The sequence below is a fragment of the Carex rostrata genome, chromosome 1, assembly GCF_964058835.1.
Source record: "Carex rostrata chromosome 1, lpCarRost1.2, whole genome shotgun sequence".
Classification (NCBI taxonomy): Eukaryota; Viridiplantae; Streptophyta; class Magnoliopsida; order Poales; family Cyperaceae; genus Carex; species Carex rostrata.
The window spans coordinates 11896811-11968899 of record NC_135918.1 but is presented as its reverse complement, the minus strand read 5'-3'; the positions used below and the strand labels follow the sequence as shown (position 1 = coordinate 11968899).

The 72089-nt window shown below is 34.9% G+C and overlaps 6 protein-coding genes across 9 annotated transcripts in view; 2 read left to right on the top strand and 4 right to left on the bottom strand.

The window, feature by feature from the left end:
- LOC144558817 (polypyrimidine tract-binding protein homolog 3-like) overlaps positions 1–2931 on the top strand; it is a 4438-nt gene extending 1507 nt beyond the window's left edge. The window contains exons 6-15 of one of the 2 annotated variants that reach the window (XM_078307699.1): positions 138–270; positions 351–415; positions 496–545; positions 632–673; positions 810–861; positions 949–1000; positions 1098–1111; positions 1228–1335; positions 1679–1822; positions 2175–2931. In XM_078307699.1, coding sequence (XP_078163825.1) covers positions 138–270; positions 351–415; positions 496–545; positions 632–673; positions 810–861; positions 949–1000; positions 1098–1111; positions 1228–1335; positions 1679–1822; positions 2175–2564 — 1050 coding nt within the window. In that variant the 3' untranslated portion in view covers positions 2565–2931. The remainder of the gene's footprint in view (positions 1–137; positions 271–350; positions 416–495; positions 546–631; positions 674–809; positions 862–948; positions 1001–1097; positions 1112–1227; positions 1336–1678; positions 1823–2174) is intronic. The other variant, XM_078307707.1, reaches the window with a different exon arrangement.
- Positions 2441–7644, bottom strand: LOC144558827 (protein S-acyltransferase 8-like). 3 transcript variants are annotated; one of them, XM_078307722.1, is made up of 5 exons: positions 7285–7644; positions 6426–6611; positions 5516–5836; positions 4759–4992; positions 2441–4056 (listed from the first exon to the last, which is right to left on the bottom strand). In XM_078307722.1, the coding sequence occupies exons 1-5, from the start codon at positions 7321–7323 to the stop codon at positions 3637–3639; spliced, it is 1200 nt and encodes a 399-aa protein (XP_078163848.1). In that variant the 5' UTR covers positions 7324–7644; the 3' UTR covers positions 2441–3636. The 3 variants fall into 3 exon arrangements, with proteins under 3 accessions (XP_078163848.1, XP_078163857.1, XP_078163864.1); XM_078307731.1 differs by having other exon boundaries at positions 5516–5811; XM_078307738.1 differs by having other exon boundaries at positions 5516–5808.
- A 9431-nt stretch (positions 7645–17075) lies between these two features.
- On the bottom strand, positions 17076–19353 carry LOC144558843 ((+)-piperitol/(+)-sesamin synthase CYP81Q2-like). Its single transcript, XM_078307748.1, has 2 exons — positions 18177–19353; positions 17076–18056 (listed from the first exon to the last, which is right to left on the bottom strand). Exons 1-2 carry the CDS (start codon positions 19098–19100, stop codon positions 17442–17444), a joined length of 1539 nt encoding a protein of 512 aa, XP_078163874.1. The 5' UTR covers positions 19101–19353; the 3' UTR covers positions 17076–17441.
- Positions 19354–22670: 3317 nt separating this feature from the next.
- LOC144558808 (PI-PLC X domain-containing protein At5g67130-like) lies at positions 22671–28296 on the bottom strand. Its single transcript, XM_078307687.1, has 8 exons — positions 28030–28296; positions 27651–27767; positions 26763–26900; positions 25986–26084; positions 25291–25591; positions 24079–24302; positions 23901–23987; positions 22671–23215 (listed from the first exon to the last, which is right to left on the bottom strand). The coding sequence occupies exons 1-8, from the start codon at positions 28096–28098 to the stop codon at positions 23051–23053; spliced, it is 1200 nt and encodes a 399-aa protein (XP_078163813.1). The 5' UTR covers positions 28099–28296; the 3' UTR covers positions 22671–23050.
- Positions 28297–37649: 9353 nt separating this feature from the next.
- LOC144559315 (sister chromatid cohesion 1 protein 1-like) lies at positions 37650–44993 on the top strand. Its single transcript, XM_078308360.1, has 20 exons — positions 37650–37768; positions 37895–37963; positions 38149–38207; positions 38303–38347; positions 38464–38483; positions 38595–38671; positions 38992–39097; positions 40085–40160; positions 40254–40332; positions 40410–40615; positions 40808–40869; positions 40953–41117; positions 41316–41481; positions 41837–41922; positions 42018–42150; positions 42498–42585; positions 42855–42976; positions 43416–43512; positions 44117–44229; positions 44911–44993. Exons 1-20 carry the CDS (start codon positions 37716–37718, stop codon positions 44991–44993), a joined length of 1905 nt encoding a protein of 634 aa, XP_078164486.1. The 5' UTR covers positions 37650–37715.
- A 16374-nt stretch (positions 44994–61367) lies between these two features.
- LOC144559224 (putative F-box protein At4g17565) lies at positions 61368–62426 on the bottom strand. Its single transcript, XM_078308262.1, has one exon. The coding sequence runs from the start codon at positions 62424–62426 to the stop codon at positions 61368–61370; it is 1059 nt and encodes a 352-aa protein (XP_078164388.1).
- Between the last annotated feature and the right edge of the window lie 9663 nt (positions 62427–72089).

Sequence of the window (72089 nt, the reverse complement as noted above, 5' to 3'; positions counted from 1 at the left end):
TTTAGTTTAGTTCTACATTTTGCAAAATTGTGTGCTTATCTCATTATATTTTCCCTTGTCCTATCCCAATCAAATCTTCCAGCTATTTATTCTCTCTCTATCTCTCTATTCTCTCTCTTTCTTTCTCTTTCTCCTAGGATTCGCAACCAAATCGCATCCTCTTGGTGACAATCCATCATATGATTTACCCGATAACAGTGGAGGTGTTGCATCAGGTTTTTTCACCTCACGGTTTTGTAGAGAAGATTGTAACTTTCCAGAAAACTGCCGGTACGTGAATTAACAATTTACACTTCTCCACATTCTTGTACATTTTTTTAGTTTTCTTTATTCACCTTAAAAAAATTTAGGTTTCCAAGCCCTTATCCAGTTCCAATCTCGTCAGAGTGCTTTACAAGCAAGGACTTCTTTACAAGTACGTATATCTGTTTTTTGCATGCTGTTTGTTTTCTTTTATGAAAATTCAATAGTAATGACATCTTTAATAATTTTCAGGGGAGGAATATATATGATGGTTGTTGCCAGCTTGACATTCAATTTTCGAAGTAAGCATTCTGATTAAATTCTTGCCTTTTGTTTCTAATTTACTAAAAAATTAAGTTTTTTATTACTTCTTTTTTCTTAACTACAGTCTCAATGAGCTCCAAGTCAACTGCAACAATGACAGATCCAGGTTTGTTTTTATTTATGTCTCTTTATTAATAAGTTCACAACTAGTATCTGGATTAACTAGTTTAGGAAAATAGTATTGAAATTATGTCTCAATCAATTTATCATGATCTTTCTAATACATTTTGTTTTATTTTCAGAGATTTTACAAACCCTTCTTTGCCCACTGAACAGAGAGGCAGATCATCACAAGTTGATATTTCTCTTACCTATTTCCTTACTTCTGTCACCATTTATCCTGCACTTTTTAATCCTTTGCAATCCTCTTTTCTAAACTAGGTTGGATATGGTGACGGCGGAGGCATATATGCACTCCAACCCGGTTCAAGAGGTGTTTTGTTTTTTTCTTTTTCTTTTCTACCTTTTTAGCTTTTGGAGTTTCTAGCAGGTCCTTAATTTTTCCTTTTCTGTTTTTTTATTCTTTTCAGTGGCATTTGCACAGGTGGGTTTTGTTTCAGCAGCGGGGAGGTTTCATTGAATTAATTTCTGTCCCTTGATATTTTAAATACGAAAATATTTACAAAGAAACAGTTGGTTTAACATTATATTTTTGTATAGATGGGGAATGCAGCAGCAATAGCAGCTGCTTTTGGAGGAGGCTTACCTCCTGGAATAACTGGCACTAATGATAGGTGCACTATTCTTGCTACTAACTTGAATCCTGAGGTGAGTCACTTGTTTTTTGGTGTAAGTTTTAATGGGCCGAAACATATGAAACGAGATGATAATGGAAAAAATGCTGTGCTTCTCTATTTTATTTTACAAGGTGCCTGAAGTATTCTACCTTCACTGTTGTTAATCCAACCCTATATAGCGAAAGGAGTAGTTTAATAAATGGAGGGGATAGTGTATAAAAAAAATTTCAGTGCTCTGGCAAGGTTAATGAGATGTATCTGTTTTGTTGGATCTGAGCATGAAAATTTTCCTTCTAAACTTATTGTGTTATACATTCTAAAGGTTCTAGATACTTGTTTGATGTTTTTTCCTGGTTGTGTCATTTATTTTGCAGAAAGTGGATGAGGATAAACTTTTTAATTTGTTCTCTCTCTATGGCAACATCATAAGGATAAAAGTACTTAAGAATAAACCTGACCATGCACTTGTTCAGTTGGCCGACGGTTTCCAAGCTGAACTTGCCGCTCATTTCTTAAGGGTCACATTCTTCACTTTTATATGTTATTTAACATTTTCAAGTAGATTTCCTTTTACGATTTAGTTAATGAAAATAAAAAGGTTTTCATTTTTTTTTTCTTTTTTATGTTTTTTTTTCTTTTTGGAAAAATGAAAACAACGCAGCCCTCATTGAAAAAAACAATTACCAACTACAGGTGAAAGTGTAATTGTATGCTTGCTCCTTTCTGGAAATGATAATCCTTTTCCCCTATGCATGTTTGGTTGTGGAGTAAAGTTACTCCGGATTAAATTCCTTGCTCCCACAAAAGATGACCTCGTTATCTCTCAATTGTCATACATTCTAACCATTCCTTCATGTCTTTTTAAAACAGGGTGCGATGCTCTTTGGGAAGAAAATGGAGGTGAATTTCTCCAAATACCCAAACATAACTCCCGCACCCGACACACACGAGTACGCAAACTCGAGCCTGAATCGGTTCCACAACAACGCCATAAAGAACTACCGGTACTGCTGCGCCCCCACAAAAATGATCCACCTCTCTTCCCTGCCACATGAGATCGCAGAGGACGAGGTGGTGGCCCACGTGGAGGAGCACGGCAGCGTGGTCAACTCCAAGCTCTATGAGGTCAACGGAAAGAAGCAGGCTCTTGTGCAGTTTGAAAATGAGGAGCAGGCAACCGAGGCCCTTGTTTGTAAGCATGCCACTACACTTGACCGCTGTGTTATTCGCATTTCATTCTCTCAACTTCAGAGCATTTAGGTTTATAAAGTTTTATTACCTCTTACACTCTCCCTCGCTCTCGCTACTTGGCTTGAAGGGGTGCATGTTGTAGAAGTTTCGGTTGCTCTATTGGTAATAATACTAGCTTGAGTTTTTAGTGTTGAGGATTTATGTAATATGACTATTTGGATTCATTAACTGTTTTAGTTTGAAAGATTTACATTGAATATGTGGGTTGATGTTGGAAGTCGATTTGGCAGTATATTTCTGAAGTTAGAAACAAGGTTCATGTCCACTTGTAGTGGATTTTTTTTTTTACCCCTCTCAAGTTAGATTTGCATCGACATGCAATATTTGGAATCATGTATTGTGGATTTGATTTGTAAAATAAGCGGTCTTGAAATTCCATTAGCACGAGTTATACAAGAACTATACTTGAATTTGTATCACGTACACGTCTTCTAAACAATATACCAGGCTTTCGTTTAGAAGATTTACCAGATATATTGCATTTAAATTTTCAGCATCTGGCATTATAAGACAGTTCCATCAAGAATAAAAAAAAATCTTCCCCTTTCTCATCAACCTCAAGAGAAGACTAGATGCACAGAAACAAGGAATCAATTAACAACATTGATGCTACAAAATCAATTAACTCCGAATATTTGCAGTTGAGGATCTGCTCCAATTAAGCACAGATGACAACAAACTGCAATCTAAAAATCGATGCAACTAATTTCAACTATATTCAACTTTGTTCTCATTTACTGTTTACACAAAGCAGGCTATCAATATTGTCAACTCAACCAAAGAAACAACACAAAATTTATGCTCAGGAAAAAAAAAAAAAAACTCTTTAACTCTAAACTCCATTGGTTCTTGCGGCTATTCCTGTATACCAAAATTATCAACAATTTTTTTTGTTCTACTTTCCTTCCTCGTAAGAATTTTGCTGAAATTATCATAAACATGTCAAACAAAATAAAACAAAGAATAAGCATATAACAAAAAAAGCAGATGGCTTCTGCAACCGTCTTCGCTCTCTGTTACTGTCTCGAATCCAAAGAACTGTGAAACACTAGTCATCGTGATTAATTAGTCAATATAAATACTATTGATTTTTTATGGGTTCAATTATCTCAGGCCGGAGGTCTCCATCACCACCTACAATCTCAGTCTCATCGCCTATATTTATAGCCACCTCCCTTTTTCGGCAATTTGAACCCATCTCACTTGATTCCTGTCCCCAGTCACCACTTTTCCGTTCCATCGGCTCAATGTCGTCTCCTGCCACAGTCATTTGGGATTCATGGTCAAGTGGCGGGGCTTCCCTCCAGGCCGGGATACAGGCAGGTGGGCCCTGCAGTGGCGAGTATTCTTCAACAAAGGCACGGAAGTCTATTTCAGAAGTATTTGGTTTGGTGCAGAGAAGCTCTTTGAAATTCATCAGACAACCTTTGTCAAAGATGTTTATGTTCGGTTCCCAGCTTAGCGGCTTGTTATGTTTTCGTTTGTAGTGCTCGTAACTTGTCTGGAAAAATGGGGAAAAAAAAGGATAACGTCTACATGAATGCATTGCAAATGCATCTTCTGTTGCTATATCTAGCGGTGTTCAGTGGATCCTGTTTATTTTATTTTCAATCAAACCGACAAATTTTGGATTTATGGTTCGGATTTCGGTTTAATTGGTTCGGTTCGTTTGTATTTTTTAATTACATTGGTTTTTTTTATCTTTGGTTCGGTTTAATTTTAATCTCTCTTATTTCAGTTCAACCAAACAAATCGAAATTTACTTGATATTTACTTGAATTACTTAGGATTTTTTATATTTAGTTCAATTTGATCTCTCTTATTTTGGTTTGACTGATATATATCTTGATATTTATTTGTACGATCATTAAATGTATTTGTGTATGTATTGAGTTTTGACCTTTTGAGAATTATTCTCTCTTATTTTGGTTCAACCAAACAAACCGAAATTTACTTTGGTTTTTTTGGTTCAGTTGTTATTCGGTTGACAAGTTTAATTCAGTTGGTTCGGTTAGATATTTGAAAATTGAATAAAATTTTAGTTTGACTATTTTAATTCGGTTTTAGTTTGACCGTTTGAACATCGCTAGTTGTATCTGCTTGGAACTCAAAAACAATTCATATATCTGCACTCGGCAGCAGTTGTTGTGAGTGCTGTTAACAAATAACAAACAACTTCCTAGAGAGAGAGAGAGAGAGAGACCTGGTTGGTGGACATGAGGTAGAGGTGAAAGGCAGTGAGGCCACCGACGAACCAGAGAGAAACAAAGCAATAAAAAATGAGAGCAACAGAGGCAGGGGACCGCTTCAAGGCCGTCAAAACCATCCATTTTGCTTCTTTCAATACGAAATCCATATGCATTACGCACATAGAAAGCACATACATGCACAGTAGTGTCCCGCATAATATGAACCCCATAAACACCCGATAGTTCCTCTACAAAATATATAATGATTTAATCACTCAGATCAGATGTGTTTTCTCTTTCTTTTTATTTTTCATATTCCCTTCTCTTTTATTTTCATTAATTTTCCTGCTTCTATGGAAATTGGAAAGTTTCATGTGCACGCATGTAGAACACGTTAATACCTTGTTTAACTTTGCAAAAGAATAAGTATCTTTTGTCTGCTACTACTCTTAGAAACATTAAACATAATGCATGCCTCTGTGTTAAGATTTTAACATGGCAATTTTGGCTTCATGCAGCGTACAAATCATATGTAGTGTTCTTTTGATTTGACAGTCCGTGCGCTGCTTGAAGCCAAAACTACTCTGTTAAAATCTTTACTTTCTTTGAAAAAAAGCAAGTACCAATCCTTTATATCTTACTATGTAAAGATAAAGTACCATATTTACTTGTTGAGAATCAAAATGGCAAGCACTAATTGACCAAGAAACCAGAAGAGTATCTTTCAGGTTATAAAATAACAAAAAAGCACATTGAGCCAGACCAGCATACCTGGCCAATGCATTGGCCAATCCAGGGGCAGTGGTGGTCAAAGCGGTCAACACAGTTGTCACATACCGAACAGTGAGAGCAGCGTGGGGGCCGGTAAATCATGCATGTGTGACAGTACTTCAGCTTCAGTGAGTAGGACCCGTCAGACGCCTTTACTTCCAGCGTTCGCGGGACCCGCCTAGGTGCCGCTAGCGTGCAGTGGTTCCCGCTAGAAGGGGAGGGAAATGGAGTGTGATACAAGGATTCGTCGATTGGAGGATGTAGGGCCCGCTTCTTAAATCCTGGGTCGAATGCTGCTGTCATGAAGAGAAAGAATAGTACCTATGCATGATTTTGAGGCTCTTTAGAGGAAAAATTGAAGGGATTATATGGCTATTTTTGTGTAGGAGAATATTATTTTGTAACTTTGAATAGGACAGGTTCTAACTTCTAAGTGTTATATTTGAAATTTCATAAACTGGAATCAAATTGATATATTTTGTGAACTAGTTGTTATTTCTGTTTAGAACTTTTAGTAATCAGACTTTGGTTGTAATAGGTTATCTCTAAGACTAGGGTATTCTAAGTAAGCTTTCTTGCTTACTTTTTTTTAAGTGGTACCAGTCGTTTGGTACCCCACTTTTATCAAAAATAAAATATAAAAAATAAACTGGAATCAATGTTAATGGTGCTTATAGTGCATCAATTTATACATGCTGCATTTACTTCAAAATATTATATTTCCTCAATTGATAATTTCCCGTGTGTTTTTCATTGTACCAATTAGTACTGGAGATGGTACAGACATGATACTGGTTTCCTATCTGAACAGCATATTATTGAAATTTGAAACAACAAAATAATAGTCTTATTTTGTTAAATGCCAAGAAAACTAAAAAAATAATAATAATAACGCAAGATTGGTACTCACGATAATAGTTAAGGCAATGGTAACAACAAGAATGGCAAATCCTGGGATGTAAGAAGAAAATTTGTGAAGAAGATTTCTCGCAACAAAAATGCAAAATACCATGACTGGTATGATAATCAATAAAACCGTCCATATAGCCCTTTTTGAATCCGGCCCGAAAATCAGTCTCCCTTTTAGGAGTATTATCTGCATTTTACAAAGATGCAAGATAGGATTAAGTAACATAGATCATATTGCTTTGACAATATTACCAATTTATTCCCTTGTAATACCAGTATAATGCTGTCAAAACTTCTATCCGCGCATACTTAATTCCATTTTGTACTTAATCATCAAGTATTTCAAAAATCATATTTTTTTTTTATGCTTGCTTCATTAATTGTCAAAAAATTAACACATGTGAGAAACATCGCAAACAGTAACACACCTGATATAAGTACCACTTCATTAGCAACTGGTATTGGAAGGTGAATTAGGAAAATTCCAGATGCAAGATATGTATTGGATTTTTCCCATTTTTCGGGAGGCACACACAGAAATTGCATTTTGACCCAGATTATGATGCATTTTTAACAAGGTATTCTCAGACCAAGTTTCAAATTAAAAAAACCAACAAAAACTTTGATAGAAACTATTCCAAGCTCATTAAAAGGCATTGAACTTTGCTACTTCATATATACCCAATATGCACATTATATTTTTCAAAATAAAAAAATATATATAAGAAAGCAGATAAGTAGAAATGCATGATGTTGGATATATATTTATACAGCCCAAGTACGCATATAATATGAAATAAAATAACTGAAAATCTCAATAAAAAGAAAAAAAGAAAGGAAAGAGAATTGAAGCATATTACATTGTTTCCTCTCCAGACTTCATATTGTCGCTTGGCCATAGCGGTTGTCGGATCGTATCTCTTTTCAACCAAATCCGCATCCGACAATCCACGAATTAATCAAGTTGAGAACAGAGAGAGCTTATAATGTCTTTGCTCGAAATTCTTGAAATGAGAGAGCTTTACAAAATTGAGAGGCTTCCTTCTCGCTTTTTCTCCGTCGGAGAGGAAAGATTTTGGCTGGAAATGGAGGTAGAGAGAAATAGAAATCAAAATATAGAATCGAGAATCCCAGAAAAGGCCAAACATCTCTCTGCTCTCGGCTCTCGCGCTCTCTATTTCTCGAGAAATTTTCATGGAACCGGCGCACCAACTGTCACTGATACGGTCTGGCTTTAAATTATGTTAAGCCGGGCATTTGTGTGATCACGGAACCGGCGCACCACCTGTCACTATCACGGTGCGCTTTTTAGATTATGTGTAGAATTAAACCGCGCACTTGTGTGATCCGGATCCCAAAACAAGTTTGGATCCGGACCGTTGGATTAATCACAATCCAGATCAGACGGTCCAATTTGAAAATTTACAAAGCCACTTTAATATTTTTTGTCAAAGTTAATCTTAAAATTAAAATTACTTTAGGAGATCTGAACTCGCATTAGTGATCAAGGGAATCAAAGTAGCCGAGCATGTTTTAAATTTCCTTTTCAATAAAAAAGGGCTTGATAATTTACTTTTTGATAGTATGAGGAGTGATTATACTTCCAATTTATATTTACTACATTATACCTGCGTTTTGAAACGTGTCTCGAATACGTTGTGCTTTTACAATACAATACAATACATCTTTTAAAATTTATATTTACTAGTACATATTTACTACATTGCTTTTACAATACAATACGTACCGAGAACCGACGAAAAATAAATAAAATAGAATATGCATGTAAGGAAATAAATACCTTGTAGAAATCAACAGCAATTTAATTGGCCCACGCATTGGCGGATGCAATGTGACATGTGTTGAGCATACTGAGCAGTGGGGCCGAATTATTAGAACATGCTGAAATCGAGTTCGGATTGTCTGGGAAAAAGTTCATCAAGACCAGAGATTTTGTTTTGTTGTCTATGGAAGATGATTCCGCCCGGTTTGGGCACTTGCCAGACACCATTCCTCCATTTTTCGGAAATAAATCTGCTGTGATTCCAATGGAATAACAGGTCCTGTTAGGGTCTGATCGGAACCAAGGGATACCCCTCAAAACGGGAAATGGAATTGACGAATTTCCAAATCCCCTGATCAGAACGCATGCAGCCAACGAGAGTCGATTTCATTTTCCGCGATTTGGAGCAAAATTTTCCTAACAGTCTAAGATGCTCATCGGACCGTGTTAGGTCCAAAGGGCATCGGACCAAACCTCCTCTCCATAAAACCTGGCAGTTGGGGTAGTTTAAAAAAAAAAACTGAGGGCCAATTCTGGAATTTTTTTAATTGAGGGTATTAAAAAAATCGGCGAATATCATATAGATTGTTAATAATGATACAAAATGATCATATCAAAAAACATGAAGTGTGACTATGAGAATCAACAATGAAATCATGTTTTTTTCTTGGAGATAAATTATAAATTTTATAAAAAAAAAAGACTAAATATATAACATAAAAAGAAACTGCATATATGTATAACTAAATAAAAAAGAAACAGATAATTTTACCCATTCCATCCTACTCAAGCCTCATAAACCTGAATAGCAACCATGGAAGGCTAATGCCTGCCGGAACAGTACTAAGGATCAATATAATGCAAATTACCTTTTTGAAAAACTCACAACTATTTGACCCATTAATTTTTGTCGTATTACTGAATTGTTGCCGCTTCAAGAAACATCCTCTCTTTAGCAAAGCAAAACTCTGTTGAATTGGCTGCCATAATCCGCTTTTCTTTAGCAAGAAAATCAGAATCCGAACTATATAGCACCCAGTAGACACCGAGACTCAAAACGATGAAGTAATGAACCATGCATAAAGCAAGAGGCTATACCAATGACCAGTCTTTTTGTAGAACTTATGATAGAGAATATATATACCCCCAGTGAACGCCATACCCATTGAGAAGGTAGCACCCCAGATCACCATTACCAAGAACATCACAATTTTTTTCTTCCGAGGGACAACACATATAACAAAACACATCATGACACTAACATATAATAAAAGCGCAAGCATATCCAATTCTAGGAAACAATCTAAAACTTCTCCCAGAAGAGGCTGACCTCTAGAAATTCCATCATTTATATCATCAGATTTAAATCCTCCAGGAGGATTTAATGCTGCTTGGAAGGTGACAGTCGCCACCAACGTCGCAACCAACAATATAATTTGCGGATTGTACTCCTTTTCCTTTTTCTCCTTATGAAACTCTAAATTAAGTTGCTTCTTCTATGTCATTATCAGTGCAGAGACAATGGTGTTCTTGGAGCTAGTATTCGGCTTGTGCTGTCCCTTGAAATGGAGTCCCTGATGACTGACAGGTTCTGATTCAGACAACACTTCAGCAGCAGTCTTCCCCCCAGCTGCTCGTATCATCTCGCCAAGGAAAAGATCTCCATTCTGCGGCCATGATCCCAACAGAACATCGAGTGGAATTAAGGATGCCAAATTCATGGTGTTCACATCAATGGCTGCTTTACTCAACAAACATTTAATTACCTGGGATGCAAAGTTGAAATTTGTTAAATGTTAACTATTTTCTTAGAAAGGGATGCAAAATAGTATTTCCTCTGTCGTCCTTTGCATAAAGATTGTGTACCCTATCGATCAAGAACTCAACTATATCGAGAGAATTATATTTAACAGCCAAATGGAGTATAGTATCTCCACCATTTGTAAGCCTATATATGTATTGCCTCCTCACAGGCTTCCACTAACTCTTTGACGACTAATGCCCTTCCTTTTTTAATGGCAGTATGAAGTGGCAATAGCCCTTCTTGTTTCTCCTTTCTTAAACAAAGGTCCAAGTCAACCTGCAGCCAAAAATAAACAATAAGTAACAAGCATAGTTGAAAACCGTAAGATCTTAAAGGTTTTTTGACATCAAAATGTTTACACATACTATACAATAGTGGTGTGATCTCATTTGGATCTTTTTTACTCGTATCTTTGGCATACAAAGATTTGTATGCAAAAACCTTACCATCAATATATGGCCATATATATACTTTTAAACAGAAACAACAAAAATCAAATGATCATATTACCTTTAACAACTCCTTCACTACAGTGACATGGCCGTAGGCGGCAGCCAAATGGAGAGGTCACAAGCCCTCACCATTAAGCTCCTTAATTTGCAAGCTCGGGTTTGAGATAGAGAACCTCGAGAACAAAATCACTTTCTGGAGCAAGAGCTTATCGTTCTTGAGAAGCTCTTTTAATAAATTAACATCTCCAGTCTTTGCGGCCTCTTCAAGTCTTGTAAAGAGTGTATCCATTTCAGCCTATTTTCCTTGGTTAAATTTCAATACACAACACTTGTTCCTTATATAAAGAATTTATGCAGCGTGTTGACCAAGAACTAGAAACTTTGTTTGTTCATCGATCCCTTACTTTTACTTAAATGTCCATTCAATTATTTATCAACAATAATTATATACATGTATACATGGTAAATTAATAGAAAGAGTGGGGCTATGTATAGATCCTCTTGTGCATTGGATTCCAAATTTATTGGATTTGAAGTCTAAATAGCCTATTTAATTAAACCGTTCAACTTGATCTTCATATTAAAATGTGATTGTAGACAAAATTTTACATTTTTTTGAAAATTATTTGCTATTTTTTTAGAATTTTTAAAAATCATTATTTTCAAAAATTTCTAGACCATAAAAAAACAACGATTGAACAAACCATATTCTACCGCATTTTTATTATATTTAATTATTATATATAAATGTCAAGTGGGATTTGTGATTACATCATCTTAATTTTCTAATAATATATATATAGTATCAGTGTTCTAAATAGTTCGTTATAGCTTTTTCAGACCTCAAAAACTATAGCACTATCAGATGTTCTAAATAGCTATTTATATATATATAGCTGCACAATAAGTAGCTAGCTATAACAGTTTTTTTTGTAACATTTTCGCAATAACAGAATAATCGTTATTTATGACCTTAATGGTAATGGAGAATGGTCAGACAACTCTTAGAAGTTATATATATAATTGGTTGCATCACTGATTTTGTCATGTTTAATTTGACATAGTGTGCACTTGAATAAGCCTCCCGAGGGATATTTATATCAAAAACAAAAAAATGCGAACATTTAGACTGCTCGAGAAGGACATACGCGGAGGAAGAGAAATGAGAAATTACTGTGCAGAGAAAATCACTAGATCGTGTTTGATCAGACGAGTTCACCTCTAAATGGAGAGAGCGGAGGGAAATGTTATGTGAATTTTGATGAAATCCTTCACCTCCAAACCGGAGTGGAGAGAAGGTGAAATAATGCTCGTTTACTTCCATTTCTTTTCCTTTATTACAATTTCACCCCTTGATTGTCGAGCACAGTCTAAGCCAGGACTGGAAATTATTAACTCGATATATTTGTAATTTAAACTATGACAATTAATATTTGGATCCCATATATTTTGAAAAAGAGAATTATAGTTACAAATATACATCAATCACGACAATATCCTTAGTATTTTGATGTATTCAAATTAATTGGACAGGTCAATTAAATATGGTTTATACTTTATAGTATTGATCTTTATCTTTAATTAATTAAGTTCAGACTATTCGGATTGAATAAAAAAAATCCACACTATCATAAAATTGGATACGTGGCACCAGCTGGTTTATTAATTTTTAATATATAATATTATAAAAGTATCCATCGCTTATTAAGTAATTAGTGGTATACCTATATATCATGCATATATAACTTCACGCACGCATAAAATTTTAAATTCTTCCGAATAATTGATCCAGGGGCAGATTAACTATAATGCACCAAAGGCCAGAGTTTGCAAATGAATTCCTGTCCCAAAGCAATCTTGGTAGCCTCTACCAAGTTTTCAAAAAGAAGGAATTCTTGTCCCAAAGGGAGTTCTATGCATGTGAGGTATTATTTGACATATTGTTATGTGAAAATCACTTATCTGACAAAGATAACAAGTATATTATTCCTGTCCCAAATTTTATTTGCACCACTAATCTGCTAGGCATTTGAAAATCAGACACAGATGATATGAAAATAGTGTTTTTTTTTAAAACAAAGATGAGGTCAGTTTTGCAATTGTTAAATATAGAAGAGATCCTCAAGTCATGTTTTGATATGAAAATAGTGTTCTCATTTTTTTCATGTAGAATGTAACTGAGGTTGAGGATTCATACATGTTTTTCTACAAGTTTCCTTGTCTATCGGGTGAACATGTATGTATGAACTACTGAGGTTATAAATGTTCCTCATAGTTTATAAAATCGGTCGAGCTTGAGTTGACTTGCCCGATATATATCAACTGCGATCAGCTGTCCACGCTCTAATTATTAGACGAGTATATCTCAGTTGGCAACATTTTGGATGAGAAACAATCGAATTGTTCCATCAGATTGTTATATCAAGTATAGTAGAGTTTAAGCTGATTTTAACCGGTTTTGACCGAGTTTGTGAAATAGTTAAAGATTGAAAATAAGTAATTTGATTGAGAATGCTGAAGGATTTTTATTTGGGATTAAAGGTCGAAGCTTTGTTCATTGAAGGAGATGTATTGTCGTTTGTCGAGTTCGTATCTACAATTATTTTTAAATAGAACTTTACTATACTAATTTGAACCGTAACGAATCAGGTCGATCCGATTTAAAATTTAACAGAATTAATATAATTGCGCTCTATTTTTCTAATAAGAAAAGTAACAAAATACAGCTCATATACCATCTCTCGGAAGAAGATATGTTTTATTAGGTAATTAGACTGGACTCGGTGCACTATATCACTTTCGAGCTAGCACAAAGCAAATTGTTGTTTGAAATTGTCTGATTTTTTATGAATTGATATGAGTATATTGCATTGTGGTATTCTCTTTCCCTGAAGTATTGATATATTTTTTTCGGATTCTTTTTTTTTCATTTTTCAGTTTTTATTTATAATTTATTTATTTTTTGTATTGAAGTATTACAAATATTTAATATATTTTTTTTAAAATAGATGGAATACTATATAATTTGATTTATTCTAAAGACTGCTACAAATAATCCGGATCAACATTTTTCATGCCGGATTTTTTATGGCCGTAAGAAAAAATAATATAATATAATATATGTATATGTATATGTATATGTATATGTAAAATCAGAAGCCACAATTGGATCAGCGATTTTCAAAGTGGCTTAATAAATAGTAAAAAAATTCCAAAAAATGTAAAATTTTGTCTCCAAGCACATATTAATATGGAGAACAAGATGAACGGTTTGGATCGGTCATTTGGACTTTGAATCGGTGATTTATAGTCCAATGCACACTATGGCCTATGCATTGCAATGCACCATAGCCCATCTCTATGTATATGTATATATAATATAATATATGTATATGTATATATAATATAATATATGTATATATAGAGATGAGCTATGGTGAGCTATAGAGTAAAAGGGGTTTATACTCCATGCAATATCTTCATTTTCAAAGTTCAAATAGCCGATTCAAACCGTTAGATATTTAATCTATAATAAAATATGCTTGGAAACTAAATTTTACATTTTTTAGAATTTTTTTACTATTTATTAAGCCACTTTGAAAATCTGAAAATCCGGGTGAACAGTAAAATTTTCTGGACCACCGGATCGTCGATTTTCAAAGTGGCTTAATAAATAGTAAAAAAATTCCAAAAAATATAAAATTTGGTTTCCAAGCACATTTCAATATGGAGTTCAGTTGAGCGGTTCGGATCGGTTGTTTGGATTTTAAAAATGGAATTTTTTTCCATGGAGTAAAAAACCCCTTTTACTCTATATAGTGTTCAAATGGTTCGGTTTATTTGGTTTTGAACCGAACCGGTAAGATTCGGTTTAAATGGTTCGGTTCGGTTTGGTTGATTTTGTGACTTAGTTCGGTTTAAATGGTTCGGTTCGGTTTTGATTTTTCAAAACCGATTAAACCGAACCGACCGATTTTATTGATAGGGTCAAGACTTCTAGTATTATTTTGGTTCATTAATCAAAACCGAAGTTTAAATTGGTTCATTAATCAAAACCAAAGTTTAAATTGAGTATTATAGATGTATTGAGTTTTGATTTTTGAGAAAGTTCGGTTCAACTGAACAAACCGAAGTTTAAATCGGTTTAAATGGTTCGGTTTTAATTCGGTTTGCTATTTTAGTTCGGTCGGTTCGGTTGGATTTTCAAACTTTGGTTTTAAGTTCGGTTTGATTATTTTAGTTCGGTTTAAACCGAACCGACCGTTTGAACACCCCTAACTCTATAGCTCACCATAACTCATCTCTGTATATATATGTATATATAGGATTTGGCTAATATGCTATGGGTAGCTAAGAGGCCTCCCGTGCTACGGCTCAATATTCGACTTTTCAAAATCCTAACGGTCGATCCGAACCGTTCATCTTGTTCTCCATATTAATGTGTTTGGAGACCAAATTTTACATTTTTTGGAAATTTTTACTATTTTTTTAGATTTATTGAATATCGCTGTTTTTATGGTCCAGATTTGTCTGAAAAACAGCGATTTTCAATAAATCTAAAAAAATAGTAAAAAATTTCCAAAAAATGTAAAATTTGGTCTCCAAGCACATATTAATATGGAGAACAAGATGAATGGTTCGGATCGACCGTTAGAATTTTGAAAAGTCGAATATTGAGCCGTAGCACGGGAGGCCTCTTAGCTACCCATAGCACCGTAGCCAAGTCCGTATATATAATATAATATATGTATATATATGTATATATAATATAATATATATGTTAAAAATTCAGTTTAAGTTTTCGTTCAACGGTAGGCATTCAACGATCGGTATTTTCAAAGTTTTCAAAGTCCAAACAGTCGATCCAAACCGTTCAACATGATGGATATTTTAAAATGTGCTTCCAGATCAAATTTTACATTTTTCTAATTTTTTTTACTATTTATTAAGATGGGTACAAAAATTCAATTGTCTGAATATAGCGATTTTGTTTAATACTTAATAAATAGTAAAAAAATTACAAAAATATAAAATTTGGTCTCTAAACACATATTAATATGGAGAACAAGATGAACGGTTCGGATCGACCGTTAGAATTTTGAAAAATCGAATATTGAGCCGTTGCACAGAGTGCCTCTATGCTACGCGTAGCACTGTAGCAGGTTCCTACATATATTATATTATATATACATATACATATACATATATTATATTATATTATATTATTTTTTCTTACGGCCGTAAAAAATCCGGCATGAAAAATGTTGATCCGGATTATTTGTAGCAGTCTTTCGAATAAATCAAATTATATAGTATTCCATCTATTTTTAAAAAATATATTAAATATTTGTAATACTTCAATACAAAAAATAAATAAATTATAAATATAAACTGAAAAATGAAAAAAAAAAAATCCGAAAAAAAAAAAAATCCTAAATCCGGAAAAAAATATTCCGGATTTAGGATCCAATTTTCGGAAAAAAAATTTCCAGTTTGGGTAGTTTTCGAAATAAACAAGCGGTTTGATTAGTTTTTTAAATTTATATTTTTTTTTGGATATAAATAAAAAAAATCGGGTTTGTTTGCTCTTTCTGCAAAGATAACATATATTGATAGTGATAGTCTATCCTCTTCTTGTTAAATTTTCAATTGTTAAGATCCTAGCTTATATTATTTATTTTAAGGACGTCAATGGAATTAGTAATGGAGAATTGATCATGCAGACTCTTAAAAGTCATATAATTAATATGCTCACTGGTTGAGATTATCAAAATAATTAATTCCAAAGAAGATTTAATTTTGTTTCTGGTTTAATTAGACATATGCAGGTTGCTCTTGACTAGCCTCTAGAGGGAGCAGTAACTTGTATAGCAACAAAACATGCTCTAACTGGTCAGTACAGGAAATTGCACTTCTGAGTTTAAAACCAGCAAAACAAATATTACTCGTGCATATATATGAAATGTATGTATAAGGTTTCAATAATTTTTATGCCGTCTTGTCTATAGATGATCAATTGCATAAATTAATGAGGAATTTTCTTCTAAAATGAAGGAAGGAAGAAAAAAAAAAAAACTAAATTTCATTTAAAATAAAGAATCACAAAGGTCTAAAATAGATTGACCTCTTTTCAGCTGGCTCAGTATTTCTTTTCCAAAGTCAGTAGCCCAAATGGACCTTATATATATATATTACTGAAATTCAGTGTAAACCCATATGATAATTAATTGTAGTATCTTACTCTTTAATGTTGTACTAAGTAACGAATTATAATAACTACATGTGTTTCCATTTATATAGGCTCTTATTGGGCTATCGAAATATAGACCCAATTTACAGCCCAGACATAATGTAACAGAGACATTAATTAAAGTTATGGTCTTTTGGAAAGACCAGATACTAACAAAAGCTCAATTTCATTTTATCAACATGTCTTGCCTTAACAGAGACATAATATAATTAATGCCTCTTGTTATGATTCTGGAAATAAAGTTATTAGTGCGAACACATCAATATTTTCAGAGGCATAACAAGGGGAGTCTCTTCTTTATTCTTTTAATTTTTCTCATGAGTAAGATTTATTCTGTCAAGTGTCAATGTGACAAAAGTGTCTCCTTTTTTGTTTAGGATTGTGATATGATGTTCCTTGATGGTGCATTCATCTCTATAGTCAAAGGAACGAGTGTGAATGAAAGAGTCATAAAATAAGAATTAGTTGAAGGAACCCACCTCTCATCATCTTTAATTAGTATAATTAAGTGGTGTCATTCTTTATTAATCTAAACAGGAAACGGAAAACACAAGAAAAGAGAAATGTAAGGCATAACATAAAGAATACGAGACATTTTTGTACATGCCCCACCCTCTTAATAATTATGTATTGATCTGAAAAGGAAATATTAGTAATTAAGGTCCTCAGAACTAGATCAAAGTTTCAACAAATAATTAAAGAGCTATGCGCAGTTAATTACAAGGAGATCACAACTCAGAAAGAACCTTTATCATAGCTTCTCGGGGCCGATACATTGCTTCGAGTGGAACGGCTTTAGGAAGGGTGAGACCGGAACCTTCAGTCAAGTCGACAAGTTCATTCCCTGTTCTTTCCCAGTCAAAACATTGAATTAAAGTTCCTAGTATCAACCCTACTTCACGCATTGCGAGTCCTTCTCCCGGGCACCTTCTCCTGCCCATCCCGAATGGTATCATCCACTTACCCTCACCTTTCCCGTTCTCAAATCTCTCCGGCTTAAATTTCGCAGGTTCCTCCCAAATGTCAGGATCTCTGTGGATACTATAAGCATTCACTAACACCATTGTTTCGCTTGGGATGTTGTAGCCTCCAATGGTTACATCTTCGCGTGATTCATGAGGCACGAGAAGAGGCCCACCGGGGTAAAGTCGGAGCACCTCGCTCAGAATACAATGAAGGTACGGAACTTGGGCCATGTCCGACTCCTCTATCAACCGCTCGGTTCCGACGTGCATGTCAATTTCAGCCGCCGCCTTCTTTAGTACTTCTGGATTGTTCAGTAGGTTGGCCATCGCCCATTCCACTGTGTTAGCCGAGGTATCCGTCCCAGCGAGTAAGATGCTCTAAATTTATAAAGACAGAAATAATTAAACAAAATCTCAGTTTCAATTAACAAAATATAGCAACTCAATATAATATTTTTTTTTTCTCTGTACTTGTTTTCAGTTAAGAGCTTAACATACCAGGCTGATGCTTTGAATTATGTGGTCACTGTATCCCTCTGGATCCTTTCTTTGCAATTCAAGCAAATGAGCTATCATTGTTTTCTTTGTATCAGCACTATTTGTCCGATGTTCTTCGATTAGCTTTTTGCTCATCTCAATGTGTTGCTTTAACAAGTGTCTTTTTTTCTTCATCACTCCATTTAGATCCAAGAACCGAAGAACTGGCACGAAGTCTTCGATATTAGATGCCCCACTCAAGGCGAAGTGCTCCTCCACTGCTTCCCTAAACCGTTTTGTCTCCTCCAAATCCTCTATGTTATCTCCATAGAACCTCTTTCCGGCTATCGTTATCATCAACACGTTAAGCGACAGTTCAAATAGACTTGTTTTGAGCTCGAGCTTCTTCACTGGGCAATCTGAGCCGTTCGATCCCATACAACAAGTTTTCCAAGACTTGAAGAGTCGGCGAGCCATGTCTTGTACTTCTCTTGCACGAACATCTGAAGACGCATGTAAACGTTGAGCAGAGAGGAGCTCGACTGCTGCAATCTTCCGAACACTACGCCAGAAGGGACCGTAGTTGGCCGCACCTATGCCAATGATCCCGACATTTTCGTTGATGCGTTTGGCTGAGGGTAATTGAGGTCTGTTAGCTAAGGCCAAGTCGTGGGTGGTGAAGCACTCTTCAGCCAATAACCGAGAGGAGATGACGAGAACCGGCCGAGGGCCGAACCGAAGAAAAGTGATGGGGCCATATTTTTGTGATATGCGGGCCAGGGCATGGTGGAGGGGCTTTTTGAAAAGATAGAGGTGGCCGATAAACGGTAGTGCCGGAGGACTCGGAGGTAGTTTTCTTTTGTTGGTTGTATAAGAGAGAACAAATTTTACCAAGACAATGAAAACAATGGAAAGGAGGATGCTTTGTAAAGCAAAGGTAGACATTGCTAACTTGAGTAGATGCTTTATTATGATGCTAGAATTTCTGAAAGATGAAAATGTGATGTGGTTACTGTGTAGCTAGCTAGGTTTGCAGAGCTGTGGATTATGTTGAGCAGTGCAATGTTTCATCATGAAAGCCTTATAAATAGGATTGAGTAGGAATCTCATACCATCAAGTGGTGAGTTGAATATTCTATATTGCCTCAGAACTTCTAGAAACCAAAAATAAAGGAAAAATAAATTCCATGTGTTTGGTTTAGGAGCAGGGTCTTTCGAGCGCGTATCCTCTGAGATATTTCAACTTTTGCGTGACGACGTGTATATACGGTGCCTATTTGAACGGTTCAGATTTTATAAGAAAACACTCAAACTTTGAGATATGGATGCGAATTTGGGTCGCTACAGTGAACATTGGATCAAATTTAATCGAACGTTCGATAAGGGCCGTTTAATTTTTTTTTAATTTCTCAAAAAAAATTAAAATTATAAATCGCTCGTGAATTTAAACTTATAGCGTAAATCGGATAGAATTTGATCCAAGTATAGTCATTTATTATTAATTATAACACTGCATCATGTCACGCGTGTTAATTATGTAACTTGTGTGTTATGTAATATATCCGTTATCTCTTTTCGATAAAAAATAATATTTTGCATCACGTCATGTGTATTGATTCAATACGTGATACATTACATTCCAACATTATTTATTTATTATAATTTATTTTGTACTATTTTATATTTTAATAATTTTCTTATTATGTTCTAAGAATTAACTTCAAATTAAAAAAAATTAAACATGATTATATGTGACACTCTATTATTATGTTTTATTATTTTAATCGTATCATGTAAAAATAAATAATTAATTATCAACCATAAAAAATTATCAGTCACAGCTTATTAATTACTAATTACGTCACGTCAGTTTTTTTTTTCTTTCACAATCTCATGTCCATCTGGCCTTCGCTCGATTAATCCCCACGTCTTTGTTGAATTTTATAATATGCTTTGCATTATAATTTGGATTTTAGGCGAAGGAGCGCCTCAGTTAAAGTATCTAGCCAATATTTAGCGAGAACATTCTACAAAAGTGCTTTTGTAAGGTGACAGTGACACGCATGTTTGAAGTTCAAACTATCGTAAGGAGACGCGTCATCTCAAAAAAAAAAAAAAAAAAAACTATCGTAAGGAGGCGCGTCATTAAATACACGACAAATTAGAAGAGAATATTGCACGTGACAATTTGTTTCGTGCACGTGACAATTTGTTTAACAACTCTTTGCGATTTGCGCTTTGCGCTTTCAATGTACGACATCCGAGTTCCGACAGGACAAAATTGTTTAAATAGAGATTTCCTGGATTTATATCCGGATAATTTGCTCCGTATTTGTTCGGTATGTGGAGATTATTCGAATTCGTATTAAATAGATATAGATAATTGCGGATACAGATACGGATATTTTTTGTATATGATGAAACAATAGCGAATATAAATACGGATAATTTTATGAAGGCGAATATTCATATCTGTATCCGCAATTATTCAGATTTGAAATTGCTTCCAACAGATTTCGACTTTACTGCTCCGGATAGAAGTAGTTATATAATTATTCCATATTTATTTCAGTTTTAGTTGTAGAATAAATGATAATATGATATGGTTTCCAATTTAATCTATTTTTTGCTTGTGATGGTGCTACAATAGTGTTATTTTCTTTCTTTTTTACCTTCATTTCTTTACTCTCCATTCACGTCTATTCAAGACTTTCGGCAGTGAATGTAGTATGTTTTTAGTCTCTGTTAAATTGGTTATAGTAATTGTTTCAAAACTACAACAAGACACTCTTTTGTATCTTAAAGTGTATAACTCAATTATCCGACATTATTTGCTTTGTATCCATATTTGAATATGTATTCGTAGATTATTCACTCCGTATCTGTATCAATTTAAGGTGGATTTGATTTTAAATTTTAATATATGTTTACTATCTGTATTTGTATCCGCTCATTGAAAGGCGGATACGGATATAGTATTAGCATTATCCTTTCCGAATCCGCTCCGTTTACATCCCTATCTAGACTGAAGGGTGGTAATTTTTTTAATTTTTATAAAAATACAGAAGTATTAGATAAATTGTAGTAAAATAATTTTGATGTAATATATAGAGGGATGTTAGTTAGGTTTTCTTTAAAAATATCTAAAGAAACGGCGTTAGTAATTTGGTTTATTTAGCTATCACATTAAAATTAAGAATCACATGAATCACATGGTAGACCACATCAGAGGAGCCGAATAGTGGTGGTTCCATTAGAAACTTTTTAAAGAGAGAAGAAAAGGCTGTATTGACATCTAATGGGATATAAGAACCGAACCATGGTTTCGATTTCTTTAGTTATACAAATTTAAACTCTATATTTAATTAAGATTGTAGGTTTAAAATTCAGATGAAAATTTCTATTAAATATAAACTAAGTTGGATAATTTGATTCAAACTTTACTCTAAAATCTTATATGGATGTTTTGAGTGGAGATATTTTGTTTGTTTTTTTATTAAAAAAAAGTTAGTTTATAAAATTCCCCAGAAATTATCGTAAGATCTTGGGGTTTGATAAATTGAGAGGAAAATAGAAGGAAATTTTAGAGAGAGTTTTGGTCTATGGGCTTAATTCTGTACCGGGCCTAGAAAGGTATTTGAGACCGGGAGCGCACAAGTGCGCAAGTCACAGCACGAGTTGTTTGTAGCGGTCTCTTTCTGTGTCCATCCGTGTAATGGGTCACTGCATGGATGATGTTTTACTTGGCAAGTTGGCATTGTTGGCATTCAGTGTAATGTTTTACTTTTGGAAAACCAAAGGATCTAATCAATTAAAGGAACTTCATCAATCATCACTTTCTTCACTCGTTCCACATGCAAATTCATCAATTAAATGCGAGTGTTAGTTGGATTGTAGTGATTATGTTTTCGTGATATCTACAAGTGCAAGGGTCTAGATGCTTAGGTGTATATTCTCTGTTTTTAGGGTCAATTTTGACCATTATTTTTCTTATGTTTGGCGCATTATATTTTCTCATTATATAGTTCTCGACACTAGTTAATATGCATCTTTTCACATTGCTTTTGAAACATTTATATTATATCTAAAATCATTCATTTATCAATAACAACCAATGCATCAAATGTTTAGTGCATGTTTGCTATTAAGAACCAAAAAAAAAATGTTTGCTATTATGTTTATTTTAGAAACAGGACCCACATTTAGACTAAGAAATGTATATCTATTAGGTAAAAAACCCAGGAAAGCATAGATATTGTAGGATAGTACAACTTTATTAGTTGGTAGAATATAGTGCTTTTGTAAGATGTACTCCCATCTAAAACTGAGTGAAGATTTTGACAGAGCAGTTTTTAATTCATGCAGCACAATGACAATAGAGTCAAAACAGCGCTGCACATAACTCAGTGCGCTGCATGAATTAAAAACTACTCTGTCAAAATGTTTACCACAAAACCGGCCCCTAACATTCAATGGAAGCTATCGCTTTATAGGTTTTGTGAAGACTGAAGGAGAGAAAATAAAATAAAATGAATAATATATGATACCATAGTTTCAAGAAAAGCAAAAAAGATGAATAATACATCATGCAAAATCGACCTCAAAGTCAATTTGATCAAAGAGTAAATACACGAATGGTCCTTAATGTATAACTAATTTATTATTTTGGTCCTCTTAAGTTTGAAAGTTATCATTTTTGTCTCTATATCATGTACCAAATTTGTCCTGTCAATGAATTCAATGGCAAAATAGATTCAAATTCACATCATCATATCATTATTATGCTGATTTGGCAATTTGAATTCTAACTTCAAGGATCACAATAATAAACTAATGATGCTTTAAGAATCATTTGTGTAATTTACTCTTTGATCAAATAATAAATAAAAGAATTCTCAACTGAGAAGAATCACTGCAACCAATGTTAATTGAATAAACCAAATAAATTTATTTGTGACAAAGACGGAAGCAGCATTAGGCGTACTTGTTGGTGATGGTGGTGGAGGAGGTGTTGGTGGCGGCGGTGGTGGGATTGAACAAGTGCCGTATGTAGCATTAGCCTGAAATTCCAGTATAGAAAACATGTTTAACTGATATTGTACAGAAATATCCCAAATGTTAATGTGTCAGGAAATTTTTATCTAATCAACTTTCCTAAATGAGTAGGTTCAAATGCCTCATGTCTTCATGCCTCTTTAGTACCTCATGTCCTTATCTTTGTTTTCAGAGTTCAAACCGTCAATGCGAACAACTCAACATGATCTCCATATTAAAATGTGCTTGGAGAGGAAATTTTATATTTTTTTTGGAAATTTTTTACTATTTTTTTCAGATAGGTACAAAATCACTGTTATTCAGACCATTAAACAGTGATTTTGTACCTATCTAAAAAAAATAGTAAAAAATTCCATAAAATATAAAATTTGGTCTCCAAGCACATTTTAATATGAAGATCGTGTTGAGCGGTTCGGATTGATGGTTTGGACTTTGGAGATAAGGATGTGAGGCACGAATGAGGCATGAAAGACATGAGGCATTTGAACCGTCCTCTTCCTAAGTTTGCAATTTCAATATTTTTTATGGAATTTTCCACCAACCGTCTCAATCATGCTTCTTGCATTGTACCAATTAGGCTTCAACCAAGCAATAAAAATTCATCCCAATACACCTGTCAGCCTCTGCCTGGTTTTTCAAAAAAAAAAAAATTCATCCCAATGTAGCAAGATTCAAGTCACAAGCACAAACCTTGCAATATGCGATGTTGTCACAACCACAAACCAAGTGCCCATTTGCCACATCAGTCACCAGAGGAGCACCACCTCCATCACTCCTCTAAAATAAAAATAAAAAACAATGGTTTTAAAATAACAAAAATGAGATTAAAAGATCAATAACCAACCAAAAATATGCATGAACAAAATACCTTGTAGAAATCAACAGCAATGTAATTGGCCCACCGGTCGGCGGATGCATTGTGACATGTGTTGAGCATACTGAGCAGTGGGGCCGAGTTATTTGAACATGCCGAAATTGAGCTCGGGTTGTCTGGGAAAAAGTTCATCAAGACCAGAGATTTTGTTTTGTTGTCCATGGAAGATGATTCTGCCCGGTTTGGGCACTTGCCAGACACCATTCCTGCATCTCCATCTAGACAATTTCACAAACACCTTTCAAGTTTAGAAGACACATTGGATTTTTGGAACACTACTACTCGATTCTTGTGTTAGCCGGTATGGTCATTATGATGTTGAAATTTTGTGAGATTTTTGTGATAGTAAATACAACTAGAGTGGGTTTCAAATGTCTCATGACTATCCTCAATCGTGCCTCACATCCTTATCTCCGTCTTTAAAGTCAATACCGTCGATCTGAACCACTCAAGGCTCAACATGATCTCCATACAGTCATACTAAAATGCGCTTGGAGACCAAATTTTATATATTTTTCGGAAATTTTTTACTATTTCTTATTAGATAGGTAAAAAATCACTGTTTTTGGATGGTCCAGAATCTTCTGAAAAACAGTGATTTTGTACCTATCTAATAACTAGTAAAAAATTTCCAAAAAATATAAAATTTGGTCTCCACGCATATTTTAAAATGGAGATCATGTTGATTCAGATCGACTATTTGTACTTGGAAAATGCAGATAAGAATGTGAGGTACGAAAAACATGAGGCATTTGAACCCTGCTCATATAACTGAAGATGTGAAGGGTAATGTTAAAATTATTGTACAAGTACCAACACCAGTATGGTTACTAGATCCATACCGTTTTGGCTATGCACTCGCTTCCACCATGTCATCATGGAGCATAAAAGCATTATACATACAAGAAATGATATTCTACCCGTAATTTTTGTAAATGTAAGATACTGGCACACCAACCATATAAGGTGTTCATGTACTGACTTGTACTGTGTGCAGATCACCAGTAATTTACAATGTACCACCATGAAGTAATCTCATGCGAAATTAGGTGTTCATACAAGACAATTCAATAACCATATGTATAACACGCTTGGTCAACAATTAGATCTCGTACCTGGCAGTTTTGAGTACCTTGCTACTGCATCATCACATATAGATTCACTATCAATAAACAACATTGCTAATATATTTTTCCAAATACTTACATTGGTTCTCGACAACGAAATTCCACTCATATGCTACTCCCTCGGCAGCCTGTTTAGCCGATTTGGAGGTGAAAACCAGGAGACGATAATTGTTTTTAATCATGTCACTGAGGAGAGGCCAATTGCTTCCATTTTGCGGCATTTCAGTAACCGGAAACCAGTACTTATTCAGACCAGAGGAGTTGAAAATACTAGGGATAGATCCAATTTTTGTGTAGTCTTCTATGAAGATTGTTACAACTTCATTTTGGTTTTCGTCTAGAAATGTCTTTATTTCTTTAAGAGTGTTAGCTGCCGGTTGCTGAAATTAAAAAAAGAAACAGAAATTTGCAGATTAGCTCCATACTATCAAGGAAATACAAAAAAGATCATTTTGTGTTTTGTAATTGTATAAATAATAAAAAAAAACACCCGCAAAATTAGAGTACCCCAATGATTTAAGGGATCTCTTGCAACCTTCTCAGTTGGATTACTTTTGTAAGTTCTTGATTGTATGGGGTACCACAAATTTCTCACAAGAAAATAGAAAGTGTATTAGACATTGGTGTTTTGGGTCTTGTCCATAATCCATCATGCCTAATTCAGGCATCATAAAGTAAAAAAAAGTTAACTGGTCTGAGAATTTTGGATTAAAAACACAAAAAAATCCAAAAAAAATGTTGCTATGAAAGGGAGTGAGAGAGAGAGAGAGATACAAAGGCAGTGTAGTTATAGCAGACCCCTCCATAGGAATGGCACAACCATACATCATTATTGAAATCATACATGTCAAGCATTAGACCTCTAACACCATCCTGTAAAATCAAAAACCTTAATTCATGAAAAAAAGAGAATACAAGGTTGCATCAGAAATTTACTCTTCTTATTCAAGATTTACAAAATATTCAACAGCTCTTTAAATAGGAGCCTAGGAAAATTTTACAAAATACCCTTCTTCTACAAAAGTTGATATAAAATACCCTTCCCTCTAAATTTTTTCAACAAAATGCGCTTGTGGATCCTATGAAGTTAATATTTACCCTTCCCTCCCCTTCTCCTTTCCTTTGTCCTTCCCCCTCACTTACACATTTTTTTTCACATTTTTTTCATATTTTTAAATTATGGTTGTCGCTGTTCTAGTCGCATCAGTGACATCTACAACTGGTCTAAGCCCACCTGGAGGATTTTTGGCAAGAAGACAATTGCAATCACAAAGCCGGTTCTGCAATTCTTCGTGACAAACTTCCACATCGATACACAACCTTTTTCTATGCCAATGTATATGTTGAATATTTTTTTCGTAGTTTATAATTTGCAACATTTCATAGTTCAGAAATTTTAGCTTCATATTTGGAATGTTATTACAAAGTATTATATTAAACAAAATATGGTGTCAAATAGATGACGCTTCATAAACATCAAGCACAAAAATAATAATAATTCAACATGAGGCATTTTACTCAGAATTGATCATAAAAAACAAGGGGAGTTACCTGGAGCTGGGAGGTGACATTATTCTCCTGATTTGTGGGGGAAATAAGTGCCGACCCTGTAGCAGAAGATTGTCCACTAATGGCAAATGAGTTGTGTGTTGTTAGCCAAGAGTACTTGTTAAATGCAAACCCTTTTCCCTGACCAAACCCATTATCAAAATTAAGTCCAAACCCAATAACTCGTAATAATTAAAAGTTCCATATGAAGCAAAATCTCATATGTGAGTATGTGACCCTACAAAATGTCAACAAAATCACATCCCCGTATTCAAATGCCTCATTGTCTTACCACAATTAATACCTTCAAACATAAATGGAAGAAAATTGAGGCAATTCATATATTATTAAAGGAACTTTACAAAGAGAACCATGTATGTGATTTTATTTATCATTGTTCGGAAGGGCATGTGAGATGTTTCTGGTATTGCACAGTCACAAGTTCTATATCTTGGATATTTTTTGTTTTGAAGAAACGTATATGATATTTCAATGTTGAAGGGGTATATGTAAAATTATGTCAATAATCAGTGCCAGATACTCTCAATTCACATCCTTGCAGATCACAATTTTGCATAAATATTTTGCAAAGTTGGGATTCACAGATAAAAATGTCAAAAAAAAAAGAGAGAGAGAAAAGAATATGTCCACATCACAATACAGAGAGACTTTTTTCAAAGTTAACAAATTGAGTGCTATACATGTCACACGGTAATATGGGTGCAAAAGTTGTGTTATTTAGCCTATTTTCAAATTTAGCTGTTTGACTTTCAGACTAAGCAAGAGATAAACATGAGCATTAGGTTGACCAGTCAAACACTAACAACTCATGCATAAAAGTATCAAATTTTTCAGGGGTGAAATGGAAAATAAGTTGGAAGAAATCCTGACCATAGTTTCGGGATCAATCGGCGAGGTGCGGGTGCAGATGGATTGACGCGTGTTGCTACAGCTGTCGCAATGCTGCCCCGTGCCACAATCCTTGTCAGCACTGCATTTGCCCCCCACCTGAAATATTTAAACCTGAGTTTTAATTTTATAAGAAATGTAAGAAGCTGAGGTTGGTAAAATATGCAGGAGATCTGATCTTTGACTTCGAATATGTTGTAATAGATAAAACCTTTGCGATTATTTTCTGGAGCGCGTGTTTAGAAATGAAATCCGAAGAAATGAACTTCAATTAGAAATTGCATTTCCAATTCCAATCCAATACAAAAACTAAAAATATGCAATAACAACTAAAGATATCTCAGAGAGAATTGATACATACGATGCCATGAATGCGGAGAGGAAGAGCAAGGATCAGCCCTAGAAACAACAGCGACCAGTGGAACCGCATCGTGCGTCAATTGATGAAGCCGAGAATGGTACAAAGGGAAGGGGGAGGAGGGGGTGAAGAGAGAGGAGGGTGAGGGTAAGATTAGGTGTAACCGTGTGAGCAGCAGAGCAGTTGAGTTTCTCTCTCTCTTTCTCTCTTTCTCTTTTGTCGTGGAGGTGGCCTGGCCGGGTCGGTTGGTAGAGGGTTTGAACTTTCAACTTTTAAATTCGTTAAATCGTTTATTCGTTTTAGAAGTTTGAATAATTCGCTAAACAATTCAATTGAGGTGGCGATTGGGGAGTCCGATCCTCTGAAGTAACCCAATTTTTGAGTTTATATATGAACCGTGCGATCAGAATCTGGGCCGAATTGGCCCTAGTTGTAATGCACGGGGAACCTTTAATATTCGTGCTTAAGCAGATCTAACGGCCCACATCTAAATACAAAACTTCAGTTACTTTAGGTCGTTGGAATTTGCGATTGGGTATCAGGAGAAAGCGAGCTTTAGAAGGTTCTCTTTTCATCAAAATTCAAAGGATGCTCGGTGACTCACATCACATATTAATTGCATCATTAAAATTTTATGTCGTAAATACAAAGTGTTGATGACTTGATGCTCGTCCGACGATAGCACAAACTTTTTATACGGTTCACACTTATTTTATTCAGAAAATTCGCTAAAAAATTTTATCATACTTTTTTGTAGCACAAGTTTTTTTGTAAAAAAATAATCACGTACAAACTTTCAATGTGCCGAAAAAGGGTAAATTCTTTATAAATTTTAATTTATACATAATTTATATATATATCAATGCATTAAGATTCGTGCACGCTAATTCTCAATTTTCATGTGATCAATCGTTCTTGTGCGAGCGAAATATTTTCCAATAAATCTACAGTATTTACTTTTAATAAATAATATTTATTGTGTTATAATTTTCAAATAAATTTGTAGGTTGTTTATTCTTTGAAAAAATATAAAGTGTTACACTTGCCTCTATAAATCGGACGGTCCACATGATCGTTAAAGAGCAAGTGAATCTCAATTGCAAATTTAATTTGGCAGTGATAAAATTTATTGGATTGATATAAAATTATTTGTTAATGCAGCAAGTTTGTGAATTTATTATTATTTTTTCAAACTGTTGCATCAAGAAATTAAACTAGTTTTGCAAGATTATTAAAATTAAAATGAAACGAGTCTCGTAAAATAAAATTCAAGATAAATAACAAAGATAAAATAGTTTGATATTGTTAAAGGGAAATTGCTGGAATTTGAAATGGTTGCCAGTTAGCACATGCTAAGAGCAACCATGAGCTGGTGTTAATTTTTTATTTTTCGAAGGATGTTGAAAAAATTTCGGATCACAAATGTTAATATAAGTGATTTTGTCCCCAGAAAATTTAAAGATTTGAAAATGTGCAAATTTATTAGTGATGTTTAATTTGCAACCTGTGCTTTTAGAACAAGTGCTAATACAAATTAAATTCAAACTGTCAAGAATAATCTTTTATGTCCAACGTCAAATTTACAAAAAAAAAAACAAACGAAATACAATATTTAATTGGAGATTATCTAAAAACTTTGACCTCATTTTTTGCTAAAAAATTAAAATAATAATACTATAACTAACCCAATTTTTTTATTTATATCCAAAAAAATAATTAAATTTCAAAAAATAACCAAAGCTGAACAGGATTTCGAAATCTACCCAAACTGAAAAAAAAATTTTCCCGTAATTCAGTCCAAAACCGGAAAAAATTTCTCCGATTTTAGAATTCCAAAAAAAAATACTTAGAATTCTAAAACCGGAGAAATTTTTTTCGGTTTTGGACTGAATTACCGGAAAAAAAAAATTCCGGTTTGGGTAGATTTCGAAATCCTGTTCAGCTTTGGTTATTTTTAGAAATTTAATTATTTTTTTGAATATAAATTAAAAAATCGGATAACTATACGTAACAAATTGAAATTAAAATCCGGGTACATGACTAAATCTATAGACTACTGTCGTCCATACACCGTCATGTTATACCAAATCAAGATTATCAAGCAGCAAATTATGACTTTGACTAATGTTATCATATTTTGTTTTTTAGATTAAAGTTGTATATCATGCCATCCAATTTTAAATATTAACAAGGAATCTCTTTTCTTAATTTTGGATGTAGAATCTTCCACACAAAAAACACAGTCCCAAATAATATACTAAGAGTTGGTTTCTCTAATAAAAAAAAATATATTTTTTTATTAATATATAAATAGTCTTACTAATTAAAGTTATTTTGTACATTACAAATTAGTCACTAATTTTTATTCGCCCCTTACAAAGCGGAAATTAAAATTTGATCAAGAAATTGCAACATGAATAATAATTAGTAACATCGAAACATATGTACCTTATAAAAATTATAAACATTTACGCAATGCAATAGACAAATTAAAATTTGGTTAATAATCTGTAACATGAATAAAAATTATCAACATTTGAGGAAATAGTTGTGAGTAATATTGTGCAACCAGCACAGAGAAAGCTAGATGGAATTTGTTAATAATAGTTTAATATTATCTAATCTAAGCATATAAATGTATGCGAATAAGTCAAAAAAAAATGTAATCGTACACACGGTTTGATTTAATGTAATTAGTAGTAATTATACGAGAAAGTTTATTCAAAATTGGTTCTTTGTACGAGTCAATTAAAATATTTATAATTGTAGTGCATCTGAAGTAATTAATGGACGCCGCCGGAAAATTAATTATAATTGTAAAATAAAAAATTAGAGTATTTTCATTACCATAATTAATTAGAAATTGCCACGTTGGATTAGAAATTAGAATTGAAAGTTTAATGTATAATTAACAACTAACAATCAGCAAATGATAATTTATAATTTGCCAACGTGGGAATTAAAAAAAATTATATAGAAAGCTTGCTAATTATGAAAATATTATATATCTCATGAGTTGAAAAGGAAATTTCTATATTGGAATTTAGAGCAGAAATGTAAAATTTGTGTTAAAAAAACAGAGAACTAGCCTAAAGGTGAAAGAACAAAATGCAAAACAAAGGGGAATCAGAGAAATGTATTTTGAGCAAAATATACAAAAAAAAAAAAAAATTTTTAGCAGGGCCTATCTATGGGTGTCAATTGTCATCCACCAAAAAAGGAAAACATTTTTTATGACAACCTATTTCCAACCAAACTCCACTTTCAAAATTTTAATTTTGTTGAAGCGGTCGCCTCAAAAAATTTCAAAATTAAATAAAACATGGAGTCAAGGAACTCCTTTTGTTTGAAAGTCAATACAAATTAGAGAATTTAAACTGGTAAAAAATTAATTTTTAAATTTAATATTAGAAGAGAATACAAGATAAAAAAAAAATATTTGTCGGATTTTATATGTTTGATCTTATTATTTTTAAATTTTCAAAGATTAATTTTTTTGGGCTTCTGGTTTAGAACATGCTTTTTAGCACAACCTCATGTTTGATTTGCACTGTCATTAATTAAAATATATAAAAAGAGGTTACTTCTATAATTCCCTACTTGGCTACTTTTTACAAAAAAAAGTGCTAATAAATAAATATTTCTGGTCAATTGCTTGACACCTCTAGGATTATAATATGATCAGGTAAATATCTGCTGTTAATTTGCCGATTATTTTAATCATATCGTTAAACAAAAATTAAAAATTAAATTCGTAGCAACATTTTTGTAAAATGTTTAAAATTAAAAGGTGGCAATGAATCTTAACGGCTCACATGAGCTCAATTATACTTGAATATATTTCAATTCTTGAATTCATATAGCTCAATTATACTTAACCGTATTTCAATTCGTGAATCATATGAATCATTTGCCGAAAGTTTTATTCATATCCTAAAAAAAAAAAAAAAAAAAATCTAACAATGCCATCGTTTTTCCAAGATTCAAATTTTGTCCCAACCGTTGGCATTGTCAGCGGTACCGTATTTTTTTAAGTCTTTTTTTTTTTTTTAGCATTAATGTTTCATCAATGTTTTTAATAATGAAACATTGATACTCTTGTGCTGAGATTAACTAGGATATAAAATATCGACACGTCATCGATGTTTTTGCAATAAACATACATTGTTTCTAAACTTTAAACAATTATAATTTTTGGTAGGAAACTCTGATTTGAGCGTTTGACCACAATTCAGAAAATATTGCGAAGAGAAGGAGAGCCTAGTAACCGCGCTAAATTGGAATGAAAGAATTTGATTGGTTCGATGGGCTCCTCAAAACCCGGGCCCTATTCTTTTTTTTTTTTGAGTAATTCCAGGCAGTAGCTGCCAGGTAACCCGGGCCCTATTCGAGTGGTAAGATTTGAGTTAGGGTCAAGTTTGGGGAATCGAATCGTCTGTCCCCCTGGGGACAGGAAATTCCTGCCCCCAGAGTCACTGCAGAGTGGGTCCCCGTATAACTCTAAATCCAAAACCACTTTAATCCTAAACTTTTTAACAGTAACCGGGCCCACCCAATGTTATTAGAACCGGACCGGACATTGACCCGGTCAAGCTCCGGGTTAACGGTTCACTGGTCGAACCGATGGGTCAACTGGTTCAATTGCAGGTTTTTTAAATAAGTTATAATTTGTAATCCGAAAGTGTAAATGAAAGCATTGATGCCTAAACATAGGCAAAGTAGTACTGATACATTATATTTTGAATTTATTTTCATATGCAAGTTTTCTTTACATGATTATACAACTCGAACCAGAAAAGTAAGGAAAGGAAAAGATGAAGGGTAACTAAAGTTGGGTTTAAACCCGTTAAGGATTAAGGAGAAATTGACATATACAAGAGATTCATTAATACTGACTATTGAAAATCTTTTCTCACTCTTTTCGGCAACAACCATTAAACTCAGGCCACCATTATCCATTAACAGATTATCAAAGACCATTATCCATCAAAAACTAGGAACAACAAAACCTTGAGTCGGTTTAGAGAGGAAATCAAAGTACAAGAACAAAATGCAGCAAACACACCACATGAACCCATGATTAAAGATATACAGATTAAACCCATGATTAAACCCATGTTTATCAAGCAAAAAGTGATGACGTTTAGAAATGCATTGTAAATACAAAAGTCAATCCATGTTTAGAAATTCATTTTCGTTTGAGCATTTCATCAAACACCTTAAATGCATAGATTTATTCAATAAAATCAACTCAAATAATAACCTTTCAAGTGTTCTATCAATGTGATTACATGAGATTACTTTGAGTATTTGATCTTCACAGCTACTTTTGTGATTTCCTATCAAACTATGCCTTGAAAATATGCATCCTTGAGGTGTGAGGTTGAGCTGTGCAAAACTTGGCATTGAGGAATCGAGAATTGAGAATATAGTAAGAAATCACACATCTTTTGTACTTCTGTTGGATAATACAGAGAATCTTGTTGTTTTACGAGCAAAGAAAAGGTGAGATGGTTGAAGGAGAAAGATAAATATACGAAAAATCTTGAACCGCAAAAGAAAATTGTTTTGAACCGGTTTTTTGTTGGTCTGGTTCATTGTTTTTTTTTATAAAACCCGACCAATTAACCGGTTTTGACCGGTCTGAGAGCATAAACGATCCTTTTAAAGAACCGAACCGGACAGATGACCGGGTCCGGTTATTTCCGATTGAACCGCCGGTCCGGTCCGGTTCTGATAACACTGGGCCCACCCGCAGTGACTCTGGGGGCAGGAGATCTGATTCCCAAGTTTGGACTTTATTCCAATTGGAATCAGCTCGGTTTTGATTTATTGAGTCGTCCAGCCTGTTTGCTCATGAATCGTAATGAATCATTACAGTCTTATTAGTTATACACATTCATAAAAATGTTGTTAATATTTTTTATTTTATTTTGAAGGTTATTCAAATCCGTTAATTTGTTTTACTCCTAGTGTCTCACAACCGAGATTGGTTGTGGAGGTAGCTTTGTAGACAATCGTGAAGTCGACCCATCAAAATAGAATTGTCCAGTAGTAGACGATGTTAGGAAAACGAGTTTATTTTGTGATAGCTCTACTGGCTCAATTTTAGTGAGCAAGAGTGTTATTTTTCACCGAGGTAAGACGATAAAACGATTATTGTAGGTAAATAGATATAAGATTGTGTAAAGTAGGATAAAAAGCTTTTGTTGGGAGATGTAAATAAACTTTTCTTATTCAATATGTCGACAGCTGGTTATTGACCAACTGTCCTTCAAAAAAAAAATAGATATAATATATTTCAGAATAAAAAATATGTGTGCTATTTTAAAAACAAATTTTAATAATTTTTTTGAAACTTTGCTGTACAGAGTATTAATTATAAGTTTAATAGCAAGTATCATACAATTTATTAATCTTATTATATCCAACTTGTTGCAAAAACAAAATCAAATGCATTTTCTATGTGAGTTAGACATGCTTATTTAAACTATCTTCTATTAAATTAAAGTAGGATATCAAAAAACTAAAAATAAGCTGATTGTATCAATTAGGCAATAAGTAAAAAATACGAGAACTATTTTATAATGTTAATTTTTTAAAAACAAAATTAAATATCGAGATTCTCCCAAAACATTTAAATGAATAGAAATGTACTAATATAATACCGTGCTCGTGTATTGTAAGTTGTAACAGAGAAATATTATAAGAGAACAAAAAAAAATCACGTACAAAATGACATATTTTTATAAAAAAAAAACAAATTAAATAACAAATAACATTTCTTAAATGACATTTACATGTAAATAACATTTTTTAAATGAGATATTATATAACATATTAAATTACATTTATTTTCTTGATCTTTTTAACACATTTTCATATAAAAAGATTTCAAACAAAATAACTTATTAAATGACAAATAACATTCTTTAAATGATATAAAAAATAGAAAAAATAAAGTCATGACCAATCAATTATTAATTAATTCAAAAATTTCTTAAATGACATTTATAAATCAGGACCAATTAGAAAGATAATACAATTTGTATGTAGATGTTACATGTGACAAGTACTTATCTAAATAAATTTAGACTTCTACATGTAAAAAAAAATATAAAAATAATGCATAGAATCAAAATATTTGATCGGTGGGGTGATATTCAATTAGAAATTTTATCTTTTAATCAAAACTGTTGGCAGATCAAAACATCTACATACTTAATATAATAACGAAAATGAAGATAGACAATAAACAATAAAACATACTAATTATAGTTAATCTAAATAAAAAAATCCTCCTTAATGCTTTGAAAGGATCGAAGAGAATATCCCTTCGAGACTGCTCTTTGAATCTTGTCTTCCTGTCATATGTGAGATTTTTCTTGAATTTTGAGTTTGAATTCAATTCGTTCATTATATGCTAGCACAAAATTTAAAGAGACTATGCTTATTACATATTTGGACAAAATTAGTCTCAACTAAAACTCAAATATTTTGTTAGCTCAACGCGGACTCGACTTTGTCTTCTTTCTATTATGGCTGAATTCAGATAACATACAGTACCCGGCAAAATTGAGTGAGGTCGGTTTAAATTAGTTTATTTAAAATTAACTATTCAATTAAGATCTAACAGCAATTATTATACACAATATACATAATTATGTACTGTATCGTGTTAAATTTTTAAAAAATAATTACAAGACACAAATAATGATAACACGCGAGTCACAAGTGAGCTCTCACACGAGAGATAGGAGTAGGATCGATGGACACTGGACCTACTTTTAGGTTCAATTAACTCTATCACCGTACGATTAACATTAAAATCTGTGCACACGGAAATTGATAAAAACTCATACGGATTTTAATACAGAGTGCATGATTCTTGATGCCATTGGATGGCCAGATCACCCATCGAATCAAAGTAGGTCCTATGGGCATCGGACCTACTCTGAAGTGCTCACACGAACGGGCCATCATCAAACAAGTGCGTATCCTCTGAGATATCTCAATTTTTGCGTGACCGGTGCCTATTCGGGGATAGCGCAGGGGGCCAGTATTATTTTTGCTTTGAGATTATCCTCTGAGATATCTCAACTTTTGCGTGACCGACGTGTCCGGTGCCTATTCGGAGGTGATGTAGGGGTCAGTATTATGTTTGCTTTGAGATTCGTGCAGAACGTAGTTAAACGGTTGAGATTTACCATGAAGTCACGCAAAGTTTGAGATATCTCAGAGGATACGAATTCTCAAACTACAAGCTTCAAAGAATTTTATTGATTTTTGCTTTGTGTACTGTGTAGCCTAGCATGAAACCAATAGTTTCAAGGATTAATTGTGACCCGCTTCGTACGAGAACACACATGTACGATTTCACTGTAACATTATTCTAATTTTTTGGTCAAGTGCGGTATGAAAATGCTACCTATCTTCTCTTGTTCTAACTTCGAACCAAATCATAAAATATAACTAGGGGCTCAGCCCGGAACTTCGCAGCCAGTTTATTGTCATTTAAACAAGTATAGTTTAGAAGAAGAAGAAAAAACATAGAAACGAACAATCAGTTAAAATGATTATCATTTTTTTTATAAGAAAAAAATGAACAAAGGATAGATTAATAATATCGATTTAATTCAAAATTAGAAGTTACAATATTTTTCTCCTAACAATCCGTTGGTTTCAGTTATCTACAGTGTTTATTTAGATCATTTAAATCTATAGGAAAAATGGCATTTGTAGTTGTGCTGATATATGATAAATATCAAAATGCAATGAACATTTTGTAAAGAAAATCACAAATATCTACTTGATCCACGAAGGACTAGAGAATCATAAAACACTTTCGTCATCAAATCTTTCTTATATATTAATTTTGAATAGATGAGTACTATTCATCCACAGTAAAATCTACAGTGCTAATCAATAGTGAGACTTAGAGCTGGGTCCCACTGTCAGTTCCAATTTTCTTTTATCCTCCGTTCTTACTCGGGTTCTGGAAAGTTCACGCAAGAACTTTTTTCCTGTTCGTTTCTCCTCCCTTCTTGCGCTTTCTCCTCCAAACAAAAAAAAAAAAAACGACCGACATACGGGTCCCACTGTCAGCAACACATTTTCCAGCTTTCTCCAAATTTTTTTTCCACCTCTCCAGAAATTTCTCCATTCTCCCTCCGCTTCCCTCTCTTGACCGCATGACGAGCTCTCACTGTCGCCGCTCCGTCGGCCTCCGATCGCGCCACCGCTTGACGGGAGGACCTTGCATTGAAGCTCTTCAATTGAGGGGAGTTCGATCAAAGCACTCTGCCTTCGCTCCCTCTCTGGCTCGAATATTAGCAATATTAGCAATATTAGCAACATTTCAGATTACAAATTTCGCGAGGCTTTATCTGAAAATGCTACTTACAAAGTTGCTGTCGCCAAATATTATTCTTTAAAAAAAAAAAAAAAAAAAAATATAGAAAGAATTCCCATTTTAACCCGGCGAGAAACAGCCTATATATATATGAGCCGTTGCACTAGATGTCGTAATCACCCATTCAGAAAAGCAGGCGTCCTTCTCTGACAAACCGTTCTTCTCCATTTTCCCGCTATTTCTCTAAACATCTCTTCCACTCTTTCTATATTTTAGTTCTCTACGAGATCATCTCTATTGAGATTTTATAAGATAAGCTAGCTAGTTTCGATTAGATATGTTCTATTCGCATCAGCTCCTTGCGAGAAAAGCACCACTGGGCCAGATATGGTTGATATATAGTCTATTTAATTAGTCTCTTTTTGATCTAGTTTGAGCTAGCTTTTATGTTTTGTTTCTAGTTTATCCGAGTTTTTATTTTGTAATATCTTGAAATTGTTTGAATCTGATTTTCAGGATGGCAGCAACATTGCACTCGAAGATAAACAGGAAGAAGCTTAACAAGCTCAACATCATTCAGATCTGGTGCGTTTTTTTTTAATCTTAACTTCTCTTCCCTTTTGTCTGTTTCACTTACATTTTAGTTAGTTATTTGTTCGTACCTCTGTTTTTGTTAGCTTCCTCAGTTAAGAGCATCTTAATTGATTTAAGATTGTTGAATTTAATTTCACTTTTGTACTTGCATTTCGGATTTCTATATTGATTTTCAGTGAGGAGATTTTGAACCCTTCAGTGCCAATGGCTCTGAGGCTCTCTGGAATCCTTATGGGTAAGAAACACCATTCAAACTCCAAATAAATCTGAAATTAGTGTTGTCTTCTCTGTAATTGTTTCTCCTCACACTTAATGCCCGCCTTTATTTAGGTGGAGTTGTTATTGTTTATGAGCGGAAGGTGAAGCTCCTCTATGGTTCGTCTCTGTCTCTTTAGTTTTCTTCATTTCCAATGTTTTACAGATTTTATTTATTTTCGTTGAGATCGGAATAGAAATCTGACATTTATCCGTTGCGTTTCTTTCTTTCACAGATGATATTAACCGTCTTGTGGTAATCCTTCTGACTTTCTGATCGCCTTTTTCATTTTATCTTATTACACCTATCAGTACAATATTTTCTCTCTATTTTCTCATCTCTTTCGTACATTTATTTTAATTTCAGGCCGAACTCAATGAAGTATGGAAAGCTAAGCCCATCAGGAATTCTAATGTACTCCCTAAAGGAAAAGCAAAGGCCAGGTATCTACTAGTTACGTTATTTACTGTTTTATAAATGATAGATCTAAATTAAATTATATTAATCTACAAATTGTAAATATATAGAATCTAAATCTCAAAACAATCTAGTTAAACCAGTTTTTTTTGTCGAATTTGTCATTCGAAAACAAGTCCAACGGATACAAGAAGAGTTACTCCAATCATCCAATAATAATTTAAGAAAGTAATATTTAGTTGTTGTTTTTATAGTATTTAGTCCTTAAATCTATTGCAGTATATGTATTCATGTAAAGTGGCCGTTGGGCGTTGGATAATGATCTGACAGCTTTTACTCGCTATAGGTATGAATCAGTTACATTGCCTGGGCCAGGGAACGTGGATACCGAGGTGGAGCCCACCCTGCCAGGCGCCGATGCTACGTTCGCTGCTGCCAGATTGGAACATATGGTAATGATTTCTTATTTAATTTGTAGGACATTGTTTGCCTCATGACGAAATACCCCTTCATGTGGTCAATTGGCGGTGAGTTGACCATTTCTGACCAACTGTGTGTGTGAGGGGCGTTTTCGTCGAATTGGTGAATAACGAGACTTTATATAACTGTATCAGGGTACAATTTTTGTTTTCTTTCAGTGGCATACCCGCCGTGTTATTTTGTTCACACGTGTTAGTACCGCGATGACTACTTGACTAGAGTAACGAGTCCAGTCTCTTTGGGGCCTTTCGTGCAGAAACTTTTGTGCTAGGTCACTGATATGCGGGTCCCAGTCAATAGACAATAGTTGGCGGAAATAAATCAGCTACGATCCCTTAGGATTGTAGGGTCCCTACAATTCCAATTCCAATCTTTCATTTATTTTGAGATTCGTGTATGAAAACAACTTATATAGAGATTCGTACAATTCAAAAAAATGAAAGGTTCGATTTGGAATTTTAGGGATTTATTTCCATAGTTGGCTGGTTTATGGTTGGAAAGATCTGACCGATTGTGGGGCCTGCTTCTCAGCGAAACTGATGGATCTCTGTGGGGACCTCCTTGACAGACAACTTTTCTCTTCGGGCTCTGGTTGCTGCTTCTGCCAATCGTTATAAACATGATCTTCTCTGAAGACTTGTTAAACTTAATAATTGGCGACCCCATTAAGGCATATAGGTTGTCTGATTTTGTAGCATGGAATCGACACGACCAGTGTTCGATAAAATGCCTCAAAGGCATCATAGGTGAAAAAAAACATATTGGCACGGTTGGTTCGGTCATGCTGAGGTAAAAATACTATAATAGCCCACGTAATTATGCATGTCTATTCATGCCCATCCTAGCTGTAGGTGCTGGACCTATTGTCTGAGAAAGACTAGTTTACTTGTTGCTTAGACTTTCTCATATTTGTTAACCAGCTAACAACACATCTGATCTCTTGCTTATTTTGAATGTAGAGATTGGATGATTTGGATGAGCAATATGTCCACATTGAAATCAATGATTATGATATCTCTGAGAACCATCACCAAGGTTTGTTTTCACTTATATCCCCTTTTTCAAAAATTAGAAATTAATATAATAAAAAAATAATAAGAAACCTCAGTATACTAATTTGATTTGCAGCTCAAGCTGAGGACATCACTCTGGCTGACAACAAAGACTGTGTTTTTGCAGAGACCTTTCACTATGACCGTTTTGAAAGGTGGCACAAATATAAATGAAATCTACGCTGGGCCAAATTTACAGATCTAACATTTTTTATGGTGGTGCTTTTGATAGGTTTGACATGAGAGAAGACGAAGTACACATCGACCTAACCACACCCCCTGACCAAGAGATGCCCAACATCATACCATCACCACCTAGATATGATGATGGCATGCAAATTGACAACACCACCATACGCTCCTCTACTTCTCAACCCCCTGATCCTACCTTTCATGATAATGCCGTACCATTCGACAACACTACCAATCATCCTCAATGTTAGTGGTAATCATGAAAACAAGCATGTTTGTACCTGGCAAGTTGTGCATCTACTTGCAATGGTTGTACATTACTGATATGATCTATGTGGTGCCATAACTAAAGTGGCTCAAATTTGTTAGAATTACATTGACTTTTGGTTCAAGTCCATCGTATTTAATGGATTGATTGATAACGCTATTATTAATTAGTGCATCACCTCTGTTCTGACACAGGTGGATCTCCTGAGCAACAAGATGAGCAACACCAAAAGGTTCTCACCTTCCCCGTTTTCAGATTATTCTAAAATCATTGAAAACAAAGTTATCCTGAAATTTTTTTTCTTAAATGACACAGGTTGATAATGCAGAGAGGCGAAAGGCTCCGAAGAGGAGAGCAGCTAGAAACAATGTTTCAAAGCTTCGAATTGACAATGAACAAATCATGATATCTGGTACAGTGTACCAGTCGTGGCTTAAGGATACATCTCAAATTGTTACCAAGCGAAGAAAAGTCAATCAGGTATGGTCTTATAGTTGCGATCCTCAGCTACTTTGAAATATTATTGATAAATTGTTTCATCTTCTGAAGTGTATAGGGGTTGTCATTACCAGAAATTAAAGGCTGTTGAAGTTTACATTTTTTTTTATTATTTGTATAGTTGTCAAGCTAAATCTTTATTTCATTATATAAAAATTACCATCGGCATAAAATGTACAGGTTTCTAGTTCTATAAAATTAACTGCGTTGATGGAAGTGCCTCCTGTCGCTATCATTACTGGGTATGAAAAGTTTCCTCCTGGCTTTTACTTCCCAAAGACCATCATGGACCTATGGCAGGAGTGTACTCGACCAAAGTCGCCAGAAAAGGAAAATTTGTCTCAAGGTAAGCAGTGAGAGCACCCCTTTTGTCTCCCAATAGTAAATGCTTTTATTTTGTTCTGCAAATTGTATGTGAAGTTTTTATTTGGAATCCTGCAAAAGCTAGTAGCTTGTAGCCTGCTTCGGACTTGTAATATTCTTGTATATATATACTTCCAGTAGTAGCACCTCAATTTTGGAATAATTATGGAAATTGACTGATACAAGCCACAGAGCAACATAAGGGTTTTTTTTTTATAAAAAAAAGAGCAACATAAGTTTTTATATGAATAGATTTACAAGCTTTTGCATGAGTAAATGTGGATAATGATTATTTCATTTAGTCTATAAGAGTGAGTCTAAGAGTTTTAAATTTTAAGGGGAAACATCGCCACAGGCTCACCATCAACAGAACACAAGGAACTTTCCAGAGGAGGAATTCCATCCTCAAGACCTTCCTGAATTTGTAATATTTTATTTAGCTGTCTACATTTTAATTTTCAGCTCAGTAGTCTATATAGAATTGGAACCTTTTCTAACTTGAATTTTTTTAAGACAAAGCCTCCTGAGATGTTCCCAGACAATTGGGGGCAGTACAACCCAGATGACTCAGTGGAAAGGATGAGGAAGGATCTAGAGGACTTGGGTTTTGATGCTGGTCAGCATAGTGGACATTTTACTCCATCTAGTCCAGGTAGTTACTAGAATTTAACTGGGTAATTGTCATTCTTCCCTCTATTTATTACATTTTTCTTGTTTCATTTTCCTCTTTCAAATTCACAAGATTTACTGTGTGGCTGACGTATGTCACTAGTGTGTGCAGGGTGTACTTTGTAATCAATGTCACTCTGACAGTCACTATACTCTCTCCATTCCCATATTTACCACAGTTTGGTTTTCCTAGAAACTTCTTGTTGCCCCAATCAAGCTCCATCTGATATTCAACCAAAACTGAAAACCACAATTGAAAGCTATAATCTGACAACTAGTTCTGTTACTTCTATGATGGATTGCATAATATATTCATTTTCATGTTGGCAGGACATTCAGGATCAGCCCGATCAGCTCGGAGCTTAGGTTCTGGGCCCACTCTACCAGTCGGTGAATCTGAGATGCTTCCAACTGGGAGGTAAGGAGAATCAAGGTGCTCAGTTCTGTTATGAAAGATTTTGATCAGAGATCTCAAGTTAATACAACCATTCAGTTCTGGTACCTATTTAACATGAGTATGCCCGGTCAAACGTGGATAAGAGGATTACTTTCTGTAAGCATGATAAATTAGGTCTAATTTATGTAACAACTCGAGACAGTACAATACATTTCGGACACAGACATGGTACGGCTTTAGAAGTGTCTGTGCCACATAGGGTTTAATACAAGTGTCTATTGTGGAAACAGATCAAAAAGAAGGCAGCAATCCTCCTTAGGAGGTAGCCATCTTGAGACAGTTGAGGAGGAACCTTTTGTGGCTGCTTTCAAGATTCGGAGGGTGTCAGAGGAGGGCCCAACCCCCGAAACAGGTACCAACACCAACGCCCTGCCCCACCCAAAAAGATAAAATATCCAAAAAGAATTTTAAATTCAATATAGTTTTATTTTTTATTCTTTCCCCAAGAAAACATAAATCAATGGCCAGTATCATCTAAGGTACCAACACCAACGCCCTGCCCCACCCAAAAAGATAAAATCTCCAAAAAGAATTTTAAATTCAATATAGTTTTATTTTTTATTCTTTCCCCAAGAAAACATAAATCAATGGCCAGTATCATCTAAATGATGTGGCATTGGCACATCTACATATACTCTGAATGAACTTACCTGATTGTGGCATATTTTTATAAACATACCATAGGCTTGTGTAAAAGTAGGATTGTTTCAGTACTCTCTAATTGAGAATATAGGCTGTATCCATTGTCTACTTTATTATTGTTGTCCTAAGAAAATGAAATTCTATGTCAGAGCCCTTAATGGAAACTGGGCCAACGCCAACTCAAACTCCTCTCCGAGGTACAAGCTCCGATGTTCCTGTAGACCCTATGACTCTGGCAATCAAATGGTAAGTAAAGCATTTCTTATTTGTAGCAAATTATGTCTTCCTTGTGAAAGCTTCATTCACACAGAATCACCCTACAGATCTTCAACATGACATATCTTACCTTTGAAAGATAGGAATATAATGCTACTCTCTAAATAACAAGACTGAAGTAGTTGGGACATTTTTTCAGGTGAAATTGACAGTTAAATATGTGCATTGTTTGTTCATTATATATATATGTGTACGTTTGGATGACACAAGAATAGTGCTAACTCAGGAATAGCTACTATTCATAGCGAGCTATTCTCACTATTTCACGTTTGGGTGAAAAAAAAACTATTCTCAATACAAGGAATAGCTCAGGTTAGCTGCTATTCCTTAATGTTAGGTTAGCAGCTATTCTGAGCTATTCTTTGTTTCATCCAAACGCACAAGGATTTGTACATCTGATGTATTGATGACTTCTTCTTTTCTTTTTTTTTCTTTTTTTTTGGGGGGGGGGGGGGGTTACGATACTTGTTTCACAGAGGAATATACCGTATTTTGGGGTATTTGAGGCACACATGAGAAAATTTTCTCTTTATCTATAGTAAGATGACTTTTCACTAATGCAAACTATATGCAGCCAACTTAAATTACACTTTGAAACTCCTGGGGCCCCTAAATATGAATCGCTTGGTCAGTTAGCTCAGGGGATGAATGCTTCAAGAGCTGCCAAGTTTTTTTATCAGACATGTGGTAATTCCCCTTCCGCACCCTCTCTCTTAATCAATTATCCAAATTTTTTATGTTCAAATACTTCATCAATGTTTCTGTTTGCAACCAGCACCAAACTTTTTATTCATTTGCAAAAGTAACTTGCAAAAATAATTAAAGTTCTAGCCAGCTTAAAGAATAAGAATAAGGCTATGATACTATGCATAGCAAAGATTGGTCCATACTATGGGTCAATATTTTTGTTTTTAAAGTTTAGATAGTTGATCTAAACCGTTCAATATTATTTCCATATGAAAATGTACTTGCAGACTAAATTTTACATTTTTTCGAATTTTTTTACTATTATTTTAGATAGGTAGAAAATCCCTATTATTGAATGGGGTCTAGAATCATCAGATCAAGTGATTTTATACCTATCTCAAAATAATAATAAAAAAATTCTGAAAAATGTAAAATTTGGTTTACAAGTACATTTTCATACGGAGATCATGTTAAATGGTTTAGATTGATTGTTTGGACTTTGAAAATAGATATATTGATCCATAGTACGGACCAATGCACTATGCATAGTACCATAGCCTCACTCTAACAGGGTAATTTTCCATATAAACTCAAAAAGAAAAAGATCAGATTTTCATGTAGCATTTTCTTTTACTGATCTAGTAAAGAGAGTAACCAATCTTGTTTGAAGCTAATGTGCAGTTCTTGCGACTCGCAATTACATAAAGGTTGTGCAGGAGGAGCCATACGGCGATGTACAAATCTCAAGGGGGCCAAAAATGTAGCTCCTTTCCTAATTTGCATATATCTAATTAGAAAACATGGATTTTTCTGTTTAATACTGGTTACTACAACACTGTTTTATGGTCCTAAACAAAGGATTTTCTCTCCATGCAACACCTCCTTTCCTAATTTGCTGTTTAATACTGGTTACTACAACACTGTTTTATGGTGCTAAGTTTAAATTTAGTAAATAGTTCAATGAATATGTGGAGTACTTATTTGTCACTTCTCCAAGTTTTTGTCTTATAAGGGACTTATGTTGTCTTACGGATCCCCAAATACTAGCAATTTATTTTTAAAATTTTTTGACTTGTCGGATCAAAGATTTGTTTCTGCACCTATTTTCCATTTTCCGTCTTTTTATCATGTGCATACTTGGTTTCAAAGTGGACAAAGCTTCTGGTTTAGCTTCCGGTTTCTTTTGTTGTTTCCTTGGCTCCTGAGTTATTCTGTGATGCAGCTGGCTCTGCTTCCTGGCTTGAAAATTGGAGTTAAATTGGTTCAAATTTTGTATAATTTGGTTAAATTAGGAGAAATGGACAAGATATTGAAAATTGTCAAAACTGCATCCCTTTGGCAATTGAGAAGAAATAATAAACACTTGTTTCCTTGAATTACATCATTGAAGCAATAATAAATTTACGTGCTTGGCAATTTTATTTGGGTGGAATTGCGTTGCTCCCTGGTACTCTCACAGTACAAGATATTGAAAATTGTCAAAAATGCATATATCTAATTAGAAAACATGGGACGGAGGGCGCACCTGCTTGAACAAATTACAATCTTTCAATTTTCATCTTGCATCCTTTTTATAATTTTGAAGGCAATAATCGGGTCCCGTGCGGTATATGTATTACTGTAAAGTCTCAAGTACTATGTTCCGATTATGAATCGAGATTCAAGGCATTTGAATGGGTATTGAATTATTGATGTCCCGTGAGCCTAAAAGCGGAAGCCCGCAACAAAACAGTCATAAGCCCACATTACGCAGCCCGATAAGAGTTCCTTTTTTTTAAAAAAATTTTGACGAAAATTTGGAAGTCAGATCTTCAGATTCTAAACTCAGATGAGACTTTTGGTACGTTTATATCGTGCAAAGTATAAGAATAGCGATTTTTAAATTAGTGTATAATAGTGTTAATTTTGAACTACTTGAATTAGTAAAAAAAATCGTTTGAATTGTATATTTGAAATAGTGATGGAGAGAATGAATAAAATAATAATTAAACTAATTTAATATTTAAATAAATATTATATTACATTTAATATTTAAACTAATATTTTTTAATACAAATTAATATTTTATTTAATACTGATCTCATATTTTATTTATGGGATCGACTAACTATCCCTCAGTCAATTTTTCCTATTCATCCTTCAGTGAATAACTACTTGTGGGGACCGTTAACTAACTGTACTTCAATAACTACTTAGGGGACCACTTAATATTTGATAAATTTTATAACTAACGCGTGCAAATATGAATACATATGTGCGCAAGTTTTAATGTATAAGAGATGATTCCCAGCCATTGTGATTCCCTGGAATGTGATTACCGCGTTTGGCATGAAATGGAAGCGACAATCCGTGATTCCTGGCTATTTTCATTCCTGGCTTCCGAATTTTTTATTAATAGAAATAAAATAAAATAAATATTTAAAAAGAACACTACTTTTGAGTTTTTGCGAAAACTAAGTAGATCGGGCTCTGTAAACCCGTCCCACCGGACGGGTCCAATTGACCCGTCCCGGTTAATCGGATTAGCCGTTAACCAACATCACGAAAAAAAAAAAAAAAATTCTCGGACGGGTTTAAGCATCCCGTCCCGGGCCTGAGAAAAAAAAGAAAAAAAGAAAAAGAAAATCTGGACGGGTTAAGTAACCCCGTCCAGAATTTGAATTTGAAAGATTATATTATATTATATTATATTATTATATTATATTATATTATATTATATTATTTTTTGTTTTTTATATTATATTATATTATATTATGATTTTATATATATTATATTTTTTTTGTTTTTTATATTATATTATTATATTAATATACTTATATATATATATATTATATTATGAATAGAACTAGTTTAGTTGTGCTTAAGTTCACCAAAGTGTTTGGTGAGCTTAACTCCAAAACTTATTAAATCGGTTTCAAATGACGAATCCAAACCGTTAGAACCTGCCTATCTTGCGAGTGATGTGTCTACATGTGAAAATTTTAAACATTTGAATTAATTTAGTATAAAGTCAATCGGTCAAGATTAAAAGATTAATAAATTAATTTTAGTGCATTTATTTTTTGAACGTTTTTTTACCGCTTGACTTTATACTAAATTAATTTGAACGTTTAAAATTTTCACATGTAGAGGCATCACTCGCAAGATAGGCAGGTTCTAACGGTTTGGATTCGTCATTTGAAACCGATTTAATAAGTTTTGGAGTTAAGCTCACCAAATATTTTGGTGAACTTAAGCACAACTAAACTAGTTCTATTCATAATATAATATATATATATAAGTATATTAATATAATAATATAATATAAAAAACAAAAAATAATATAATATAATATAATAATATAATATAATATAATATAATAATATAATATAATATAATCTTTCAAATTCAAATTCTGGACGGGGTTACTTAACCCGTCCAGATTTTTTTTTTTTTTTCTTTTTTTTTTCTCAGGCCCGGGACGGGATGCTTAAACCCGTCCGGGAATTTTTTTTTTTTTTTTTTTCGTGATGTTGGTTAACGGCTAATCCGATTAACCGGGACGGGTCAATTGGACCCGTCCGGTGGGACGGGTTTACAGAGCCCGATCTACTTAGTTTTCGCAAAAACTCAAAAGTAGTGTTCTTTTTAAATATTTAATTTATTTTATTTCTATTAATAAAAAAACCGGTGGATTCATGGCTATCGCGATCCGAATTTTTTAGCAGCATACTAGTGGATAATGCTTTGAAGTAGCGCATCAGTAGATGAATTTTTTAAAATCAGTTTTGAGTCAATTTCCTTCCTTGGCATTTTCATAATTACTACTTTCTTTTAAATTTATTTAATTTTAATTTTGTTTATTTTCTAGCGGAATTATTTTTAGCAGCGTTTTCAATTTCTGTTTTGGTGGTTACTATTCTCGTGTAACTAAACTTATTTAATCTAATACAAATGTGGACAAAACCGTTATTTTTCTCAAACAAAAAATTTAATTTTATGTTCAATTCAAATTCTTACATGAATCCAACCGTATAATGGGAATGTTATATTTATGCAAATTAAATAAATTTTTTTGGACAAAATTTAATTAATAATTTAAAACTAGTGAATAATAGCAATGTCCGAGTCAAACATAATAATGAGTTATATTTATGCAAATTAATTTCTGATTTATAATTTATCTTTAAATAATATTACATAAAAAAATTTGGTAACGTAACATTATTTAGTTAATAATTAAAAAATAACGAAGTTATGTCTATAGCCATTGTAATCACTATGCGCAAATCAAACATAGAAATGACTCATTCCAGAAAATATTGAAAAAATAGCCATATACAAACCAAATATGACAATAACACATACATCCCAGGCATTACATTCCCTGAATTCTTTTTTTTCCCTGGAACCAAACGCCTCCTAAAACACTCCACCGCAGTTTAGAAACCTACCCCGCTCTCATCTCGATTCGTTTTGGTTTCTCCCATTTACAATGATCCCTTCGACCCCAATCCACCGATCTCTCGTAGCATCGACCTCATTCCGAAGAGGAACGCCTTTCTCTTCGCCGAGTCCCAAGCACAAGCATTTTATCATGCTCGTACCACTTCCTTGCTTGGCAGTACGACTCGATCCCCATCTGCATGCCATGTGTTTGATGAATTTCCTGAGAGGGGGTTTGGGCCCATGTCTCTGTTTGTGCTTCTTTGGAGCTTTGGAATGGAAGAAAGGAAATTGTGGATGGGGCTGTGAAGGTCTGGAGTGAGATGATATGGAGGTTCACAGTGTAAACATTGGCCTTTGATTACGGTCAGCCAGGGAAGAGCGGGCAGATCTAGCAGGACTTCCACCTGTGAACACTCTCTTTGGCAAGTCTCTACTTCTTCTTAATTAATAAGTTTCTATTTATCAGATCCATTTTTAAATTCGAAACTTTGAATTGGCACGGTGATAGTCTTGTAAATTGAGTGGGTATAAACCAGCTTCTTGGGTCATTGTATTTCTGGTTAAAGGCAAAATTATTGGTTCAACATAGAATATCAGATGCACTTTAAAATGTGCAACTATTACATGGTTACATGAAAAGTCTGACTCCATGAGATATAAAAGCCTGGGGATTTGAATCTTATATTACACTGGTGACATGTCATGATCAGTAGTGTTATATGGTAGGTTTTGCACAGTTTGTCCATATTATATAGGCTCTTGCTCTAGTTTGTTTTTTCAGGCTACGACTGACACTGTGCAGTTAATGATCTAGCGTTGGTTCACCCCACATTTTTAGAGCTAACTGCTAAGTTCAATGAATAATTGGAATGGTAGTCACATGTAAAGTGCCATGAGGCATTATAAAAAAACATTTAGTACAATTTCACCAACTTATGGCTAAACACTAATTTACTACTATTCTACTCCTAGCAAAGCAGTATATAATCACCAAAAGTTTTTGAGACAACACCATTACCAAAAAATGATTGTTCTACTCATTTTATCTATAACATTAAACTCTCAGTAGTACATGTACTTGCAGATCTACCCTAAAACTCTTGTAATTAATTAACTAAACAAAACCTGTCTAGCGAAAGTGCACAAACTTTAGCATTGTACATTCTGTATACAAAAAAAAAAAAATCTTCACAATAACCTTGGAAGAAGTTTTATAATTTGTTTAGCATGGAGTATGCCATTGCCAAGGAAGCAAAGCGAATCTCAGGACTTGGTATTCATCTGAGTCCTCTGGAGTAAGGTAACTAACAAGTAATAAAATTATTGCATTTAAGTGCCTGCTATTCCATATCCACTGGTAGTGTAGTAAATTAACAGGAAACTTAGAACTGTCCTACCATTATCCTCCCCTACTCTGCCTTTAATAACACAAACCAAAAAAAAAACAGAGAGAGAAATGCTCCAAAAAATGTTGTTTAAAAATCAACATTTGAGGGCACACAAAGCCTAACAAATATTCTACACCCATGGGAACTTTTCAAACAAAATATCATATCACTTCTAACTTTACCATTCGGATGATCTATAGTCTTTTAATCAACAAGCTTTTAATGAAATAATTTTGAGCTTCTAATGTCTAAACATATGCCTTTCCATATGCCTACTATTTTTTGTGCTTCTACTTTTCTACATGTTCTTGAACTATATATTCATTGAATTAGGTGGGAGTATGTTGGCCTAGTATCCACAACTCCATTCATCCCTTAGTTTATCCAACTGTTTTTTTTTTTTTTTTTTTATCGTATTGTACAACTATATTGCGTAACTTATGCATGCAACAAACTAACATTTAAGACAACCTAATCTACTGTTAGGCATTCATCAAATCTACAACATACAGTTGTAGAACTAAAATTTGTTCAAGGAAAAATAATTCTAGTCGCAATAAATAGGATGGACAACTAACAGTTGACAGGTATTACAAATTTAATGCAAAAGTAATTAGATTGAGGAAAAGTTAGAATTAAGATCAGGCGATCGGTTCAGTGAGATCGCCGGAATGGAAGTTACTGATGAGATTTGAAAAGGCAACTAAGATTTAGATAAATTTATCAAATATTAGTTTATCAAGGAGAGACAATTAAACTGGCGGCTTGTAATCTAGCATTTCAACCAAATACGACTATATCTATATGAAAATATGCTTTACAAAAGTATAAACCAGAGAAAAAAACTTACATAAAAAGAATTGCTAAAACTCCTTCATAGTACCAAAAAGGGACTGCACCGCCAGAACAATTCAACAAACAAGGAAAAAGAATAAAGTACCCGATCTCTGGAATACAACCCTGCGGAGGACAACAATCTCTTTTGGAGGGGGGGGGGGGGTTATAGGGATTGGGATGGAGCAGGTGGGTTTCGTAGAGGTGACTGGTTCTTGGTAAGCTTATCAACTAACTATGAAAAAAGAGATGCAGAGTTGAGATGAGAAATACTTATTTTGATTACACATAAATAGACAATGCGCTTTTCCTTTTGAGGGGTTTAGCACTTCGTTAGTACTACATTTGAATGTCTCCTCTCCATTTTAGAATAACTAGAAATATCCCAATGCTTATGTGTGAATCTCAACTTTGGATCATGATTTGGACAATTGAATTTTGGAGGTAAGTGAGCCTTGTCTCCTCAAGAAAGATGTGTTTTCAATTCAATGGCTCAGATATGTGGATCTTTTGATTGCACCCTTTGGGCAAGAAATCCAACCTAAACTTGACAATTGTCTCTTTCCTTTATTTCCTATGGATTTTTCCTTCTCATTAAAGCAACTAATTCTCATCAACATAATCTTATTCAATTTTTTTATCAAAAATAATTCAATTGTCCAAAAGCCTTGTCGGAAGTTGAGATTCCAGCAGAACTATTGCAAGGATATCGCTAGTTGTTTTAAAATGGAGAGGAAACATTCTAACATGCTACTAATGGAGTGCTGAACCTTTTCTATCCCTCAAAAGGAAAGCGTGTTGTCTATTGTATTGAAATAAGTATTTATCGTCTCAATTTCTCATTTCTCCTTTCATCTGAGTCAGAAAGTTTACCGAGCGTGACCTAACCCCTAAAAAGCCCGGCTCTCCCCCCATCCCCTCCTAAATTGTCATACCCCCCCTTCCGAAGAGCCTGTTGTCCGCAAGGTTGAATCCCAAAGATTAGGTACTTTATTATTTCTCCTTGTTAAATTATAGTATCTTGTTAGCTGTTGAATTGCTTTGGTGGCGTGGCCCCTTTTTGGTACTATGAAGGAAATTTGGTAGTTCTTTTTATGTGATTTTCCTGTTTTTCCCTAATTTGTACTTCAGTAAAGCCTAATTCCATATAGATCTAGTAATATTCGGTCGAAATTTGAGACTACAAGCCACCGATAAAGTTTCCTTTCCTTGATCTCATAGATCTAATGGATTTGTCTAGTCATATTTGGTCAAAGTTCGAGACAATAAATTTTTCCTCCCTTGATCTCATAGATCTAATGGATTTTTCCTAATTTGTACTTTGGTAAAGCCTAATTTCACATGGATCTAGTCATATTTGGTCAAAATTCGAGACTACAAGCAGCTAATAATTTTTTCTTTCCTTATCAATTATCATGAGCGGGACAGTCTATTTTCTTCATTTTTAACTTCCATTGCTGCGATCTCATTGATCTGATGGCTTGATCTTAATTTTTAACTAAATTTTCCTCAATCTAATTGCTCTCATGCATTAAATCCTAATACTCTGTCCTGTCAACCGTTAGTTGTTTGTCCTACAAATGTATGTTGTAAATCTGGTAAAGAGCTTTAGAATTTCTAGCAGTTGTGAGGTTGTCTTAAATTTTAGTTTGTTCCAACCTAGTTGGACAAATTAAGGGATAGTTTAAATACTTCGCTAACTTTCTTCCACTTGATTTTAATGAAAATATGGTTTAAGAACATATAGAAGAGTAGAAGTACACAAAAATAGTAGGCATATAGAAAGGTCATACATTTTGATATCAGAAGCTCAATTTATTTTATTAAGAGATTGTTGATTTAAACCATATAAGTTATTTCAGTGTTAGAAGTTGGGAGTGATATAATGTTTTGTTTGAAAAGTCCCCATTGATATATAATATTTCATAGTTCTGTGACTTTGAGTGCCCTCAATGTTGATCTCTTAAACAACTTCTTTGGGAGCTTTCTTTTTTTTTGGTTTTTGTTTGCTTGTCTGCATTCTTAAGGGGAGAAAGGGAAGGGAAATGGTAAGACATAGAAAATGAATTTCCTGATGATCTACTGCTTTATTAGTGAATGTTGGGCCCCTAAATGCAACAAGTTTATTATATGATATTAGTTACCTTGAAGGCTTTACTTTAAAAGAAATTCTGATGTTTCTTTCATGTTATTATGAAGATAACTTTTTCTTTTTGCATACAGTATATACACTGCTAAAGTTTGTAGACTTAAATTAATTACTTGCTAACATTTGATGGATATATGCTACAATATGTTTTTATTTAGGTTTCATAGCATAGATGATAGGATATCAAGCAGTTTGAATGCTAAGTGCTAGAATATGCATTATTAATGTCTGTGTTTTTTTGGTTCCGTGATTGTGTCAAAAACTATCTGAAATTATGTAGCTTTGCTAGGAGTAAGATCCTATAATAAAATAGAAAGTGTGTCAAGCCATGATTTGCTGAATTACTTGGATGTTTCTTCACAAAATAATCTCTCATGGCACTTTACAAGTAATTTTCTTTTCGATTGTTTATAGAACGTGGCTCTAATATTAATGTAATATGAACTGATGTTGGAATGACCTCACTTCAATTGATAGGCTATTTTCCTTTGTTATTTGCCAAACTGAGGTAATATGTAGACAATCCAAATTATATGGCTAACCGGCATCATTTGTAGGTCCCTATCAGTTTTGAGAATCTAGTTTCTAATTCTCACTATATAATCACATGCTAGCTGGCATCCTCAGATGTATACTTGAAAGTTCTATTCATTTCTTTCCATCAAGTGAGAGAACTGTTACGAGATTTTTTCTAAAATATTCCATCAGCAAGGCTTTTGTTTGATGTAAGACCTCACGGATTTTTACTTGGAATTTTGTTAGTTTTTAGATGGGGCATAGAGTGCATAGCTTTTGCAACAAATTTATGAATTTGAAAGGGTATATAAATTTGTAACTTTTGAGTATTAGTAATTTCTTCATACTAATTATTTTTCTTCATTTGTAGGATAATTTAAAAACAATGGTGAATACTCAACGTGGCCGGCAATCCTCAGGATCCAATATTTCACAAAGGCATATAGTGCGGCCACATCCCGCTGTCCCCAGTAACAGTGCTGTGCTCACTGGCCACCGTACCGTTCAGAACGGCCCCACCGTACCCATCCGCCGCACCATACCCGTCCGCCATACCATACCCATCCATCGCACCATACCTTCTGGCAGCACTGCACCTGGCAGCTCTGTCGGCCAAACGGGGCCAACTGTCTCGACTGGCTCCGCTGTTGCTGCTGGCCGCAGTTTATCCACTGACACTGCTCAGGCCAGCCTTACTGTCACCACTGGCCATGCTGTACCGGCCCATGCCACTGGCCCCACATATCCACCTCTGCTCAGATTACAGGCTGGCCATAGATCCCAGCGTGTGATTGAAGGAGAGTACATTCAACCTATGTTTCCCCGGGAACATATTACATCTCTACCATGGGACCAGCGTTACGAGCAATATGTTATTGCAGCTGGGCTTTACGGTGTGCACATGATTGGTCACATCCCAACTGACCATGCTCTCGTCAGTGCCCTCGTGGAGAGGTGGCGTCAAGAGACGCACACGTTTCATTTCCCTGTTGGGGAAATGACAATTACTCTACAAGATGCTGCTGTTCTTTTAGGGTTAAGAGTCGATGGGCAAACAATTTGTCTCCGAACAGATTGTAATTGGTCAGCAGTGGTGCGATCCTTACTCGGACGGGTAGACCCAACAACATTTAAAGAAAAGAGCAAAGTGGCCATTAATATATCATGGTTGCGTGATAAGTTCTCTAAATGCCCCACGGGTGCAAGTGATATCATTGTGCAGCGATATGCACGGGCATATTGTTTTGTTCTGGTCGGTTCTGTTCTGTTCACTGATCATTCAGGGGACTCCATTTCTTCGATTTATCTCCCACTTCTTGAAGATTTCGAGAAAGCCGGTAGATATAGTTGGGCAAGTGCTGTCTTGGCGTACCTATACAAGGAGCTTTGCTTGGCTACGAAGCCCGACCGCAAACAGTTTGGCGGCTCAATTACGTTGCTGCAACTATGGTCTTGGGAAAGGCTTCCCATGGGCCGTCCCAGAACCCGCCGAAACACAGAAATACCACAACTTGGTGGTGACGATTTAATCCGGAGGCCGCCACTCGGTTATGGATGGTCTGGTTATCATGAGCTCGCTGGTCATGTGACTTGCAGGGTGATGGAATCGTACCGTCGCGAGATCGATGGATTGATTGATGCTAAAGTAACCTGGCTCCCGTATGAAGACAAAATGGATTTACTTCCTGCAAATTGTAGGCCAGAGGATCGTTTGTTATGGAGAACAACTGCTCCGTTGATTCACTTTTGGATCGTGGAGATGCATAATCCGAGTAGAGTTGCGCGACAATTCGACCGCTACCAAGATATTCCACCTATTCTTTGTGATACCGACGAAGTTCTTCATACCAAGATAAATGGTACCGGAAAAGATTGGCCCGATGAGCATGCCCAACATTTGCGGAAGTGGAATGTTAGGCAGCGACTTTGTTTGAGGGATCGAAGACCGTATGACCACTCAAGACATGAGCAACACATGAGATGGTTTTCAGGCGCTTCGATTTTGTACCTCTCATCTCCTGGTGGTGTACCTAACACAAATAGCTCGGTAAGACCCCTATAAAATCAAAATTCGCATCCCCTGAGATTTCTTAAACTTTGAGTTGATCTATGGAAATCCAGACCGTTCAAATCCTTACTGCACGAATCTCGAAGCACAGTGATACTACCCCTCTGCATTCTGAATAGAAATCGAATATAATTTGGCCCAACTTTTGGATAAACTAAAAATTTTAGATATCTCACAAGATACGGACCCATAAAATCATGCATCTTACTCATATTTAGTTGCACTTGTAATTGTTGACTTAATTTTTTTTAATGTAGGCTGAAAGAGTAACACAGATTGCAAGGAGTATTGTGGAAAGGTTCAGAGATGTGGCCGATGAGGACTCAAGGGCATTTGCTCGTCAATTGTTGCATCACTGCCGGTCGGCTATTAAGGCCGTTCTTGAACCTATTGGCAACGAAAGAATCTTTGCTGCTCTTGACGGTGAGCAACCTCGGTGGAGGCAGGTTACTCCAGTCCCGGATGGAGATCCGGGACCGTCAAACCGTGCACCGCTCAAGAGGGCCCGGTGTTCATCATCAACTTCTTGCTGAAAAGGATGGCAGGAAATGGGTCCCACATGTTCAGGTTGGTTATGTTTCAGCCTCATTTGTCAAGTACTTAATTTATCTGTTGTCAGGTAATTTGGTCTACTTTGGGTTGAAGTACCTGTTTGTCAGGTAGTTTAATCTACTTTGGTTTGAAGTACCTGCTTGGACTTGTTTGTGTGCTTTATAGTGTGTGGTTGGAAAGAGTAGTTTCAGATATGTGACTTGTGTGGGTTTATGGTGTCCGTTTGCTGTATAAATGGTTAGAATTTGGTGGCCCACCAAATAGAGAATTCTTTTACAATATGGAAATCCAAAATACCATTTTTAAATTAATATTTTTTTATGGTTGGTTAAGCAAAAGAAAGTCTTAACCAAAGTAACTATGAGTAATAGGGGATGGAATGGAGATACAGCTTGTGGTTGTTGCGGTTTACCTGAATCTACTGATCATTTGTTTGTGGAGTGTCCATTAGTTAGAACCATTTGGATTTGGATTTGGATTTGGATTGCTAATTATAATAACTTTCAGTTTAATTTAACTTGTGTGGATTAATCATGGTTAATTGATGCATTTATTTCTTTGAAAGACAAATTTCTGTTAGAATTACTTAAGAGGTGCCATCTTATGGACAGTGTGGTTAGCTAGAAATAATTTCTGTTTTCAAGATATTTTTACTTCTCCCAGGATGATTGCTTCACAAATCATAGCTCTGGCTAATTTCTGGTGGAAATCAAGATATGATAATTCTTACTTATATTGTCCATAACTTTGCCTACTGACATATGCAACATTATTGTAAATTCTGATGATCTGATGATACAGGAGGAGAATTCAGTGGTGGTGCTGTGAGAGATGAATCTAATTCATGGGTATGGAGGCTTAAGTGAGATTCGAAGTTCTGAAGAATTGAAGATACTGATATTTAGTTGATATTTCATCATTATTAAGAAACATAGTAGTTGATACTTATATTTGTTTAAGAAAGATTGGCTATATTCTGTGACTTTAGTTCAGATCTGTGTTTGTTGGGGATTGTTGTTTTACTATGATATGTACCTTAGAGGCTGGACCGGTTCTCTTGTGATATTGGTTTCATTTTGAATGAAATCGGTGGAATTTTTCCGACTTCAATAAAAAAAATGGCCTTATGTCCTTCTCTTTATCAAATTATTACCTTTTTACTTGATTTTAAAGAACTGACCTCATTCAAGCAAGGTATTGTTTTCACACACGAGTAGCTTTTTGTCAATTTTGTTTCACGGGTTATCCCTTCAGGACTGCAATCCAAGTGTTACACTATAAGGGGTATGTAGGGAAGGTGTCGTAAGGCAGAAGTTCAAGTCTATAGAGGAAATGGAAATGTACTTGGACAGTACCGATGAAAGGTTCTCCGATCAGTGATGTCGTATATAGGGAGAGGTGGAGGAAGCTGTAGTATGACCCCATGGTTTCTGACATGTGTCAGACGATGTTAATATTAGAGTATGTTAGTGTATTTTTTTTTTAAAATTTTTTATGGAGGTGATGAGGTGAGCTTGTGTATTTTTGGATGAAAAAGGACCCCTAGTTCTTTGTCCAGTATTCGATTTGTTCGATCGTACAGTACCATCATTTTGTGTGTGTTAGGGGCTCCCACCTACAGAGAGTTGCATGTCTCTGGTAACCTTTTTATAGACAGACAATTCCTAAAAGCGTATACAATTCTCAAGCATAGAAAGAAATCAGTGACTTCAAGAAGTTAGCTTGCTGATTTTATGGAGCAAATCATTTATAGACAGGCGCATATTATTAAGAATAATGCTTTATTCGTACATTGGGAGGCCGTAGGGCTGACCAAAAATTCATTTCAATAACCTGAAAACTCTACACGTCTGAATTATGATTTGGAATCTGTTTAAATTTTGTCTAATTAAACACAATTTACAGTTTGACAAGGGCAATTAAACTTTTAGCATTAGATCGATTTGAATAAAATTTTCAGTAATATATGCTATTACACCTCCCGATTTAATAGGACATTGACTTGCTTAGAAAAACACGATAAAACATAAGTGGCACAAAAGCATTAATTTCATGAAGATCAGTGTCAATCAGAATCAAAACTGTCCCTAGATCTATAACATAACATCCGAAATTTTCTCACACAAACACACCCAAAGTGAGAGCAAGAGAGATGAAAAAAAAATTTACATGGTCTACTCTACAAAAACTTACTCATGAGGAGAATCGAACTCTAGATCTTTAATTAACCAACTGTGTTACCTCCCCTTTCTATTGGTTAAACCACTTCTGAGTCCGACCAGCTAATTAAGGCTACACATTCTCCTCAGTCCCAGGAGGAGAAGGGTGGACTGAATTGTGACATAAACCCTTATCCAGGAGATAATCATGGTATTGCAAAGCTGTCGCTAGAACATGGATAGCCAACATTATCCATCCTAGGATCATGAGCCAATGTGGTTTCAACAAGTGAAGAAATGCCGGATACACTGCCCCTATGATCGAAAAAAGAAAAGCAGCTATCCAGCTCATCATTTTGGGGTGACAGGCTACATCTACCTGGTCAAACATCGCCGGGATAATCATCAGTATACACAGCATAAATAAAGCTGTGGTAATGGCTGCTATAGATATCGCATTTTCTCCATCTTGTGTTATGATTAATATAACCGCGAGAAGAATTATGTTAACTAGGAGGAGGACTCTGGCGCGATGACTGATTCCCAATGTAGCTATGGGTTGCGGTGGCACAATTGGGTTTGCGTTTGCATTTGCATCCATGGATTTGGTTTCCTAGCAATTACATTTAGAAAGTCCAAAATTAGATGTAAATAATTTTTTTAATACAATCGTTATTAGTGGCTTATAATAAAAGAGAAGTCCAAAAATTAATTTGTGATTAGAACAGATTAACTATGAATCTATGATAATAAAGGCTAGACCAAATAAAAAACTAATACACCTTGTAACCTTTCAAAAAGTAAGAAGAAAAACTACAGTAATAATAAATTGTTTGGAGCCCAAACTCAAAGGGAAGAAAATCTGCAAGTGCAGATAAAATTCTCTAAGAACACAGAAATCACAAATATTAATTAAGAAAGAGAACCACATCCCAGCCTTGATAGCCAGATTGCTACCAGATGACTCACAAGTTTAAGCTGAGGTGAATCCAAACTTTCATGTTATGGAGGTCAAATATAAATGAGAGTCAAGCTGCAGATGAAAGTCAATTTTACGTTATTCATAAAATTTTACCCTAAACTATATAGAACATCAGGTACAAGTACACAAATTTTGAAAAATAAATGGGAGTCAATTGACCCCCCATTCTTTGAACTTACCTCTGCTCGTGAGTTTAACTTAGCAAATAGTAAAAGGGAGAAGAAATCAGAAATCGACAGTAATGACTAATGCCAAACTTCATCTAGTTATTCAAGAAAATGAATATCTTTGTCAAAGAAGGAAGCAAACCTGAAATGCCACTAAATTGGGTAATTATGTATAAAGTATAGAAATAGTTCACTAAAAATAGTATAGGCAATCAATAAAAATGGTCTTTGTATATATAGAACATCTCTAATTCCGGGATTTTTATAATCTAATGCATGCGATAAATTAATATTCAAGACATAGTTTATTAACAGTAATTTTACTAAGTTATTCTTCTAGAAGGGTGAATTTCGTAAAAGAACTCTAAGTAAAAGAAATACAAACACAGAACTCCAAACAAAATAACATAAACTGGCGCTTCTCTATGCCAAACAAATACAAACAGAGAACTCTAGTAAATAAACACTTTTTTTCAGGAGAAAGGTGAGGGCCAATCACTCAAATTTCATTTATATTGACACAAGTGAAAGAGAACCGTGATTTTCAATTCAGCAACAGCTCATTACCGATCTTCTTTTTCAGTTCAATACCATCTGAGTACCGGTCTTCTTCTTGTCAGGTTTGAAACTAGTTTCTTATCGCTTGCAGTATCTCCTCTGTCACCAGTCTCGCTGTTTTTTGCGTGTCCGTAAATATGCGATGACATCTTTCTCTCTAAATAACAAAACATAGTGCAACCTGGGTGTGTATAATTGTTTTTTTCTGCCAATCTAAGATTGCCGATCGGAAATTTTTTTGAGCAAAATACTGGCAAAAGGGCAGCCTCAGTCCCTGATTTTGTAATTGCTGCCACACCTGACGAGTAAATTGGCAATGATAAAAAATGTGCATCACTGATTCATTGTCAGCTCTACAGAGATATATATGTTCGGCATAATTCATCCTCTTAGAATTAAGTTATTTGTGGTGAGAATTCTTTTTCAAATTGTTAACCACATTGAGATCTGTACTCTTTGCGGTGCTTTAACTTTCCAGGTGTTGGCAATGTTATTGGCTATGTTTGGTCCCTCTGATATATTTTGATAATACTATTTAACCGTGTAGCCTCCCTCTTTGGTCCTTCTCCAGCTCGGTCTATCTTCTTCATCTGAATTGATATTGGCTTGCTGTAGCTCTCTCAGCAAATGCTGCGTACTCAGAGTGACCTGTACCGGTGCATCATGTAGAGTTCTATCTGCCAATCAGCCAATGGCCATTCTGTCTTGCTTGTGCCACTGTTTGGGTTCTGCTTTACGCATATTCATACAAATCTGCACATGCCAGAAGGTGTGCCCTAATCGGGTTTTTTTTTTTAATTGAATGTTTTCCCTTTATATAATTTGTTATAATTTTAATCTCTATATGGTGTAAGTGATTCATTTCTTAAGTTACTATTGGTTGGATGACAACATTTGCAGGGAGTCTATTTCCAGAGATGAATAGTTCTTCTCCCAACTTTCCTGATTATATTACTCATTTACTCCCTTCTTTCAAGTTGTACTTGTGAGTTTTCATTTGACAATCTCAACCTGGATATTAATTGCGTATTTTACAACATGGATATTGATTGCTTGATTATTTGATACATGTGTAATCATGAACGTGAACGCGGTATTTTTTCTAAATAATAAAAAAAAAGTTCCTCACAGGCCATATTACATATATAGGTAGGTGATGTCTTGTTTGCGTCTTTTTCAAATTTAATTATGCCTTATATATATATATATATTTATGTCCTCTACATATACCCTTTAAACAGTCCAATACATGACCAATTTTTATAAAGCAATTACTGCAAGAACTCATGCTGTATGACAAAAAAAAAACAACAACAACTTGTGTAGGTGCTAAAGCCTAGTACAAACTTGGCAGAAACCATAAAGCGTCGGGTGATTTCAAGATCACTTGTTCTGTAGTCCCATCTTCCATGTCATACCTAAAAAAACGACCGTTAAGACAATGGTAATCACGACGCCATGGCCAATATTTTGTATTGTAATAGATATAGTTTCCTCTAAGTCCTTTGATATCACTGGCCCTCAAACAAAAACCATAATTATAATATTCCTGCAAGAAGAGAATACAATCTCCAATCCCATTCAATTTAGACCATCGGCAACAACCAAAATCATCCGTATGCTCCAACCGGTACACCTCAAATTGATACTTCCACAAGCTTTGGAAGACTTCACCAGGAACAACTACTTCAATGTATGACATCATCACCCCAAGTAGATCTCCCATGGCATCAATCAAGAAGTTAAAATTAACATGCTCATCTGGATGTGGTATCTCTATGCTTGTCTTAGTTCCAGTTGAAGCGTCATAAACCCAAGTACATTTTGGTATTGACAAAGACAAAAATAGCCTTCCTTTGTAGTACCCAAACGAAGTTGGCTTAGGAAGTATAATTGATATGTGTTTGATAGTACCAGGTGGTTGAAACCTGACAAATTGATATTTCATTGTTTCAGCAGAAAGATATTGATTAAGAACAAGTAAATAGATCTCAGTGCCCACAAAGCTTGAATTATGGTTTGTGACATGTCCAAGGCAAGCTACTTTCTTATACAATGAAGGGTTCAGAAAGGGAAGGGTGACTTTGGTACCAGTAAGCGGATTGAGGAAATAATTCAAGCAATGATGTTCAAAAACAAGGAAGAAACCGGCAGATGTTGCTACAAGTTCATTATATTTAGGAAGGCATATTCTTAGGATTGTGTTGGATGAGAGAGAGTATACAAAGCATTCATTATTCCATATAACTTGTGGTTTTCTGTCAATCCGCGTTGTAGTTTGAACTGTTGAGCAGATAAGCCAAGGGAACTGCACTGGAGCGTCAGTTGTGTCTGTGGCCAAGCGCCAATTCTTGCACACAGCACGAAAAATGATGAAGTTCGAAATGTTTTCCATTTTCTTCGATATCAAATGAAGCAGCTCTATATTAAGCTCTGCCCAATCCCTTTTTTTCTCTTCTTTACGAATTGTTAGTACTTTCTTACCTTTGTGAATGCCCTGATTACATTAATTTGAGCAAACAAGTGAAGAGATCATATAATAAGATCAGAAAATTGCAATTCCATAGTGTTTTCAAGCCCAAACAAAACACATTGGGTTGCTATTTATCACGGATCACATTTTATGGTTTTCACAAACAGCTAACTAATCAACATATGTAGTAAAGTTCAGTAACTTTTTCTCGAATTTGTTATTGCGCCCCCCCCCCCCCCCCCCCAAATACTCATCTTTTACCCTATATTTCCTTCAAATAATTTAATTATTAACTACAATTTTTTTAAAATCGTTATGAAATTGTTTTCTTTATAATGTTGTAATTTAAACTTTATTTTGTATTTAACTAAAAATTATAACCTAGGATAGCTTTTGTAAAATCTTTGATATTCGTAATATATTTATTTAACCTTCTCTGCAACATCATGAGAATTGTGATTTAAAATCTTAGATTCTATATACATAATTTTGTCCTTTAGGTTCTTGTACAAGCTTGCATGGCAGACTTCAATTCTTGGAACGGTGAAAGACACAAATTAAGTTTAACAAAATCACTTAGAAATTTAGATTCGCATTTAATTTCATTTATTAAAGTTCACACAGGACTTTCAAGCCATCTGAAAATCAGAACCTATGAATAATAAAATCAAAATATTAGTTTGTACCTTCTGCAAAGCTAGAAGCACTGATCGAAACTTATTCCGAATCATATAAGATTTTCTTTCTTCTTTCTCTTTCACAGTTTCCAAACGCACGCAAGACATTGCTAGTGATGTACCCATAAAATATTTTCTCGGTGTGTTCTTACAAACTTCTGAGAAATAGATGACAAAAAATAGATCAATGATATAAAACAAAATATATTTTCGATAAAATTTATGGTACCCTCGCAACATATATATAGGCTTGACTCGTTCTTTCTCTATTTATGTACGAAAAACATTTATAGGTTTTGATATTTAAGTTTTGCCAAACTAATCTACAGTCATCCATCATTTTGGCTAGACATGTAAATTTAGAAATCAGAAATTAGACGGATTGTTAGGGCTCGATCCGGCACACTATTTCTGAAATAGTATGCAAATATTATGTCTAAAATAGTTCGTGTAGCTCATACGGCTTAGCAAAGTCCTGGTGACATGAGTCTGCTGATGGCGCCAAATGGAGACGCCTCACTTAATTAGTTGAATTTTATTTTTGGATTAATTTCCTATTTACCTATGAAAACTTCTTCCGTTTTCCATTTACCCTTGAAGTCTTTATTATATCTAACAAATCCCTTAATTATATTTATCTTTTTGTTATTTATCCAAATAGTTAATTACTCATTGTCAGAAATTGTCTTTTCCTATTGTATGGGCCCTCTGATCGTTTATCTTTTTGGAATTTTTATTTTCTGTCAAACTAGCACAACCAAAGCATCTTAAAAGCTGGCCTGAGATACCAAATTTCAGACAATCTCTAATTTCACATGCCCTTGTTCTAGCTCTAGAATATTTTTCTGTTCTAGATTCCCCCAAAAATTTGAATTATTTCTAGTAGAAGACAAGGAGTCTTCAAATGCAAACGTACCATCTCCCCAGGCTGGCACTGGTACCTCACTGTGTACCTGCACCATAAGTAAATGAATACTAAACAAATCAAAAACTCGAATGAATCTGGTATCAATAGCAATACATATGTGTGCTTTTACTAAATGAGGTTCATATTGCAGCAATATTAGTTGGTGTATCATATTTTATTCCTTGTGTAATTTAGAACTACAATAGAAGTAATTTTTTTTTTAATTTTCGAATTAGAAAATTCCTGGTACATGCATGTCCTTGGTAATAAAAAACTGAATGAAACTTCAATTCTGACTCTTGATGACATATTGGTTGTTTGGCATCAAATTATCATTGATTTCATTCCTGCTGGGTAAAAACCTAACTAGAATGTGAACTTGAATTTCTTTCCTGCTGATTAAAAACTTACATGAAAGAATGACATATACAAAACTGTATTGATTTATGAACTTTGAAATTTTTTTCTTTTTTTTTTCAAATGACATATAAAAAACTACCAATGGACCGGCTTTTTGCCTCAAATTTTAGGCCCGGCCTGTTCAATCTTTTTTATTGGGCCATATCCGCTTCGACCATACTCAGTTCTAGGTCGTTCATTTTTTTTCAAATAAACAAAAAAGTACCTTAATAACATCGAGTGGACTGTAGAAGAAAATTGCTTGGAAAATAAAATTCTGGGAACATAGAAAAACACTTCTTTTTTTTCTGAAAAAAAAAGCATCTTTATAGAAGAATATTTTGTTGGCGAAACTATGAGTTCTCTGAACTCTCTCCAGATTTAAAATGAATAGAGATTTGTTTGTTGGAAATTCCTTGAGCTGATATAAGTTCGTTTTCTTTTCTTATTTTCATTTCTTCTTTATTTGTACTTTTCTCTTGCAAATTCCTAGTGACTACAAATCCTGCTAAATTGTAATTGTTTGATTTTGGTATTCATCTAATTAATATATTTCACACATTTGGTTACTGGATAAATATTTTAGGCTAGAAACCAAAAAAAAAAAAAAAATTTAGGCTGACAGTACAACAATGATATGTTTCAATGTTGGTTGTATTTGTTCGTGCAGTTTCAGTTTTTTGGGATCCACTGATATGAGTGTGCCAAATAACAATACACCCTTTGTTATGAAATAAAAATGTTTCAAAGCATCTAATTGTTAGTATGACCCAACTGAGATTTTCACTGACCTTGTGAATCTATACAATTAATTTACACGATCAATATATTTAAGATTGTACCAATGTACCAGTCAAGTCAAATAAGAACTATAAAAAAACATAAAAAGTTGAGAAAGTGAGCCTAAATTAAATTACTAAAAACATGCAGCAACAACAACAACAGTACTAAAACCTAAATCACAGTCACAGCACAAAAACAAATTACATAGTTTAAAGAAGAGTTCTATAACCCATATCATGTTCGCTAGACAAGTAGAGATTCATCATTACAACAAATGATCTCTCTCTAGAGATCAAGTCATACCAAGTAACAAGGCATGTAAACCCAACAATTCTCTTTACAGTTGCTCATACTATAAAGCTCATCTCTTTTGCCAGTGCTCAAATCAAGTGACACAAGACTTCTCATTCCCTTGGGCCTAAAGAGAACATCTTTGTCAGGATGAAATGCAAAATTATTATGGTACCGAATGCGACGGATACAAAAATCATTGAAATCACGTAAAGATTGATACATCACGTAAAGATTGATACATTGCATCAAGGCTCAGTTGGTACTTTAAGGTCCACTCCTGTCTAGTGTAGCTCTCAAGTATCCAAACAAAAAGCCTTTTATTATGGGAAACAACCATGCAATGTAAGACCCCTTGGGACGATCCGATCTCAATAAGAGCACATTTATTTTCTAGATTTGGCAGGCGGATAACTTCATATGAGCAAGTGTTCGGATCAATTACGCTCAAGATTTTAGCTTTAGTTGTTAAGCGATGAACCCTCCCGTCAACAAAAGTACCCTTGGAACCATTGCTGATTCTCACATCACACTTCAAGTTTTTGTGATGTTCGTACGCTCCTTTCTCAAACGAGAAAATGTCAAGGAAGTTATCATTGAATCTAATTACGTGAAACTGATGGAACACTTGAGGGTCAAAAGCCAATGAAACTGAAAATGCTAAATTTGGCTGTTGTTCATGGGACCACAAGGTGAACAAAGTCCAGGTTGCCGGGTTATAGACATGTACGTGATGTATGAACCATGATTTCTTTATAGAAGTTGATGTAATTTTGCTAGCTTAACAATTTAATTTCTAATCCCAATACAATTCAGTCACAAGCGCATGATCTTATCGCTTAGTAATTTGGGTATCGAACCACAGAGAGGTACTGTAAGTACTAGTTTATCGGTTTTCAATAATCTAGACAATCTAATATTGAGTGATTTTTTTTATAAACTGAATCCTAAAAATGCGGGATGAATTATAAACTAATGCAGACTAAATTTCAGAACCTCAGCCTAAATTCCAAACAGAATGCATGATGAATTATCTGAATGCAACTTAAATTAACAGAATGCAGATTAAATTCCAGAAACAGTAAATGATGAGAGAAATAAGAAGAAGTGAATATCTAGGGTTATGGTTTCACTATGATACTTTTAATTATGTATTTCTAATTGTTTTTCTAATATTTGGGTTGTAATTGTTGAGGGGGTGTTATCTTAAGGTAAATGTTTATCCACTTTCGCGGCTTCGCACCGTATCTAGATTAAATAGGTCTCCTACGTTCGTGGCTCACCAGTTTTAATCTAAACCCATTAAGCTATTTGATAGCCCATGTTTTTTCCCAATAACCTTTTGGACTACTTTCGTAGCTTCGAGTACTTAAGTTTGTTTATGTTGTTCTAGTAATTCAATTTCTCCTTTCGGTCCATCACCAAATTTATTACCTCATATTGTTTGCATAACTATCGTTATTTTAAAAAGTACTTCTAATATAAATTTCTCCTTTCAGTCTCAATTTATTATTAGCGGATCCCTTAATAAAATAAGAAATAACTAAACAAACCAATCAAACATTCATAAACAAATCAACATCACAACTACAAATAAAATTCAAACAACTAAATTAACATAACAAAAGTATCAAGTTACTCCCATATTCCTAGATAAAATGTTTAGCCAAACATACTTTCAACACAAGTACAAGTCATATTTGATTTCATTAAAATCATACAAATAAAAGAAGAAAAAATATTAAGAACTCCCTTAATCAAGTGCAGGTCTCTCTTCCTTCGATTTGCCTCTGACCGACTCTCCCCAGAATTCCAAGTGTCCAAATTAAAATGTTCTAATGTAAAAATAAAGAAACTAAAAATCAAAATGCCATCTCATTTCGTCCAGAAGCGAATATATCCCCGCTTTGCTCCAATGAAAGTTTGGTAAGAATTAAATGCGCCAGCTATCCAATTCAATCAATTTCCTTAATTTGTCATCTTTCATATGCAGCAAGTATGCGTAAGATAATTGGTATCAATTGATTCGGCAGCAAAATAAAATGCATTAATTAGCAGCGAATAGCCAAGATAACATGGATCAATTTGTTTCTTCATTCGGCTTGATATTCTTGATCTTCTGTACACGTGCAAATCGCGAGGTTTCGTGCTCCAATTCTGCAATAATTAACAACTTGCGCAGTATCTTGTGTCTTGACTAACATTAACTAAAATTAAATGAAATAATAAATAAAATGCAACAAAACATGATAATTAAGGTAAATGTTGAGCTCAACTATGTGTCAAATAATGCGTGATATATATCAGAAATTTGGACAAGGAGAAGCCCGTTACAACAATCTAATATATTAAAGCTGTCCTTGCATAATAAGGTACGATCAACCTCCACCTTGTTGATGCCACGTGATAAGTTCACAAAGCGGGCACCGCATGGAGGGTAGTTGTAGAAAAAGCCTGTAAGAGTCGGTTGCAAGTGCTTGTTGAGGTGGACAGCATCAGAGGAGAGGGAGAGCCAGGTTTTGGAGACCTTTCTGCAGCGAAAGAAGGATTTAGGTGGCAGCCGTGAGAGGATCTCTACGACCAACACATCTGGTAGTTTGTTGAACGGTGACGTGTGTATTTTGTGCCTTTTAATGTGGTTCTTCCTCTTCTGCCGAACTGCAGCAGAGACCCTTGGTCCTGCAAAAGATTTAAAAACAAGTGTATCAGAATTTATACGGCCATTTTTATTAATAACCCAAAAAAAAAAGTTTTTTACACAAATAACCTCAAAATCTGAGTTTTTTCAAATATAACCAAACCGCCAGGGTTGCTGGCGGTCCACTTCTATAGCGGACCGCCAGGATCCCTGGCGGTCCACTTTTTTTTTCTTTTTTTCTTTTTTTTTTAGAGATCTGATTTTTTCTTAATATTTTCATTTGTGAAGTTTTAGTTTTTTTTTTGTTTAGGGTATTTGGGGTATTTGTCAAAAAATTAAGGACTTGGCCTTTATTAAAATTTTAAATTTCAAGTTCTGACAGCTTGGGCGGTCCACTAGGGACCAGACCGCCAGTATCCCTGGCGGTCCGCTAGCTGTCTTATAAGCACGCTTTCTCTCTCTCTCCAGCACACAGTCTCATTTGTTAAACCACAGAGAAGAAAGAGAGAGCAATTTTGGCGATTTTGAAGCGATTTTAGGCGATTTAGAGGCGATTGCTACAGGTATTTTATTTTTTATTTAATTATTTTCTGTTTAATTTTTAATTAATAATTATTATACCCGCAGTATGTAAATACTATAAATTAGTCTTTAATTAATATTATAATTAACTTTTAAATTGCAAAAAATAATGAATCTATTATACTGTAATTCTTATGAATTTTTTTTTAAATGTAGTTTGTTAAGGAAAAAATGCTGGTTGCACTGTACGTGGGCGGTAAGCTAACTAAGGGTGTAGAGGGCGTGTATTACTCGAAAGATGCCTCATTCGGCTTGCAGGTTAATGAAAGAACCACATTTATTGAACTTAAGCAACTAGTATACGAAAAGACTGGTGTAAACCCCAACCGGTATGACTTAGAATTGGCTACCCGAATTGACACACAACGGGCTGGGGCGGGTAAACCTTACTTTGTGAGTTTTCCTATAACAGATGAGGAGTTGTGGAAGGCTGTGTACCAACAATTTGAGTCGAGGGGGGTTGCGATGATAGACTTATATTCCAGGAGGGTTCCCCAGGCCGGGGCTAGACCTTTTAGTGTGGCTGGGGCTGGACCTTCTAGGGCTCCCCCTGCTGGACCTTCAAGTTATGACAATTCGGCTTATGACAGCCAGGGGTACCACCACTCCCCTCATGACAACCAGGGGTACCACCACTCCCCTCATGACAACCAGGGGTACCACAGTCCCTGTTATGACAACCCGGGGTACCATAACTCCCGTGAGTTTACTGAAGTTGTACCACCACCACCACCACCCAGACAGGCACCCATAATCCCTATATTTCCAGCTATACCAGAGTCAGTACCGATACAGTTATCCGTTAATCGAAATGATACTAATATTGATGTTGATGCTATTGATGCCATACCGGAAAGAGAAATGGAAACTGGAGATGAATACCAAGGAATTTGGGAATCTGATGACTTATTAGATGGTGATGCAAATGTACCAGGTTTGTCCAGGGAAGAAAAATTCCCAATCAGGGGTCGAGGAAATAGGCATCCTGTCGCCACATTCAACGATACCACAGCTTTTGAAGAGGCTGACATTAGTTTCTTTGGTCCTCGTATTGTATACAATCGTGAACTTGCCCCAGGGCAACTTTATACCAACATAGATGAACTTGTAAAGAAAATCCATGAGACTCATGTTCACGGCAACTGGGAATGTATATTACAAAAAAGGGAATAAAAAAGATTGGTTGTGATATGCAAAAATGCCCCTCGTTGCGAGTTTCGCCTTTATGCAACCCCTGCGGGTTCGGGGGAAGCATGGATAATTAAAAAGTGTGAATCACCTCATACATGCAAGTCTGCGTCCACAAGGACAGACCATTCAAATCTGACAGCATCACTAATTGCCGATGCAATTGAGGCAGACATTAAGTTGGACCCATCGATGAGCATCAAGGCGGTGGCTATGGCCGTCAGACACAAATACATACATGTAATTCCAAAATATAACAGGTTGTGGAGAGGTCGTGAACTTGCGATTTGCAGAATATTCGGTAGTTGGAAGGATTCATACAACTATCTGGCACCATTGCTCCAGGCCATGGCAAGTACAAATCTTGGCACTGTATTTCAGCGGTGGCATGGCCCCATTTATGACAGTAATGGAGTACTAATAGAGGGAGTTCAACAATTCAAGGGCATAGCATGGGCTTTTGGTCCTTGTATCCAAGCTGTGCCATTCATCAGACCCGTTATCAGCATTGATGCATGCTTCATGTCTGGCCGTTACGAGGGGAGGCTACTGATAGCATGTGCATATGATGCTGAGAACCAGTTGTTGCCTTTGGCGTTTGCAATTGTTCAGAAAGAGGATGGTGAGAACTGGGGATTCTTTATGCAGTTTTTAAGAAGACGGGTGATTGGGCCAACAAAGTTTTTCTCTGTAATATCAGACCAGCACAAAGGAATAAAATATGTTTTTGATCGGGAAGAATACGGTTGGTCAACACATACTGGCGAGTGTGTGCACAGGTTGTGTATGCAACACGTTGCGGAGAACCTTAGCAAGGCAACCGGACACGATACATGGGTCCTAGAAACATTCAGACGTAATTGCAAAAAGAAGAAGCCGAGAAGGGTGGAAGAGATGAGTAGAGAATTTGCAAAGGTATGTGTTTGTTAATTGTTTACATGTCTTATTGTACTTCGTGGACATATTTTTATTTTAATTGTTTACTTATATTATTTTATTTCCTTATTTATATGTAGTATATGCCGAAAGCAAATCTCTACTTAATGAAGGTGGGCAAAAATAATCCCAGAGATGTCCAAGAGCCACCAGCATACGAGAAAATATATCAAGCACGTGATGGAGGTTACCGTTGGGGAATTATGACCACCAACGGTTCTGAATCGCTGAATGTAGTCTTCAAGGAGAGCCGGACGTTGCCTGTGGCTGTAGTTGTAGAAGACACTTTTTACAAGTTAAATACCTGGTTTCAGGAACGGCGTGCTAAGGCCGCAGAATTAATAAGGATGAACCAGTCATTTTCAACAAGGGTGGAGGAGAAACTAAGAAAACACAGGAACAAAGGTGCAACTATGACCGTGATCCCGATGGGTAATGATGGTACAGAATTCGAAGTGCACAATCCAAATGAGTACGTTCCTTCCAGCCGTAGACCAGATGGCACTATGGAGTTTGTGAAGAGGGCTTTCAAGTACGTAGTGCAATTCCGAGAGGCAAGAGAGGTGACTTGTACATGCCAAGGACCCCAACTAACACAAATACCTTGTAGTCACGTGATGGCGGTATGCCGAGTGAGAAACTTCTGCGAGGATCACTATGTCGCTGACATGTATCGTACCGATTATCTTGCTTCTACTTGGGGTGGATCTTTCCATTCTTATCCTAACCAGCATGAGTGGCCTGCGTATGTCGGTGATAGAATACTCCCTTCAGAAGGATGGATAAGGAAGGGGAGGAGGAGACACAAACGTGCTATAATGACCATGGACGAGATGGGTGGTAGGAGGCCATCGGGAAATCAGGCTCGCCGTTCCGTTTCTGACAGGCGCAGGGCAGGTATGTAGCATTTTTCGAAATTAATTTATGATTTTATTATATTAATAACTGAATTCTGTTGTTATGTTCAGATGCCATAAACGAACACAATGAAAGAGAAAATGCGAGAGTTGTTGCTGAAGCAACTGGTAGAACACAACCACCTCTTGCGACCCAATCATCTAGTAGCCAAGGGTCTACAAGTACTGCTGCTCCTGCAGCTGGCACCAGAAAATCTTCTCGTCTATTGGGTCTATTCCGACGTCGTGAAAGATGAACTTATTATTTTGCTTAGGTGAACTAAGTTA

Bases quoted from the DNA above. Each gene is read 5' to 3' on its own strand.
- LOC144558827 (XM_078307722.1), bottom strand. From the start codon at position 7,323: ATGGCCAAGCGACAATATGAAGTCTGGAGAGGAAACAAT. The intron at 5,837-6,425 runs GTGAGTACCAAT...AATCATGCATAG, and splicing joins CCATTGCCTTAACTATTATC to GTACTATTCTTTCTCTTCAT. The intron at 4,993-5,515 runs GTATGCTGGTCT...TATATTTTGTAG, and splicing joins TTGGCCAATGCATTGGCCAG to AGGAACTATCGGGTGTTTAT.
- LOC144558843 (XM_078307748.1), bottom strand. From the start codon at position 19,100: ATGTCTACCTTTGCTTTACAAAGCATCCTCCTTTCCATTGTTTTCATT. The intron at 18,057-18,176 runs GTATGTTAAGCT...TTATAAATTTAG, and splicing joins TAATTCAAAGCATCAGCCTG to AGCATCTTACTCGCTGGGAC.
- LOC144558808 (XM_078307687.1), bottom strand. From the start codon at position 28,098: ATGCGGTTCCACTGGTCGCTGTTGTTTCTAGGGCTGATCCTTGCTCTT. The intron at 27,768-28,029 runs GTATGTATCAAT...TAAATATTTCAG, and splicing joins CTCTCCGCATTCATGGCATC to GTGGGGGGCAAATGCAGTGC. The intron at 25,592-25,985 runs GTATCTCTCTCT...TTTTAATTTCAG, and splicing joins GCTATAACTACACTGCCTTT to CAACCGGCAGCTAACACTCT.
- LOC144559315 (XM_078308360.1), top strand. From the start codon at position 37,716: ATGTTCTATTCGCATCAGCTCCTTGCGAGAAAAGCACCACTGGGCCAG. The intron at 37,769-37,894 runs GTTGATATATAG...TCTGATTTTCAG, and splicing joins GCACCACTGGGCCAGATATG to GATGGCAGCAACATTGCACT. The intron at 42,151-42,497 runs GTAGTTACTAGA...TCATGTTGGCAG, and splicing joins TTTTACTCCATCTAGTCCAG to GACATTCAGGATCAGCCCGA.
- LOC144559224 (XM_078308262.1), bottom strand. From the start codon at position 62,426: ATGGAAAACATTTCGAACTTCATCATTTTTCGTGCTGTGTGCAAGAAT.